Source organism: Prunus mume, linkage group LG5, assembly GCF_029339155.1.
Source record: "Prunus mume cultivar Tortuosa linkage group LG5, ASM2933915v1, whole genome shotgun sequence".
NCBI lineage: Eukaryota > Viridiplantae > Streptophyta > Magnoliopsida > Rosales > Rosaceae > Prunus > Prunus mume.
Window position 1 is genome coordinate 7389033 of NC_142702.1, and position 71701 is coordinate 7460733.

The window sequence follows — 71701 nt, forward strand, 5'->3', positions numbered from 1 at the left end:
CTCATCACCACTCTTGATAATTTTAGAGGTGAAAAATAGGTTTTATTAGTAAACTGCCTGAATGGATATAATAAGGGTGCTTAAAAGATAATAGTTGGTGGTGCAGATGTAGGTTATGCGAGTTAGTTAGGGTTAGGGCTTGGGCCAGGCCGGGTTTTTTTAGAAAATTCAAAGCCCAAGTCCGACCCATAAGTCGGGCTTGAGAAAGCCCATTGGGCCGGGCCGGGCCGAAACGGGCCTACTTCATTCGAAAAAAATCATAAACTTAATCATAAGGGCATTTTAGTCTAAATTTGAGATTAAACTCACTTAATTCCAATATTTTCACATCAAACCAAATTCATAAAATACCCAATAAAGTCACACAACTTAATAAGATTTTCCACAAAAATAATAAAACAAAGTATTATTTTTGAGGTTATTACATAATTAGACCGTAATACGTTTTAAGAAATAATTTTAAAAAATAATAAGTATAAAAAAGATATTTTTTTTAAAGGATGGTATAAATAAATATATAAATGTTTGGTGATGTGTTAAAGAAAAACATGATTATATTTGGTGGTACGATTATACTTCGTGATATGATTATATTTAGTGATATGATATATTGTTCATCTTATTTATATATATATATATAATTGTTGTATTAATAATTGACGTAAATTAATGTGCTAATCATCCAATTATAAACTAGGAATGTGTAAAGAAAAGTAAATAAAATGAAACAAATTATATATGTGATTTAAGTGATATAATCATAATCCTAAACTCTTATTTATGCATAATTATATACGTATGTGGGCCTAACGGGCCGAACTTTTGTGGGCGGGCCGGGCTTTCTTGGGCTTAATCGGGCCGGGCCGACACCCAAGCCTAGCATGGCCCAAGGCGGCCATCTCAAAGCCCATAACGGGCCGGGCCGAGCTTTTTCCAATGGGCCGGGCGGGCCCCCATCGGCCCATGAGCCCGCGGGCCAAATGATGAGGCCTAGTTAGGGTAGTATGTAACAAGACGTCTCAAAGTTTCATTTATTTATTAAAATTCTAATGTGTTTTGACCATTATGCCGTCAATAATATACATTTTGAAATTTAATGGATTTTTTGTTTAGAGACAAATGAAGGAATTTGTCTTTATGCCACGACATAGAGCTTGACCCCCATGAGCTCGTAAGAGCAAATAGTTTGAAATTGGAGTTAAAACAAAAAACTTATGCATCTTTGAACTAAAGGGTCATTTCCATTGATATAAATTTTACCGAAATCGGAGATTATTTGTGATTTTTTGTTTTAAACCGATCGGGCTAAGTGGGCCCAAAGAGGCTTTTGAGGCCCCTCTTGAGTGCCAAAAACACTTTAAAACGTTCATTGGATCCTTTGAGACTATTTTTGCAATCAATTTTAATAATTTATTATCTTGATCTAGGTGCCACAGCTCCGCTACCATCGACGATGAACCTATTGAGGGTCGAGTTAGCTTCGGACCTTTATGAGTGGGTTTTATTTTAAATTTAATTTAACCGTCTCTTTTTAATTACTCTTTTTAATTATATTTCGTATCATATTGATGATTTTCAAATGAATTGGATTTTATTATCGTTTTGGTGTAACAAAGGATTTATTTGAACAACTGTTTACATTAGGTTTGATTATGCTTCTCTATGGAAACTTCATGCAATATACTTCTCATTGTTCAGTGTAGATTTTTAAGCTTTGAAACGACTTTGACTTTTGTTTAACCTTGTAAAATTTGTATATCCATATCTAGTTTGAGATATGAGAAAGTGGTTTTCTAACCACCTTATGAGTACCCTCCTCAAGTTTAGCAGTTACAGTGATACTTAGGTCTTTGGGACCCATTCGGCACTCATAGAGGTTTTGGGACGTGTGTGTTTATCCCTTTGGGAGCCATTTATGTGTGTTTCACCAGTTAGATCAATTAGCATATCCCCCATCCTACATGTGTATCAAGATTACTCTGCATGTGTGTGGTTGGATAGCCCATTTGTGTCCCCAATTCTTCATCATGCACGTGCATCGAATTCACTCTCTGTGTTTAGTCTGCTTATTCCATAGGTAGTAATGTTTTAAGCATGTCTATGAGCTTATGGATTGATAGTTATTATATAGCGTGATTATTTCCATACTTTCAATTATGAGGTTGATGAGATGACCTATACTTTTGAACATGCTTATCACATAATGTATCGATTGTTTTGTCTATATCTTTTATGATCTTACTTAACGTTATTATCCTAGTATTAGTTTTCGCTTTGTTCATAACGGACCATTTTTTAAAAGAATTTTAAATAGAAAAGGTTTTGAAAAAAAAAATTCCAAAAACATTATTTTTTTCTCCACTGACTACTTTAATCTCACGGAGGGCTGGGCTAGGTGTGGTTTGGTTCAGGTTTACCCCAAAATTACCCACCGAATCGACATCATCAGTGGAGAGATTTCTTGAACTGACGTCGAACCACCACCTTAAAACATCGAAGCCTTGGGTTAATCGAAACGATTGGCTCGGTGTGGATTGGTTGCAGTTTTCAAGTCGAGGTGAGGCAACAGGTGAGGAGACTTGTTAGTGAGCAAGGTGGCGAGGTTTGGTGAAACGAGAGGCAGACGTGACACAAGAGAAGAAAGGAGGAGAAGTAGAAGAGTGAAAGGGGAGAGATAAGAATCAGAGATCAATGGAAGAGAGAGAGAGAGAGAGAGATAGAGAGCATGATGGAGCAGGTGCAGTGTAAGAGGAGAGGAGATATGTTAAGGTTACCCTAACATGTTTAACACAAGAAGCATTGTTGGGTTGGTGGTTTAGTGCGTGGAATATGGAGGGTAAAGTCAAGGTTGGAATCCCTTTGGTAAAACTTTTGGATTTTAGGCATTTTAAGAGGCTCGGTTCGGTTAAGGTGAAATTGCCAATTTAAAACTCCTATTGGTTCAGTCTGATTTGACAATAAAATTAAATAAATACACAAAAATCAAACTAAACAACCCGATTGATTTGGTTTGGCCGATTTTTTGAGTATTTGGTCCAATTACCCACCCATAATCTCACATTTTTCTTCAAGACACTTTGATTTTTCTGTTTTGCCCAAATAGTAAACCTGCCTCTTTGCACCGAAGTTCGAATCCCCCTCCTAGTAGATTAGATTAATATAAAGTAATTTAGCCACCCCACTCGCTCCCCACCTTCCGAACCCCAACCTCAACGAATCTGGACAAAAAAAGACCCAACCCACAATCCAATCTTCTCCAACAACCATTCCCTCACCCACCTTCTTCATTGCCTTGCCCCACCCTCTCCCACCCCTCTCCAAATTTCAATTGATTGCTAATAGGCGAGGTAGTGTGGGGAAAAACAACCCCACTCCACCCCCAACTAGCCCATGGCCCCTACATGAATGTACTTTGTCTCTCTCTCTGTCTGTCTCTCTCTCTCTCTCTCTCTCTCTCTCTCTCTAGAATTTATCAAACACTCGAGGAAGTTTGGGGGAAGAAAGTGTTGAGTTGTGAAGATACGATTAGACGAGGAAAATGAGTAGTTTCCTTTTTTGGTTTTAGATTTCTAGTTCAATTCCTATTTGGTTTGGTATTCCTACTTTAATCATATTTTCTTACACATGTAACCTGAGGACTTATGCACTATAAATAAAGGCCTTTAGGGAGTCATATTATTTGTGGCTTGAGTGTGGTTAGAAAGGGTTATTGTGACTGTGGCAATGAGCCTAATTACAAGTGAGTATGAGGAAAACACTTGAGTGCTTGTAATTGTTTTATCTTATTCTATAGTGAATCTCTAGCAACTTGAGGACGTAGCTTATATTGAATGAACCTTGTTAACAAATTCTTGTGTTGTATGTATGTTATTTTTGTTTTTCTCAATCACATTTATATTGTTTCGCACTTGTTTTTTCGTGGAGATCAATGGCCCGATATCCTAACAGAAAGAACGGAAGGTTTGGGGGCAAGCCTGAAGCTATGGAAGGGTTGATCAATTGAGGCAACTAGCACGCCTGATGCAGACATTCATTCCTTTAAGTTGGAATTTTTTTTTTTTCAACACACCCAACCTAGATGTTGTGGTGGATGACATAAATCAGTTTAGGGGGTGGAGTAGGTGGTGGTGATGGTGGTTTGGGTGATGCGTTATGAGGGAAGATAATGGTGGGGGTTGGTGAATATGGATTTGGGTTGGGCTTATTAATTATTTTCATTTTGTGTTTTTGCTTAAATTTTTTTTCATATATATATATATATTTATTTTTTCAAGGTGCAAAATGATCAATTTCCCTTTCAATTGCCTCACATGCTTGGCATATGATATTTTTTAACGACATATTGGATGGAATAGAGGTGTCAAACGGATCGGGCTGCCTCGAGCACGGTTTGCTTAAGGCCCAACACGACATGACCCGTATCTTTAAGCGGGTTAGAATGAGGTAATTAAGGCCAAAGGTTTTAGGTTTTAAACATAAAAATTTCACTTTTGGAAAAAGCCAAAGCTTTTTCAAAATGACAAAAACCACTCAATTTTCAAATCAAAGACATTAAATGTATTGAAAACTCTAAAATAAATTATTTTGCTTCTTTAAAATTTTTCTCTCTTGCTTTTTCCAAATGTCCCTTAAGCCAAATAGGGCGGACCGGCTTGTTTAAAACTCATTTATTAAATTATATTTATTTTAGAAAAAAATAATAGATAATATTATTATATTTAAATGTGAAATTCAAGTCTATTTCTGTTCTCTAATAATATATATTAAAATTGAATGTTTGCTTTATATAAAATAATAATTTTATTTTTCAAGTTTCAATTTTTTAAAATCCAAACAATAATCTAGTCATTTTCTATTTAAATGTACTTTAAATACAGCTATTGGCCTCTTTTTCAACAACGATTTAAAAAATATATATAATTATTGGCATCTTTTTTAACAACTCTTGTTAGTATATGCATGACTGTAAAAAATATTTAAATGAAGTTGTAAGAAAAAAATTATTAAAAAAAAAACAATAAATAAGTCAAATTTTGCTTAGGGCCCGCAACGAGCGCGGCCCGATCCCATATGGGCTTGGGTCATGGACTCGAATCAAGATTGATGATTTTCATAGATAAATAGGTCTGTCACAATCCGTTTATTAAATGGGCCGATTTTAAAAGGGTCGGGCCTGCCTAACACGACCCGTTTGACACCTCCATGATGGAATGTGAGAATAATTAGCAACAAGGGGAAAAATTAGTTAAAAAAAAGTTCATATCCTTATTTTCTAACAAAAAATGATAGGCTGCAAATGATAATCGTGGGTGGTAAGAGAGTATTATTATAATAACTAGTGATAAACAAATGGTGAAGAGGAATTTCCAGCAAGCAATGATACATTCAGATGTTTCGTATTCTTGTATGATACATCCCTAAGCTCAACTTTCTAGTCAAGGTGCCATCTTACAAATTATTTATATATATATATATATATATGTACGTAAAGATTCATAAATATTGTATGCATAGATAGTCATGCAAAATTTTTATTTATTTATACACACACACACAACTATGATGTTGTGGTTTGAACCCAAGACTCTAATATGCAATTGCAAGTCAAGCGTTTCCATTGGACTATACCCCGTTGGCAGATAGTCATGCAATTTAAAATTAGCAATCTTGGTAACATATTACTTGGTAATTACGCATATCTGCATAGGTTGCCTTAACATACAAAATACCGATACAATAAAAAAAAAAAAATAAAAGTAGATTGACATAAAATTTGACACTCATGGTAAAGTGCATATACAGCAAACAAATCTACATTTGCTAGGAGAAACAAGAAACAGAAAAAAAAAGAACAAAACAAAACATAGATGGAGAAACAGGAAAGGAAATCTAAAGAAGCCAATATCATGTTCATAGATGATGACTCCCTTCAATGGAGTGAGAACAGAAAGCAGAAATGGCTTTAGGCCCAAAGCAATGTCACAACAAAAAATAAAACGAGGGCAAGTCCGAAGCAAATTCCAACAATTGCGGTGAAAGCCTGGAAATTGGAATGAAATGAGATTGATGCTTGTAATCAGAACATATAATAGAATTTTTAAAATTCATTGTCACCTTGCCCTGAGACTCAAAATGGAACTTGACACTGAACCATGACAGTCCCCTGTCTACCAAAGGAGCAAGGGCAAGGGCCCTGCATCAAATGGTCCTTGTTAACTCATATAAGAAACACAGGATCACATTCTAAACATTCATACATACTTGGTAGCAATAAAATCATCAAACAAAAAAAAAAAAATTAGATTTTATATATTTCTCTCACAAAATCGAAATTGCAGCCAATGCTGACAAAAGAAGTTACCAACCTTTTTGGCGCCGGTTGCTGTGGGTGACACATATTAAAATTAATTTTAGGTTTTTTCAAGTAACAGCCTATGCTTGAGAAATGAACCTTTAATGTGAGCTATTACTTTAATCACGCACATTAACAATCCAAACATAGGTGTTAATAACTGGATCCTTAAATTAACTCAACACATCCAGCCACAATAAATTATTAAGCATTTTTCAGGAGTTGGATGAAGAACCAGGGATAATTATACTTGAAAAACCAGGAAAATCCCAACAAGCAGAAGTCTTGGCTGCTCAAAAATCATGAAAACCATGACTATATTTTCATAAAACTAACAAATTTAAAAAATGAATTATTGGATCTAGCAACTCACCCTCCAGCTCGTACAAGCTTGGTGACCTGGCTTCCGGCCCACACCATGGCCATTATTTTGAGAAATCTGCAAATCACCAAGTGTTAATATCAATGCTAGATTTGAAGATATTGCATAACCTGGAAAGAAATTTTTTTTAGCAATATTCATATATGAACAATTACCTCTGAACAGCTGGGACGTAACCCATCTTCCCAGGTGCTGGAGCAACATAGAACCTAAAAGGAAAAGAAAACAGTTCAGAGTTGCAATTATTCCACTAAATTTACAAGAGCAACTGCATAGGCAATATAATAATAAATAATAATAATACAATTTATGGAGCCTTATTAGTACATTGTAGCATCCAGTAGTAGCACTGAACACCCAATTTATTTTCTTCAAATGTGGACGTCAAATGAAAATACTTTGACTGCCACAAAGAAGCATGATGACGCTTAGAAAGCAAGGCCATAAAATCCCTAAGAGTTAATAATTCTAGAACATGAAATCCATATGCACAACAAACAAACCAAGACTATATATAATCCCTTATGTGCGATAGAATCGCATTAGAATTTAAAAGACCCAATGTAAAGAAGCTTTTCAGAATCAATGAATAGAAAACTAAGTCATAGAAACAGATGCTCAGGTAAGGCCAATAGAATTCAACAAAACTGCGAAATGGAGTGGTCCTTTACAGGGATATTAGTTGTAACTTGTAATACTATGATGTTTAATACAAGCCAGAAGATATTACCAATACAGCTAATTTGGAGATACTTCACTCACCATACCAAGAGAAATGTCGTAAGATAGTAAGCAGTATTCAGTAGTCCATATGACAATAATCCAGAAATCCCATATCTCCTTAACTTCTTCAAAATCCTGGCAAGTTAAACAAACAAGAAAAAGAGCATCACAAAGGCTCAATGAAGGTTGAAAAGTGAAAGAAGATGGCAAGGTTAACCAAATGTAAGGTAGAATTTTGAACTTATCAATGAACAGAAATTTGTTTAAAAAATAAAGAGGAACATAATACATATAAATAAATAAAAGAAAAAAAACCATATAACAACCAAATGGTCCATTTTGACATTCAAACATCTAGAAGCAATTAAAGGTAGGGTTTAAAAAGAAAAAAATAAAGTAAAACTGACATAAACCTTCTATCCAGTGGGTTGCTAATTTTAGGTACTGTTGAGGTCCCTATGGAGTGTTAATAACTTAATATTAACTTGAATCTTTAACAAAACTTCATACATGCCATGAGAAAAGTCTACAAAATGGCCACATCAACTCATTACATTAGATACATCTGAAAGATATTGCTTAAAAAATCATGCTTGTAGACACTATATCTATTGTGAATGCCCATTTAATATTGTATAACTCTAGATGGTACTGTAATACTTGCACATCATCTAATATCATCCCCTTCACCATCTAGTGGGAACTGGAAAGGTGCCTATTCAGTGCACTAAATTATGTTATCTCACACCAATCAGGAGAAATTTTGACATTATAATTATATGACTAGAACGACAAAGCAACGACTAGAATTCCTCGTGTCAAAATAAATTTTTACACGCTACAAATCTTGATAAAAGAATAAAACAAAAAGGTGTACCTATCTCAGAAAAGGTTTCCTTTTACTTTTATTTATTTATTTATTGTTTGCGTCAATCTACAGGTATAAACTACACAATGTGGGCACTATTTCACAAGCTCAAACCTGGGCTCTTGAAAAGCCCTATCCGTATGGATGAAAATCATGAAATAGGTATCAATATACTCACATGTCATTGTGACTGTCTTAAAAAAATTCACCTCCTCAATTGAAGGATCTAGCTTTAGTATACCTAATTGCTTATGAGATTACCTTCACCATCATAGAGATATCGAGCAGACAAAAACCATTCCATAGGATGACTTCCTAAAAATTCACTCAGCTACAGATCTTATATTTAATCATCTAAGTGACTGACTAACCAGGTGACTAAGTCCCACTTCATAAATGTTACCTTTTGGATAGTCCTCAGCTGTGACTAATTTGCTAATAGGTCAGGTATTTAGAAAACAGAGTAAGATGAATATGAGTTCAAATACTAACTCACTGTCATTACATAACTAACAAAAATCAGTAGCCTTTAGTATTGACCAAAAAAATTGTAAGGCAAGTAGAAAGTACTCATTGGATGTGACAGGTACTCCTTCACCACTATCACTATTTCCAATTGCCCCTAAAATAAATTGAAATTTGGGAAATCATTAGTTCCTACAAATGGATACAAGGAGAGAATAGGAAAAGCATCATAATATACATTTTTTCTTTTATGAAATGAAAAGATGAAATTTTATTTCACAAAAGAAGCTGTACAGCAATGTAGATAAGCAATTCACCATGAATATATGAAAGAAAACAATAATTCATGCTACATCTAGTTTAACAAACCAAAACATATTCATGACACTACAAGCTTTCCAGTCTAGAACAATGTCAAGAAATAGAAGTGTTCCTAAAATCACAAGAAACAGATGCCCAAAGCTCTGCCCAATACTTAACCTTCCACCACACCTCCTCCACTTCCATCCCCCTAACATATTCGAAGATACGTTGGTTTCTTTCCGACCAAAGAGCGAAATGATAGCCACCATCATACAGCCCCATATTACTTTAGCCTTCTTTCCACCACCCAATACTTTAAATTTCTCTCCAAGCAAAGAAAAACAGTCTTTTGGCAACACCCAACCAACAATAATCTCATTAAATAAAGAAACACCATAATTTCCTGCTACATCGGCAAGATAATATATCTTCAAGATATCCTATAATCATCAATACGGTTAAGAATATTATATACCTTGAGATTTAGCGGAGAAGCTTTCAGCATCCGACAACCCATAACCCTGTCCACACACGAAAGAGAACACAGAGACACCTTTCTATCAGAATATTTTACTTCAACCTAAATTAAAGAGGAAAATATTTATGACGTAACAGCAACGCCACCATCCACCATGTTCAAGCCCCTACACATACACTCGCATGTATTATGTATTTTCATTGATTCCCAAACTAATATTGAAACTGTATGAAGTACATACTCTATAGTCATTTAGGCTCATAACATCACTGTACGCCCATATATATTTAATCAACAGTAAACCCAACGGACTAACTCAGACATAAAAAGGTGACATTTTTCTGGGTTTTCCAGGTGAGTTGGACAGAGAAAAACTGCAAACAGTGACACATACTTCAATTTCTCTTATATTATAAAACGATGTTTGTCTTTCACTGAAGTATAAGCAAGTAGAAAGCACACTTCACCTAGTAATGGTAGTTTGACAACATTATTTACCCAAATTAAATAAACAAAAGTAAAAGAATCGCATCTGATGTACATCGTATCCAATCTTTTAGCTTAAAATGCCATTAACACATTAATTCTTATAAAGCAGTTCATGATTTTCATAGGTAACAACGTGAACAGAAAGAGAAATGTTTAATTTTGTAACTCTTGTCAGCATCAGTCCACCTTACATTAGCTACTCAGTTGATGATCCTCAATAACATTTATGGGAGCATTGTAAGTCATTGTTGTCTCGATAATGTAAATTTTCCCCTAAACATTCAATTAAAGTCACCTTAAGCAATTGAACTATCTCCAAAATGCATTAAATTTGTGTGGAATTCTAAATCCTCTTCTGCTCTAGTTTCATCCTTCTTCCTCCATACTTAATACATGCAAATTCAATAGACCTATAGTGGGTCAATCAATTTCAAAATCTTTCTCTACCCTAGTTCATCCTCCCTTCCATACTTTATACATCCAAATGCAATAGACCTCTATTGGGTAATCCCAAAATTTAGTATTTTCTTCCAAATGCAATATAAGCAGGGTCCAATTTGACTCAAAATTAAAATGGTGCAAGACACTACACAATGTTGAACAATAAAGTAAAGAACCCACATTGACATTGTCGTTGCCATTGACTAGGGAGAATCGCTGAAATTGGTTCTTGTGATTCAGCGAAATGTGGCTGAGCTTTGTCAACGAAACCCATGAATTGCTCAAGTACGAGAACTCATAGCAGCCCTAAACACCACCAGGAAAGAAAAGACTACTACAAGAGTAAGAAAAGAACTGAAATGAAATGGAAAAGAATTAATAAATAAATAATAAATAAAAAAGGCGATAATGGGAGGATGCTTACCGGGTTATGCAGAAGGGGAATAGAAACAGCTGTGAGCGCCAGGGAACGGGGCATGATGGAGAGATTGAAGGAGGAGACACAGAAAGACTGTTGCAGCCGCACCAGCTTGCGGGCGCGCGAATTCGCAAACTGGCTTTTATACACTACCACTCTACATTTACGTATTGTACATTTACCCCCCATGTCGCTACATCCCAGCCATGCAAATGATCTAACCACTTAAAGAGATGCCACGTCATCAAGATTTGGGTTATTATATTGGGCCTTGGTCTAATCAGCTAGACCGAAGAAAATACACCAAATTGAAATAGGCCCATGCGATCAGGTGCTTGCCTAGCACGTGAGTTGCAAGAACGAAAAGTTAAATAATGTAGGAGTAAATTGTTTTGGTCGAATCGAGCAACAGCCGAAAGCGAGGACACTTGCGACGGACGAAGAAGAAAGTAGACGGACAGAGAGAGAGAGAGAGTGCAAAAGTTGGCCTGAGATCTGAAGCTTAGGATCTACGGTAAGCTTTTGGTTCTTCTTCTTCCTCTGGGTTTGTGATGCTATCTGAGGTTCCTAATTGCAGGAATTTTCAATTTTGCGAAACTCGTTTTTTTTTTTTTTAAATAATAATTATTGATATTTATTTTTAATTAAAACAAAATGAAAAAAAAAAATTCTGATGCAAATTATTGTACCCTTGTTTCCAATTTTAGTCAGCCCTTGTCCTTAACGAGGTTTTTGAATGGAATGGAGTTGTATCCAATTTCTGTTGAAATTCAGGGCATTGTTTTTGTGCCCTGAGGTATATTGCTCAAAAAAGCAATGGACTTTGGGTCAATTACGATTATGTGAATATCTTCATCCATTTTGTTTTTAAAAATTGTCGGTTTGATTTCGTTCAGGTCTGCGTTTGGTTTTTTTTTTTTTTTGGAAGTTCCTTTTAAGGGTTGTAGTTGGTTCAATCAGAGTTTAGTCTTATTTTTAGGTAATTTAGTTTTTCAATTAGGATTTTTATGAAGCCTGTGTAAATGGGTCAGTTTCGCTTCATCATCTATGATCTAAGTCTAACATATTCATTGTTCAAGTTTTGATTGAATGGATTGTATGTATATAAGCTGATGGTATCTTCTGTCGAAGGTATTGTGTGTTAAGAGAATTGGGACTTTGTGGAAAGGATTTTGGTTATTCCGGTTGTGACTTGTGAAAGGGAGGCCAACAAGGTCAAAGTCATGGGACTTGTAGGTGCTTGGTTCATCACGGGCATAACTGTGTGTGTCTGTTTGTGCATTATATTACAGGAAAGGTATTCAAATTCTGAACGATATCATCATCGAGCGCTTTGTCGAGTTTTGCTTGCATGCAAGAAAGAAATGGATCCCGGTCGCTATGGTCTTCAGCAAGGATGGGATAATAACAGCGTAATTGTGGTTTCCTCCTTAATAAATCACCTATATGGGATGAATCATGATAAATACAAGAATTTATTAGGGCCCAATCTGACTGTCCATTTTTTTGGGAGAAAAATGAGAGAAAGCCATGGGGCAATGAGGATATGGACTGACTGGATTTGCCTAACCTCATATCATCATTGATCTGTTGCTGACATTACCTTATTCTCTTGAATCCACAGGCTCTGGAGGGGTATGCTGCAGTCCATGAGCCAAACTTTCGGTGAGTGCTACTGACTGTTGCTTTTCATCTTCATTACGGTAATTTAGAACTCATAGGAAAAATTGGCTCCTTAAATTTGTATGAAGAGCAGATTGAGATTAACTTTTTAGTTCTACTGCCCAAATTTCGTTAATGGTTGTGAACCAATATCTGTCATTGGTACTGTCTGAATATTCCCTTTAATTTTGTCATCAATCTTTTTAATTGGGTGCATTGTGTTACATTATATCTTCTCCTTTTGTCCCATATTATAATTATTTTTTGGCAGGGTCGGTGGTTCATACGATGAAAGGAGGTTTATAGATGAAAGATACTCAAGGGATGACGTCTATCCAAGAAATGCTTTTCACCGCGATGTTTTGGATAGGGATAACTATCCACCACCACCTCATGCTGTTGGTGTATGGCCACATTCAAGAAGAAGAAGTTATGAAGAAGAAATTCCCGTTGATAGGGATAGGAGACATGAGAAACAATACATTGATTCATATCATGAGATGGATAACTTCGTGATCATGAGATTGATACATTTCAGGAATTTGATAAATTTCGAGATAGCTATCGCGGTATTGATAGCTATCGTGATCCTGGATTTGACAGGATTGCAAGGCTTGGTGGACGTGATCGTGATGATTATGCATATGATGATTTTGACTATAGGTCCCGTGCTACCCATCAAAACAGAGAGGAGAGTCGTGAAAGGGATTATGACTATGGCCGACACAGTTATGATTCTGATTATGACAGAGGTAGTAGGAGAGATAGCAATTGGAGGCGTCGTGGATCTCGTGAATCTCGTGACCGAGAGCGTGAGAAGAAATGTTTGAGTAGGGAAAGAGAACAGAGTCCACATAGAAGGCATGAGCGTTCTCGCTCCCGGTCCATTTCTCGCGGGCATGATGATCGTCCTAGATCAAGGTCCCCTAGAGGTCGAAGCCATGGACGAAGTCATCGAGAGGACAGCTATGATGATGGACGGCATGAGAGAACTGATAGGCGAAGGGACCGTGATGAGAAACGCCAGAGAGAGCATTATTCTGTGGTATGTTTTGCATCTTTCTGTTCAACCTAATTGCCTATGTGTTTACTGTATGCAGGATGACTTACTGAGTATGGTGTTCTTTTGTAGGCCCCATCTGCAACTATTGTTGTGAAGGGTCTTTCACAGAAGACGACTGAGGAAGATCTATACCAGATCCTTGTAATATGTCATCTGATGTTTTGTTATGAATACCACATTTCTACTTCTCTCTACGTTTTGATAACCTTGCAATTTGTATATCCTTCAGACTGAATGGGGACCCCTTAGACATGTCCGTGTGATCAAAGAACGTAATTCTGGCATCTCTCGTGGATTTGCTTTTATTGATTTTCCTTCTGTGGTATGTATCATTCTTTTCGTATAAATGTTTTGCATTTGATTTGAATACAAATAATTCACAATGGAGTTTCTGTTTGTTTAATAGGGAGCAGCATGCGCTATGATGGACAAGATTGGGGATGATGGACTTGTGGTGGATGGCCGAAAGCTTTTTTTTGAGTACAGGTGTTTTTTTGTTGGTCCTACTTTACTGGATGAAGTCTTAATATAACCATCACCGAAGTGTGGTAGCATTATTTTGTCATTGTGAAATATATATATATATATATATATATATATATATATATATATAGAGCTTCCATTCTTATTTGAGGGACACCCTTGTAGGGCTCACTCCACATTGTATTTCGCTATTCCTAATCGTGGATTTTATATATCCTGTCTTTCTTAACTGATGACAAAATAGATACAAGAAGTGAGTAGAACTCGAATTCAAGAGAACTGGAAATGCAGATTTATAAAACTATTGGGTTGGAGAGGGATGATCGTGTTCTTAGTTGTTTGAACCCCACTGGGAAATGCCAGTTTGTTTTCTCGGGTGGTGGTAAGGGTAAAATTTAGTAAAGGTGAAGAAGACTGCATAGTTAACGTAAACAATAAAGGACATCTTGCATGATGTGTGGATACTAAATGCCTCAATAAATGAAGGATTTTCTTTCTGTGTCAGATGTATTCTCAGCTGTCAGATGATGCAAATGCTGAAAGTGTGGTTTTGTTTTTGTCCCTGGAATGGGACCCATATTATTTTTCTATGAGTGTACTTATTTCCATTTTGAACTGTGTTTTGTTGCAGTAGTAAGCCGACTGGGGGTTCAGGTGGATCTTTTGGTCAGGAGAATGCTGTGAAATCAGGCCATAATAACCGTAAAAGCATCACAGTGCCCTCTGATTGGATGTGCGTTAGTTGTGAATATGTTAATTTTGCAAGGCGGACATCCTGCTTTCAGGTGTGTTTTTTTTTTTTTTTTTTTTTTTTTCTGTTACAAGGTATTAATTTCTTTTTGTCTTGATATATTTTGACGAATTAACCCTCCATCATGTAATAGTAAAGTGCTAAATGCATACCAACAATGTTGCCTTTTCTGGGAAGAACAGCTGCACTTATGTGCTTGGAAATATTCCATTATATGACTTAAGGTGGTTTTGTTAAAGACCTTCTGTGCTTTTGTGGTAGAATTTCAATTCTGCTATGTTTAGATACAGTGCTTTGGGAACGAAATCTTTTGTGTCCAAGTAAATATGTAACTATGGTACAATAGAAAAGAAATTTTTATTGTTTTATTATTTTAGAAAACAAAATTTTCAACATGCATAACTGTGTAATGTATGTGGATTAGTTTATTTTTTCTTAAGAATAATTAATGTAAGTTGATTATCAAAAAAGGAAAAAAAAAATTTCATGTAGGTTAGTGAGTCTCTGTTTTCCTCCTTTGTTGCAGTGCAATAAGGCACGAACTGAGGATGCTCCGGCAGCAGATATTTCTTTATCCAATCAAATGACTTCAGCAAAGAAAGGATCTGAAGCTGGTTAGTCTACCTTGTTTCTTTTAGCTGGCGTAATTAAGTATTAATTTTTATGAACTTAACTGAGTATATATGTCATTAGGTCCTACTCATGTTTTGGTTGTTCGTGGACTGGATGAAAATGCTGATGAGGATATGCTGCGCTATGAATTTTCCAAACATGCCGCAATTAAGGTGCAAATGCTGAACAAATTGAATTCTTTTTATTTATTCATTTAGTATCATCTTGAAGTTAAACAAGACAGATTTTTTTTTTTCTATCTAGCATGTGCATCGGAGATTTATTGATATTATTTTGCAGGATCTTCGTCTTGTTAGAGACAAATTTACTCATGTTTCAAGGGGATTTGCATTTGTACATTTCCATTCGGTATGCCAGCTTTTTTTCCCTCCCCTTTTCCGTTATTCAGTTGGTTAAATGTTGTAATTTTATTGTCTTCCATTTTTTCTGGTATTCATTTGCGTGGCCTTAATGTTCTGATTCAAGAATTTAAAGACACTGAAGTTAACTGATGTTAGGGACGAGGAAAGGATGTGAGCTGTTAAAATCACAGAACTTAAATATAAAAGAAAATGCTACTTATCTCCCAACTTATATTTACAGAACTTAATGTAAAAAATTTTAAAATGTACATGTTCAGAACTTATGAGTATAATTGTACAGATCTTATATATGGTCATCATATGCTGAGTTTTTATTTGTAGGGTAATTGTATCACTTCTACTTTATAAGCTCCTTTCCAATAGGGAAATGATGTTTTGAACATTTTTATTTGCTGGTTATGTGAGGAAATGTGGTGTGACTAGATTTAAATTTGTATGTTCCTGACCAAAAGATTGGGCAAAATGTTTCTGTGGGATGTATTAGGGAGTTGGCAGCTCACTTTGATGGGGTCTCCCAATGCTGAACTATATTTTAATAGAGCTCCTTTAACTAACCAAATAAGTTAAAATGAAGTTGCTATAAATGTTATGCCATATGAACTTCTATAACCTGATCAATGAAAATGATTTTCTAGATGTGTGATATGATCATGGTTTGCATCCAGATGTCTGATATGGTTTTCTATACTTACGATTACACACAATCAAGGGCATAAACAAAACCCATCTAATTCAAACTGTTATTGTACATATTCAGAAGTGTGATATGTTGATGCCTTTCATCTAAAAAACTGCATCCCTCTACCCAATTCTTTTGATCTGAGATTTAACATGTTGGCATGAGGTTGTCCGAAAAAGAAACCTGTCTGCATGTGCACCTCTTGTTTTGAGGCTTAAAAGTTTTTTGCATTCGTAGTGGGGTAAGTTGGAGTTGTAAAACATCTTGTGTTTAAATCATGTAAAGAATGAGGAAAAAAATAAAAAATAAGAATTTTTAAGTCCTCAAAATTTCCCTCGCAGGTTATTTCTCCTCTTCCTTATTCTATTTTTTTTTATCAATTGGCTTTTAGTCTCAAAGGCTGTGTGGGTGCATGTATTGTGTTGTCTTTCTGCTAATGTTGATTAACTTTATCGTGCTTGGTTAAAATTGTGTAAATGGTACACTTTATTACAATTTCTTGCTCTCTAGTATTCCAGAAGTAGAAGTATAATAACTTCCTTAAAGATGCCTTAGTTGTAAAAGCTTGATTTATTTATTATTATATTTTAATTACGCTTTGGTTGCAAGTCTTTTGTGTTTCAGGGCGACAGAGTTACAAGACTGTACTTATGAGTTATTAAGTACAGTCTAGGAACTCGGTCACCCCCCTGATGGACGTGTTCTTCATTTCTATCTGTCTTCCAAAGTGAGATGTGAAGAAACAAAGAAATCAGCGCAGTATTTTGTTTTAAGCTGCAACCCTATGATTTTCAGGTGGGAGATGCTACAAAAGCTCTTGAAGCAACAAATGGAACAACACTTGAGAAGAATGGGCAAATTTTGAGAGTAGCATATGCAAAGAGCATTCTTGGTCCAGGATCTTCACAGTCAAGCAGCTTGGCAGCTGCGGCAATTGAGGCAGCCACCTTTGCGCAACAGGTTTCTCTTAAAATAATTTTATACGTTTTTTACATCTGTTTTGTTGACTTATATGATACTTCTTATATATATATAAACTTTATATTAATTGTAAGCACTTGAACAACAAATATAATATTTTTAGATCACGTGATTATTAGAATAATTTTTGAAGAATAATGGAAAGCAGACGTTCATGAGAGTTAAAAATGTTTTGGTTCACCACATAGATGGAAGACATTACATGTCTAAAGATTTCCATAACTTTAAGATGAGTAATTAAATACTCAAATACTCAAATCTCAAATATTTAGATATATCTGCTGTACATGGCTGCCATTTAATTAGTTGTGTGGTCAGAATTTGTGTTAAGTATTATCTCATGATTAATGGAGATTCCCAAGGCCAGAGTATACTTATTTGACAATGTGGAAAAGTTGATTCTTGATTTTTTTTTTATTACTTATAAAAAAGCTGGTGAATAATTTATCGACAATAATAATACCACCTGTACAAGGAATATATTCTACGAGGGCTGAATTATTAGGAAGCATTAAATTCTGAGGAACTTTGTACTTTTAATTGTAATAAAAGGTAGCTGATTAAGTTTTTGTTATACATTCAAATTACAAGTTTGAGTCTTCGCAGATGAAAAATCATAAATTTTGTTAATTATACACAATCAGTTCACATCAATCTTTTCAAGCTAAAAGAATACTCAGTCTGACAATGAACTGGTTTTATGGGGTTGAATGGGTACTAAACCAATTCAGTTAAAATTCAAATAGAAAGTGAAGCTGCCTTGGTCAGTTGACCACCCTCCGGAAAATGCCCACCGCAATAGAGGACTATGTATGAAAAAGACCTACTAGGGTGAGTAGCAGATATTTAAGCTTTTGGATTGACTAGTTTCCAAGAAAACAGAAGATAGACCATAATGATTCTTACAAAATTTCATATTAAGTCACGACCTTGTAACCCAAGAAAAGAGAAGAGAACCATTATGCTCAATGCTTTCCATTAGTTTGAGTAAGAGGAATTTGAAGAGGAGAAATTTATGACGTTTGGAACTGTTTTGCTGGTATTTTGTTATGTTACATTATGATATAATGGATATGCAGGGGCAATGAACAGCTTATGTGAACTAGGACAGGTTAGGTTAACTTGCCCATGTAAGTTAGACAGGTTTGGTAAACTTGTTTAGTATAATCGTATAGTGGGCTTAGGGCTGCACACAAGTACTCTCAAACATTCCGCGGATCAGATTTGGTCTCATTTTTTACTCATTAACGCAATCCCTTATTCACAATCTTGAAATTTCAAAAGCATCCCTTCTTGGGAAAAGATTAGTCTGTTGAAATTCAAGGTATGATGGTCGTTAATGTTGCAGGGTAACCACCCCAACTGTGTGTTGCTTTGATTATAGCTACTTTTCTTTTTCTTGTTGGAGAAAAAAAAAATCTAAAAAGAGGAGACCAGTCGCCTCTGTTTGTCTATACAACCCGTTTAGTCAACAGTCTGTTGTTTTTGCTTTCTTGTATATGTCACTGTGTATTTTACTGAATCTTAGGCTCTCTTTTTTCATATTGGTTTTTATTTTTATTTTTTTGTATAGTATGATTCTGTTGGTTGGGCACCAAAGGAATATAATCCAGATGACAATCAATCCACTGGAGGGGAGCAAAATGGCGGGGAGATGGCAGTACAACAAGATGGTTTGGCTCCACAATCTGGTTTTGTGTGGGATGAGGCATCTGGTTATTACTATGATGCTGCTTCTGGGTTCTACTATGATCCAAATACAGGTTCTTTTTTTAATCAATAAATACAGGTTCTTCTATTTGTATTTCATTTTCCCCCTTGTTCCATTGCATCGTACAAAGATGGTTATGAACCAAGCCTTTATGATTTTTTTATTTTCTTACTTTTGAATCTTTTTGGTGGATTCACGGGACAAAAGGTTCCGACCAAATTACATATAACATATCAAATTACTGAATTTTGATATCATTTCTGAGTGCTGCAAGTGTAGTGTAGATTCTAATTTCAAACTATTTATTGGCTGTAATAATGGATGAAGTACAAAGTTCTTTCTCCGGTATTTTGGGTTGGAGGTGATGACGGTGGGAGAGGTATTCATGTTCTGGAAGTTGAATAGAAGGCAGGGGATGGCACAGGTTTGGTTTGCTTGGGTTAAAGCCCAACACCAATCCAACCCTAGATGCTCATGTAGACATAAATAACAATTTGATATTGACCAATGGACTATTGAAGCCAAGGAAACCCAGCCCCAAAAAAATAGGTTAAGTAGGCTTGTATTTGTCGTATGTGCTTGTTGACAAATGCTGTAAGAAGATACCAAGTCTCAAATGTTAAACAAGACTCCATTGAGAGCCCATGTTGTTGACGGATATAGTCTGCAGGGAATCCTATAACCAGTAGTAGACAAGAAACTCTCCTATATGAATACAAATATACAAATTTATAAATAAACCCAATCCTAGACATGTATTTATAAAAAAACCCAAGCACTTTAAAATTCAACCATAAAGTTAACATAAATGGGTTTTGAGTTGTGTAATGATCTTGGGTTTTTTTATAATTTCAACCCCCATTTTGGGTGTTTTAGTGAAACTCCCATAAAAATATGCATAAAAATTCAGACAGATTAGTCAGGTTGGGTAAAATGACCATGACCACCCCTAATAAAAGTGTACCCCCTCTCCCGCCACCCAATGGCCTGAAGAGAATCCTATAACCAGTAATAGACAAGAAACTCTCTGATATGAATAAAAGATGCAAATTGTTTGAATTCAGACAGGTTAGTCGGGTTGGGGGTGATTCTGTCAGACTCCTGATCTGCTTGCCTGAATATGTTTGATGTATTTCCCTGTTATGTTCAAACTGGAGTATCACAGTAGAGGCCTTTTCCTTTTTCTCCACATATAATGCTATTGCTTATAAAACTAAATTCAGGGACCAGGGAGCTCTAATAGTCATCTAATGTTTAAGTAGCTTAATATTGTGTGCTGTCATAGATGTTGTAATTGGATGAACTTATTCAATGAGTGGGTTTTAATTTGCCACTCTGTTCCTTGCCCTCACACACACACATACACTCTCTCTCTCTCTCTCTCTCTCTCTCACTCACGCACACACATGTGAGCACAATTTTCTAATCCATGTTTCATGGTTTATGCTTATGTACATTTTTCAATGTAGGTCTTTACTATGATGGGAACAACGGGATTTGGTATTCATATGACCAGCAAACTCTGCAATACATCCCTTGCACTGATCAGAATGATAACAAAACATCTGTTAATCAATCTGAGCTTTCCAAGGCATCGGATGCTTCAAGTAATAAAAAAGTAGTAATCTCTGCACCAGCTACAACCTCAACACCATTTGAGAAAGCTGCATCATTACCAGATGCCATCCAGGCAGCTGCAGAGAAAAAAGAGAAGGAAAAGGCAAAAGAGATCAAATTGGCTTCAAAGAGCAGTATTTTGGCTAACAAGAAGAAAATGAGTAATGTGTTGACGATGTGGAAGCAGAGGAGTCACGAAGGGCAAGCAACCCGTGTAGCTCTGGATGAGAATCAGCCAAGCGTATCAGCTGATGACAGGCCAGCTTCTTCTGTGCAGTCTACAAAGAGTAAGTTTAAAATTGACGTGACAACCACAAAGGAGAATACTACACCCAGTTTGAGGGTTAGTACAACTGTTTCTGCTGCAGAGACTGCTGGTTTGGAGTCTCCAGTCATGCCAAGGCCTGTGAGCAACAGCATAGGGGGCACACTGATGGGAGTCATAAGGGGCTCTGGAAGAGGTGTGGTGAAATCAGATACCTCGTTTTCAGGATCATCTGGCGGAGTTTCCATTCCTTCAACTTCTGCTGCATGCATGGTATCTGCATCAACAAATGCTGATACCCCCACGGTTTTGACTCCCTTCAGAACAGATGCATCTGCATTGGGTTCTTATACACCACCTGTGGCTGCTGGGAGTGGAAAGAGAAGATTTTCTGAACTGCCAGTAGCTCCTGCTTCTGCTCCTAAAGAGCCTCATACTGCATATAGGGATCGTGCAGCCGAGAGAAGGAGCTTGTATGGTTCTTCATTGTCGTTTGGAGATGATTCGTCGGATCTTGGTTTTGGGGAGTCAAGTAAGCTTTCTTAAGAATATGTTTCCGATCGGCTTGCCCCTTTTTTCTTTCTTACAAGCTCAATCTATAAATGTGCCTCAACCTAGTTCCAGTTATTAAAACCATCTATCATGCTACCTATCATACTGGTCTGCATAATTGATTGGAACATGTCAGCTAAATTTAGTTCTTCAGTACCCAAACAGGGTTGTCCAAGTTGGATGAGTCATTTTTCTATTTCACAATATTTGAATTGACTTGTAAAATATCCTGTGGTTACTATTTTCTACTGTCAAGATCGAGATTCTGCATCAAGGAAGGGTTCTTTTGATTCAATGCCCTTTCCCCCCGGTGTCGGTGGAGGACGTGCGGTTGGAGATGCCAACATTGACAGTTACGAGGTGATTACAGCTGAAAAAGCAATTGATGAGAGCAATGTGGGCAACAAGATGCTTCGCAACATGGGCTGGCACGAAGGCTTGGTATCATATCCTTCTTTTGCACTTGAAGATTATTCTAAATTTTTAGCTTACCTCACTAACTTTACCTCACGAAATAAATCCCAAATCTCCCAATTGCTGAAGGTGGAGTTTAATTCTTGTACAATAATAAGAAATCTTACCAGTTGAATGAGCCAACACCCTCAAAATTCTATTAACTATGCATTTGCTTGAATGTTTTAAGAAATCCCCCTTGTTTCTCTGATGAAATGATTCCGCAGTTCCCTATTTTTTTTTTCTATAGATCAAAAAGTGAATTTGGTAGATGTTATTTTCTTATTTTCTAACCATATATATTTTGTGGATTGCGTCCTTTTCTCCTTTTGCTATTCATCTGATCACAGGGGTTGGGAAGAGATGGAAGTGGAATGGTAGAACCAGTGCAGGCTCAGTCGGTGGAAAGGAGAGCAGGACTTGGGAGTCAACAGAAGAAGTTAGATCCTACTCTGGAGGTGCAGGCTGGAGATAGTTACAAAACACTCATTCACAAGAAGGCACTGGCCAGGTTCCGGGAGATGTCGTAAGACAATATAAGGAACCGATATTTTGATTTATATTTTCCTTGGAAGTAGATATAGATTAAGCTACTTAGGGATGATGACTGGAACAAAGCAATGGAAGCAGATGTGGAGCAAGTGGCCAATGTTGTCGATTATTGTTTATGCTTCCCTTTTTCAAAGGTCTCTTGGGGACCTTGTGAAAAATTGCTCTCTAGCACTTGATAGTGATACATTTTTTTGTGTGAAGGATAAAACTGTACCTTTCGTCTTTCAAGTGTACATCAGTTTAGTGAAAGTAAAAGAATTACTTTTAAAGAAAAACAAATACTTCGATTTACATTTTTACAGAATTACTTATCAGGATACTAGCGATAAAAGAAACCAAATCTAAATCTAAACATAGAATGTGTCTCAAAACACTTATCATCTCAAGTTTGTTGTAATCGTAATGGCAGGCGATACACGATCCGCTTTTACACTAGTTCATTTGTTGAATTGGGATTCCAGTTCAGAATCCTTATGCCACAAGGACTCCCAAAAAGGGACTTCTACACAAGTTCATTTGTTGAATTGGGATTCTAGTTCAGAATATTTGCCTCAAGGACTCCCAAAAAGGAAAGATTCTGTTCTTTCAAAAAGTTCCTCTTGTTTGTACCAAAATTTGTTTTTTTCTCATGTTTTGCCAGAAAAAGAATTTAAGGAAAGCCTTCTTTGACCTGGGAAAAAAAATGATTTTAAGGAAGCACATTGTTGATCGCCAATTCTTGTACAACTTGTGGCCAGTATTTGGCAAATACCCATTCTCTATTGCTCAGCCAGAGCATGGAACCCAGGTGCTTATGGACGGCGTTTTCATCAAATCAGCTCATGAATGTCAATCAGATTCTATGGGTCCGAACAACAAATTTCGTTGCTGAGATATAAGTTGGCTCCTTTATGAAAGTTGTTCCAATGAAAGTCTAGTATAACATATGCAACTTTGGGATCACTCTAACTATTGTAGCCCTTTCGGACTGTCACGCACTGTAACATATTTAGAGAAGGAGTTAGTTGGCTGCGAACCAACCATTTTTAGTTAATGAAGAAATATGGGGGATAAAGTAAATATTAAAATAATGAAAAATGCTTTGACAAACTATGTTGATGTTCACATGTAAAGGAAGAAAACAATTAAAGATTGTTTGTGAGAGCAAAAAGAGAAAGAATAAAGAAAGAAAGAAGAAGGAAGGAGAGCGGCAATAGGAATCAAGTCCTAGGCATCTCCGCCATGGCCAAATGTTGCCCTCAAAACATGCAAAACCTATCTTCGGCCATGAACAAAAAAGAAAAATTGACCAAATTTTGAGGGCCACATTTAGCTATTTAACTCTCCTCCCAGGCCATTTGTAGTCCAGCTATAGTCAGGCTAAATTTTTTTGTGGGCCCAGCGGCCAGCGCATGTGATGTCCAAAGAAGGGAAAGTATAATGTGTGGTTGTGAGCATAGAACCTCTCGTGCAACTGCAGATCCAAAGGCTGATATTAAAAACGTGCTAACGTCAGCTAGCCCTTACCTCTTTTTTTAACCTTCTAAATATTTTTAAATTCGTACTTTCTTAATATATAAAAAAAATATTTTTTTATCACAAATGGTCCCTGAGGTTTGCGAAATTATCACATTTGGTTCTTTATGTTTTTGTATGATATTATTGGTCCCTTATGTTACACCTCACACATCAATTTAGTCCCGCCGTCACGTTCAGTCAAAATTTTCTGTTAGATTGCTAACGTGGATTAAACAATGTTTTAAATATTTTGGGTTTTATCACAAATGATCCTTGAGGTTTGCGAAATTATCACCTTTTGTCCTTTATTTTTTTGTTGTTGACATTATTGGTCCTTATGTTACACCTCACATATCAATTTGATCTCATCATAAGATTTCGTTAAATGTTTTTGTTAAATTGCTAACATGACACAAATGTATTGAATTTTGAATAATACTAATCCCTAAAATTAACTGAGTAAACCCTATTAACTAACTATTTATTGAATTACTAATTTATCTTAAAATAAAATGACTAAAAAATATATATTGAATTTTGAAACAAATATAATTTTAATAAGTACACACTACTCACCATATTCAACCCTAATCAAATCAATCCCTCAGATCAATTAGTAATTCATTGGGCAAGAACATAATAAAATGAAATTTATCTCAAAATAACGGCCTACAGAATTGACAACTTTTAGTACCATGTTCTCCAGACCACATTAATGTCGGCAAGTTTGCAATGTCTATCTAATATGATATCTACCACAACACATCATGCCCAGTACCAAGAATTACACATCCAAATTTATTTCTCTTCTGTTTCATGCATGATCATGAACTTGAAGCCCTTTTGAATACTACAGCCTCCAGACTCCTTACCTATCAAACTTGTTATAAACTTAATTCTCAAATGGGTTTGGTGTTGTGTGATATAGTGTATCAAAGGTATTTTTGGTAGTTAAATAGGGTGTACTTAGTTAATTTTACATTTTGATTTAAATATTATGGTGCACTTAGATCATAAGATGTATTCAATTAATTTTAGGGTTCATGTTTAGCAGCACTATAAAAAATTAGTTTTTGAAACGTTAACTTTTTTTTTTTCTTCTCTTTTTATGTTATAAATGTATATAAATTTTTTTTCTTTTAAAAAAATTATGAAACATATTCGAAAATTTATTAAGATTCCTTCAAGATACACACATGGACATGAAAGTTTATCGAACGTACATGTGTCATATCTAGAATATTATCTCTAAATAGTAGTTTAATTAAATTAAACAATATATAGTATTGGAATGTATGAGTGTTGTACCATAGTTTTTCTCAAAATAATAAAATATGGAGTGCCCTAAAATATAGCATTGCATGGCTAGAGATGGAAAAAATTTAACCCTACACTACTTCTTTAAAATAATTAATAATTTTGAGATGCTAAAATTATAGCCCTATGAACTACATTTAGCCCTATGACTATTGGAGATGACCTTACAAACTTCAAATGCACCACTTTACTTCATCACCCTAATACCCACATTTTAAAAAGGCTATGTGAAAACAAATTCTCCCACCTAATGTTCAAACTCGTTGGTTGGCTTTCCTTTCGAAACAGACTCCCAGTTCAACAAAGAAGGCGTAGGTTCATTCCCTCTGTCAATTGGCTTGGACAACAGCAAGTGCTAAAATCTACAATAACACTTTCCGAATAATATAATCTTGTTTTCAATAGCCATCCGATGTAAACCTAACCTCTGCATTCTTGCATTCAGTTTTTGAAAGCTCATAATCTATCTTGAGAGTTAAAAGTCCTTGGTTGACTGGTATTTCCTTGACTTTTGACAATCTTTTTCCGAAATTTTTTGCTAGTTTAGACTGTTGTTTTGCAATGTAGTAATTTTCCTCTCCCGAAATTGTCTTATCATGAGAAACTATACTGTCATGAAGGTCTTTGTCTATTTATACTGTTTCTCCAGCTATTACCAAGCATGCTTCTTCCCACTTCTTGGTCGAAGGTATTTCTGTCTTTTGGCACCACTAAAGTCCACTTGTAGTTATCTTATTGGATGAAAAGTTTATATTCTCACAAATGCCCCTCATCTCTTCAAATTTCCAAAGTAGATGTTCAACAGACACAGAAGAGACGCATTCCATCAATTCACTGAGTGAGATCTTCCACATGTATGAGGTCTGAAAGTTGAACGGCCAGGTCCAGCTCCAAGCTAGGATTGTAATTAATTTGATCAAATAACTAGAACGGAGCATTTATCTGGGAAAAATAACAACAGAATCACTTATCTGGGAAGAACATGGTCAAAAAATTTCATCATATCCCTTCTAAGAACGTTCTATTTCGTCTGCTATTTCGTAGGCAGAAACGATATATAACGTAGAGAATACATAAAAGAGACCTTCAAAGGACCAGGGTCCAGCTCCAAGCTAGCTAGGAGTGGGTATAAGCAGATCCACGATCTCGTTTCTAGAGACTGGAAAGATAAAAATGACATAATTTGCAAATATTATGTCAGGTGATAATGTTTCTCCAGAAGAGAAGGCATACATCTCAACATTACTAAAAATAAAAAAACAAAAGCCAGAAACAAACATTCCAGGAAGCTCATGCTTTATCAAAAATATTGGATCACTCTAGTGCGCCATGCATTCTCCAAAGACTTGGTTGGCTACCAACTATGAGTCACAGTAAAACATTTAAAAATGACAAAACATGAAAATTTAATCTTATCAAGAGATTCAAAATCAACTACCAAAATAAAATGAAAATGTCATTGACATCGAAATTTATAAAACCGTTCACCACATTCGCCCAAGGTAACTTCTTTATACACATACAATTATACTAATTTAAGGGTAAGAAGGGAACACGAAGCCCAAACAATATTTGTACGCTTATGTTACATTGTAGTTGTTGAATCTTTAGTTTTATTATTTAAACTTAATTTAATCATCATAATGGCTTGAAGAAATTTTATCACCTTGCACTAAAATGGGGAAATTTGAAAAACCCAGAGGCTGCCTCGACCAAAGACCAGAATCGCTAGCGCGACCAGAGAGCAGCTACAGCGAGGCTGCTTGTCACCAGTCTTGTCCTTCAAGTGGGTGGCCAACAAACGTTGGCTTTAAGCAATTGACAGACCACTAGTATCCATGATAATAACTCAAGGTTGATGTTTACTCACATCATTGTATAGCATCTATATATACTTAAATGTTAAATATACAGTTATTTCCATTTGATTACCTATTTCACAAAAAGGCTACTTACAATATAGGAGCCAGTAGCCAACTAAGAAGTATACTATTCATTTCCGGAAGTGAATATTCACAACTGATGGCTGCAACGACAAATTCTGCTGAATAGAGAGAGCAAGAGGCAAAAATGGATGAAAAATAAATGAAGAAATCTTTTTTGTTCGACTGTCTGTGCTACCAGCTTCTGGACCTATTGAAAAACCCAGAGCATCATTTATGTGCTTAGTTTGAAAAGTCAATTAAGCAAACACACAACACACATGATCAACCAAATCAGAAAACAATAGTTTTGATGACATGATTAACATTCCTATATCAAATTAGCCAAATTGAAAATAATTCAGCCGTTCAACTATTATCACAATCATTCCAGTGAATCATCAGAAGCAGTGTTCGTCTATTTATCTTATCAATTGGATGACTCAATGGTTTATGATTTGGATGATCCTTAAATGGAAACCTAAAAATTCATGGTTTCAAAGATTTGGTCACATTGCAAGCTGCACCTCACATGCGGCCATTAAATTAAATCCTCAACTAAGGTTTTTTAATCAATCACCAATGTGTGTGTGTGGGTCAGGTTCAAGGAACGCACAAAAAGCCATATTTTTTTACACACTTTCTCAACCTTCACATCTTGTATCATCCAATGGATAGAAATGCATCTCACACAACAAATAACTTCATTATTTTCTCTCTTTGTTTATTTGTTGCACACATGACGAGGTGGGGCATTTAGTCTCTCTCATTAAATGTGGTGTCTCGTTCTCCTTGTTTATTTTGTTTCTGTTTAATTCTGAAACTAAGCACTAAACTTCATCTGGTTTCTTCTCTCTTACTTAAATCAAACTTTTTTGTACTCTAGCCGGAAATCATGCATTAGCAGAGTTTGTCACTCTCATCAAACTTTACAAATTCAGCCTCCAGTAGAGAACCAAACTTCCCGTATCAGAGTGGCATCACATTCAGAAAAAGATTGAGTTGGAGGCAGAGGAAACTGTCATTTTTCCATAATTTTCTTCAAACCCACAGTTTATTTTGAGGAAGTGAAATAAATCCGCTCAAGTTTTCAGATATGTTAATGAAATTAACTGGGTAGATGGGTTAAATTGTACGTGTGAATTTTTAAAGTGCAAGGGTGATTAAGTCATGAGCTACATAATGGAATAAGTAGCGTTCAGGTTTTGAGATGGAGGAAGCAGTGTAGACAGACCAACTTTTGGTTTTACGTTTGTTTTTTTTTTCTAATTTAATTTTGTCTTATTATTATTTTTTTAAATTCAATCATGGGGAGAGGAGAGAGTGTAGGAGAAAAAATGGTGAGACAGAAGAGGTTTCCTTTTGGGTAAGAACTGAGAAGAGTTTTATTTTCTGTCAGTTTGCAGAGAGGAAAAGAATTAGTAAGGAAGAAGAACACATCACATTTAAAGTGGAAAGATAGACCAATATTGAATAATGTGCAGTAAAATACTTTTTATTCTTCAGGATTGGTGGAGAGAGGGAAGAGATAAGAGAATAAGAATTGAAGCACACTTTTTATTATTATAAGTTTCAAGATATATTAATTTCTTTGAATGTGTTAAATCTAATGGCTTAAAATGTATAATTTGTGTTAAAAATGTATGTCCCCCCGATCCTGGCCCTATATACGTATACATGTATGTATGTGCGTGTATGTGTACATTTAAATAACAATACTGGTAAATGATAGATACCTGTCTTGATTTTAAATTTCAGCGTATTTGGTGGCCTTCTTAAGATGAACTTGATGGGATGGTCTGTTGACTGTCTATGCCGATCAGTCGCAGAAATCAACTGCACCAGAAACACATTTGAAATTGTGAAACCTTAGTAGAGGGGGTTGAATTGACAAAACTGATTTGCCCATAAGGTATCAAAATGCATTGTGTCACATTCAGGAGAGAACCACACAAGAATAAGCAGGTGTGCTTACCCGTCTACTTTTCTAAATTTTCAATTGTTTTGACTGCGTGTGCGTTACATGTCAACAAACTGGGGCTCCTGAGAAACCCTACGACTTTTGGGAGGCAAGAAACTCTAGTAAATAGCTGGACACAGCCTTGAAGAATCTAACCCTAGACAACGTGGGAACAAACCACGGGCCTGACCACTAGACTAAACCCTCGTAGGTTATATCACAGTTCAAAAAAAGTTTCTTTGATTATTTTGATTGATTTGATTTGAGCACACAGCATAAGCAATTCACATGACTACACAAAAACCAAACATAGAACCTGTACTCAAACCTGCCACAAACAGTCAACTAAAAAATTTGTGATGTGGAAATAGCTTTCCTTACAAATGGATTCAAAAATATCCAATTACATAAAGGTAGAATATAAAACGTGATGTCATTTAAATTTTGCACAGGATAAACCACAAAGCAAAACTCCATCAGATGCAATTTGATGCAAGAAGATTGGTCTAATTGATGTTTCTGTAGTTATGTTTTTATAATAGTTTTCCAACGTTTAAAAAATTAAATTAGTTTATTTGGTCAACTTGACTGCGTAGGTTCACTCTTGCTAAAGATAACTGGAGCATACACATAAAAAGACTATATTCCTCAGCTTAATGCAAACAAAGCAGTTCATGGAATGGGAAATTTTTAGTTTCTGAATCAAACCTTTTCATCAAAGCGAAAAAGAGATTGGTCAAAGTAGGGAGAAGGGCTCTGCGACTGACAACTAAAAGGCAAAGAAACTAGCATCTTCTTCACAAACTGCAGGATCATCAACTGATTATATGTGAGGTTTGGGCACATAGCTAAATACGGAATGCAACCACAACATTAAAAAATAAACCGTGTTATCATGCCTTAATGATACAAAAGTAACTGGAAGCATTGCTATGAGGTTTGGGCACAGAAGGTAACCATACTGATAAATAAACCTTGCTATCATGCCTTAATGATGCAAAAGTAACAGGTAGCATTGCTGTATAAAATATGCATGTAACTAATTCTGATAGTGAAACTTCACCTGCAAAGAACTACTTGCTTTATTTTTAGCACTTCTTAGTTGCTCCCGAGCATGCATGTTATTTGAGTGGGATGAAATGAAATTCAAATACAATGAATTTCTTGATGTTGCATGAAAGTGGTCGCAGAATTGCTCAAACAGGAGATAAAGCTCATCTGCCGTATTCTACAAGGAAAAATGTCAAATAAAGCAAAGTCTTGTTTTGATCTGTGAAAACAGAAGAAAGAAATTGAAAAGAAACAGAAAACAATTGTCACAAAATTACCTGATAAAAAGCTGCAATTTCAGTTGTCTCCATGTTATATACCGCAAAAAAGGCTGGGTGCTGATCAGCATTACGTGATACCTGCTCCAACGATACCAAAAAAAAACCAATATTATCAAGTATTCAATCAGCACAAAGCCCATTGAGCACAAGAAAGCAAACTCTGGGAAACCCACATTAATACTGATAATGTTTGTTAGTTTACCACTATCCCGAAAGCTTAAGCTGTTGTGATGTGTGCCAGCATTTGTACAAAAGTATCTTGTGACATTTGTGCAGTGGGAACATGTCAAAGACTACAAATGAAGAATCTTGGAGCAAGATTCATATTTTCCAAAGTGACACCAAACATCTACAACTAAATATAAAAAATACCAGAGTGACCAAAAATCTACAACTAAATATATAGAATCTTGGTCAAATTCAGATGTCAACTCTGTTGAACAAATGGTACAACTACAATGGATAGGGTGACTCATTCCAGAAAGCATCTGGGTTCAATACGACAGAGTAATTTATCCCCTCTCCTTCAGGGACCCTATCACAGATGGAGGATTAAATTATGCGATCAAAGAGTGTCCAAACATGAAGTTAATATTTCTTAGAACGAGTATGATATGAGCGTAATGCTAGAAAGAAGTCTCACCCCTCCATCTACACTACCAAACTTTATTAGCAGGTGGTGCCGGTCCAAGAATTGTACCTGTCCAAGAGTTGTGTACAAACTTGTTACATGTCATATTTGGTGCGCATTATCAGATTGCCTGTTATATGGAGCAGTGAAGATTATGCAAGTGATTGCTGAACTATATACATCTACATTTTAAAGAAAAATAATGCAAGCCTTACCTTCCAGATCACCAAGTCAACATAGTCTTGGAAATGGAAATAGAACTTCTTCTTCAGGGATTGGACCCTCTGGAGTGAAAAAGTCGTATAAGTTAGATTAATTAAATTAAAAACATTTATTGCAAAACATACAAATAAATTGATTGCATAAGAGCTAATGACAAACAAAAAATAACGCACATAGGCAAGAACAAATAAATGTTCCAATTGAAGCATAATATCAAGTAATTCAAAACAAATAAATGCCTGGTGCAAGATTTTCATTTGGGTTGGATGCTTAAACATCATATTAAATACTTGTGCTTCTATCTTAATGATTTTCTGTCTATCATATAACCCAGATCTTTTAAGGGATTGGCATTGTTGTCTGCATATTAGTGTTACCCTAAAGTTTATAGGATGGTGGCACATTTAGGTTCATGGTACAGCTTTAGGAATGTGATATGCTTTTGTTTCCTGGTAATTGATATGCTCCAGTGCCTTGTACTAGCTAGGTTATGGGGCATACTTAGGTTACTATTTAAGATAGTGTTTCACTTTGGATCACTTATCGTTCAGATCATTTCTGCACAATCTGGAAGTAGATCAGTATATGCATGCCTGAGAGCATAAATACTTACAGGCAAGAACAAAAACGCTAAACATCTTTCCACCTAAATTTGAATTTTCTGTGCCAAAAAGTAGGCTAATATTCATACAATTCTATTTTATAAAAACTAGACGCATAAAGTGTACCATATCCACATAGCCCAAGAGCTTACTAAGAGAATGAAAATGGTTTCAGAAAATGCCGGTAAACAAATATTAATGTAAATCACATCTGCTGCAACCCCATCTAAAAGATATTCCAAAGTGATGTGTTGCAGCAGCTTGGAAAACATATTCCAAAGTGCTATGGCAAGATAAAGCATTTAAATAACAATGAACCATAGAGTGACAGAGATAACCAACCAATGCCTGATCTGGTTCTTCATTCCATATTCCTCTAAATATGAAAGAGAGCAACCGCTGTTTGATGCCACTAAGAAAGCAATAGTCTGAGGAAGGCTCACTCTGATGTAAACCATTCTCAACAGGATTCTCAGGCAGTTGATGCAGTTTACCTTTTTCATGACTAAGCATACTCTGCCATCAATCAAAAGTTGATTTGTCAATCGAATGCTCGACATATTAAACATTAAAAAGTGTTTCTAATCACCAAACTTTGTCAATTTCATGATAAAATAAATGAGGAAAAATCAGCATTAGTTACTAAACTGTGTGGATGATTAAATGAAAAGGCAAGGAAAATGTGGGTTAAGGCTGTAGAGATCCTTATTTAGTGGTCCAGGTACAGTTAGGATGGCAGAGTTTTCGGTCTCAGGAGCATATTGCTCTGATGAAGTGTTGGGAATAGAGCAAGATAGGAAAAAACAATCTTCTTATTATCCACCATGTTAGAGTATAATACACAGGTGTTTATACAGAATCCAGGACATAAAATCTGCTCTAAAATTAGCCTATAATCAAGCTTAACAAAAAGGCCTTCAATTATGACTTCAAGCTTCGACCAAAATCAATCTCCCAGCTGTAAACCGCCTATAATAATGGCACACAATAGCCACAAACAGAATGGAAAACTAAGTTTTGAACCTGTAGTACAAATTTATGTTGCCTTCAATTTTTACTTCATTATTGCTATTTTTAGCAAAACACAACACAGGAGTCTTCATCAACAACGAATTCAGAGTTTCTATAGATTGATCCTATTAGACAAGATATTAGCAAATTCCATTCATCCAAGTCTCAGTAAAGGCTTGAAATATATGCCACTAACCTGAGTGCTTGAATTGAGAAAAAGCTCATCATCTTCACGACAAAATGTCCCAATTGCTCGTATGTCAACAAGGTTCCCGAAGTCCCTGATTTGCAGTATGTGTATTGTTTGATAGCGAATTGACACAATTGCCAGTAAATCATCGTACAAGAAGACACCCATGTTATGGGCCAGGTTAATAAAATCGTTGTGAAAGCACTTCTGATCCAGAACAACTCCATCTTCCAATCTAAGCATCAGAAGGATTATCAAACTAATAAGTAACGCATAGACTAAGATTCCAAAAACACCCAATAACATTTCAGTTTCATAAGTTCTCTGTTAAATTATAATCTATACAAGAAAAAAACAATAGCAGACCTCAAGAGGTGAAAAGTTATCTTTTCTATTGAGGGGACACCCTGAACAGCTCCTCCAACAGGCGCATCATGATTTTGTGTAGTAGAAGTAGCAAATAGTCCAAATTGGTTACTCTCCATGTAAAGAAAAAAGTCCTTGCATATAAGCTCATTGCTAGAAGCAAGTGATACACAGTACAGTTGGCTGAAGAAGCTCTCAAACCTCTTTGCTTTTTGGGGAAGATCATTAGTATTGCATTCTTCTTTGCATGAATATGAAAGCCACGTGGGTCTATAAACAATCAGATCCTGATGATTTCTACTGAAACATATGAGGTATTGACCATCCTCAGTGATTTTACGGTATAGATGGTCTGGGCACTCAACTTCATATATGGTACAATTAGGGACTAAATTCTCGTAAAATCGCCTAGTATGGTGAACCTGCAAGCATTAGCATTACAGGTAGTACTCAGGATTCTGTAGTGTATGAACAGAATATTGCAACATTTTTTACCATTCCACTTCTGTCCCCTATTCATTTCTAGATATTCTAAGTCTTATATAAACATGTCATAAAAGAAAGAGATAGAAAAAGAAGAAAAGACAAATTTACATGAAGTTAGAGATAAAGATCACCAGAGAGGCAAGACCTTGGCTTTCTGGAAAAAAATGAAGATATACATAGGAAAGAACAAAAATTTTCTAATTCTACTGAAAAGGAAGCGGAAAAATATATTAAACAACCCAGAAAAATCAAACAAGCAACAAAAAACAGTAGATAAATAAATAAATAAAAGCCTGAGGCAAAAAGAAGTTGTCCATGCAGCTTTATATTAATAATAATATAATAACAGTAACAAGAGGTAAAGAGTAACAAGAAGGTACACTAGTGCCAGGAGCAACAGTGGAAATTTGGCGGTCGAAAATCCTGGCAGCAACATTGTGTCTTCTAAACATTACTATTGATGGCTTCTACTGAAGCTGGAAGCTGAAGCTCAATTGATATTCTATCTACAAACAATTACTTACTTATTAGAAACGAGAAAATGCTTCTATTAATTGAAAATGGAGAGACATGAGAATTTATTACAGATCTAGGTTTCCGAAGGCGTTGCCTAGGTGCTCGTCGGAGCTCAGGCGTTCTGTTATTTAGCTGTTTGCACGCTTATCATTTGCATCGGCGGCGAGCTTCAGTGCCGCTTTGTGGCTCTGTGAGGCGCATCTGCACGAGGAAGAAGAAGGCCACGCGTCGTTTTGAGGTGCTGCTGGAGTTTATCTTCTAACACGCTGCCCCTGTCTGATTATTATTATTTCTTTAAAGAACGCTGCCACTACTTTAAAAGAAACGCTGAGTTTTATGAGCAGCAAAATGTTTTTTTTTTTTTTTGGTTTAGCAATATAACTTAGCCATAATCCCCTCTCTCTTCCCCGATATTGCATTCCATTTGAGAATTCTCCCCAACCATAGGCTGCAAGTGGGGTACAAGTTGTATTGAAAATTCCTATTCAAAAATTTCTGATTTTGGCAAGTTGAAATCAATTCTGACATTCGAAAGTTCCAAAATCCGAAAATTCAAAAAAAAAATTGATTGGAATTGAAATGTATTTTAAGATTCCGAGTTCCAAAATATATCAAAGGTTCAAGCTTAGACTACATATAATGACTAGTTTTATGTTGAATTTGATATGACTTAATGACCAAATAGACATGGACAAGCTATTTCATAAAGGATAACAACATATAAGTGATATTATATAATAGTTTTTCGAGCTTTTACGTATGATTATTCAATTTTAACCTTTCAAATAGTTAGACATGTTTAAAATTTTCAATTGTTTTCCGAAATATGAAAGTTTCGAAATTTTCCACAAATTCCGAAAATTCCGAGTTTTCAAAATTGGAATGGATGTTGAAATTTTGAAATTTTTTGAAACGGAAATGGAAAAGAATTTTCATTGCAAATTTTTTTTAGAATGGAATTGGAATCCCCTTATTCTGGTATGATCCATCTGAAAATAAGCCCTAGCTGCAAGTCAGCCATTCTATTCATCTATAACTCTTCGCCTCAAAGCTCCACTTCAGTTTAAACATATCTCTGCTTCAGTTATTTATATATATATATATATATATAATTATTTGTTATTGATTATATGTCTAGATTATTTTTAAATTTTCAATTTATTGCTTATCCCATTTCGTATATGTGATAGAGTAGAAATTATACATGCATGCATTGTTGATACTAAATATCCATTGGGCTTGCCAAAAAGAACCCAGGAAATAGGCCTGGGCATGGTCTAGTTTGGCCCAGTTCTCAACCAAATTTAGAACCAAAATCATACTGTTCATCCGGTTAGGTCCAATTCGATTGTGATGAAAAATTAATTATTTAACCGAACCAACCCGGATCAGTTCAAATCGGGTTTAGTTGCGATTTTCCCAATTTGGACCGGCAAACAATCCCAGCTTTTTTTTTTATTCAAAGTTCTCCATCAAACAATCATCTTCACGGGTTCCTCATTAGTCATTTGTCGGCGCGTGGTTGAAGGAAAAAAACCCCAAATCAAATTTTAGTAAAAACAAAAAACAAAAATCTTGCAGCTTCTCTTTCTGCATTTTTCCAGCAACAAAATGAAAAACAAGTCCTCCAATCTATCGAGCAAAACAGATCTAGCAAAACAAAAAGAGAAATCAGACAAAGAGGAGAGGAGAGGAAGAGGAGAAGAAGAGAAGAAGAAGTTGAGGCTAGGTTTTCTTCAGGAGAGAGAGAGAGAGAGAGAGAGAGAGAGAGAGAGAGAGAGAGAGAGAGAGAGAGAAGAAGAAGAAGAAGAAGAAGAAGAAGAAGAGAAGGATAGTTTAAAAAAACCAAAAAAAAAAAGGAGAAAGAAGAGGAGAGAGAGAGAGAGAGAGAGAGAGCGTGGACACAGGAAGGGAGAAAAGAAAGAAGGAAAAAAAAAGAGAAAGAGAGAAGAAGAAGAGAGGGATAGGAAAAAAAAGGTGGAAGAAGAAGAGTGAGATAGTGTCGACAGTGAAGAAAGAAGAAATGAGAGAGAGGAAGAAACAAGAAGGGAAAGAAGAATGATGAGAGGAGGAGGTGGAGAGAATTGAGAGAGAGAGAGAGAGAGAGAGAGAGTGAGAGGAGTAACAAATGAGAAACAAAAAATATTGATTTGATTAATTATGGCATAGGAACATACCTCAATAAACAACTCACAAAAAATAAGAAAAGATCCCATACAAGAACCCTTCTCTCTTCCCAACACATCACATCACACATGCATTAGACAACCACCCAACTTGCTTTATAATATCAATTCTTTTTTAATGTGCAAGACATATAACCCCACAAATCATAGAGCCCCACGTGTAAATAAAATAATAAGAGATATTTATATTTAATATGGCCGGTCTGGTTCAGTTTTATCAACGGTTGTTGACTTTTTTGTCAACTCAATTTTTTTGGTTTTTTACTACCCAGTTCGACTCGATTGTTCCATTTTGCGATTTATATGCCCACTCTTACTAGGAAATAAAGCCAAAATTACATGAGGAAGTAATTGGGCTGAAATGGCTAAAGGTCAGCCCAAGATACCTTACTTATGTTAGACAAAGCTTATTTGCTTGTTCAAATTCAAACTCTGTAACAGGTGTGGATAAGGAGTCTTAGTCTGTGTGGACTTCTTCAGTTGTAATCTAATATGGTTTTTGTTTGTATTTCAAATGTATGATTTTGGCTCCCACGTATATAGGGATATGATGTAATCTTTGTACCTGATACATTTGTTTTGCTAATATAAATAGGTGTTCCATCATGTTGATGGAGATAAGCCCATCAAACTATTCTTAAGTTCTCTATTGTTTTTCATGGTATCCAAAGCCTTCAGTCTCAAGACTTGAAATTTATTTCCATGCTTGTTTCAAACTCATGGCAACCAACAATTCCCACACCAACAATGTTGTATCTGCTCCTTACATACCCACCATCGTCAACATCAAACTAATCGATCTAACTATCCATTATGGCTAGCTCAGATTGTTCCTCTTTTGAGAAGTTGGGATCTTATGTCATTTGTTGATGGCACTAGTGAATGTCCTCCTAAGAATGTTACTGGGAGTACTATTGTGAATCTTGCCTACTCCACCTGGGTTCAACAAGATCAACTGATCCTTAGTTGGATCAATAGCTCTCTGACTTCATCTGTTCTCTCTACCATGTCAAGAAATCAGACTTCTCGCACAACTTGGCAAGCTTTGGAGCATAGATAAGCCTCTGCCTCTTAGAATAGAATCTTGCACCTAAGTAATGAGTTTCTCCAAACCATGAGGGGTGATTTGTCCGGGGGTGACTACCTTGATCGATGAATGCTATTGGTGACAACTTGGCTCTTTCTGGAAGGCCAGTGGATGATAATGAACTTATCCAAATTATTATGAATAATCTCGGACCAGCCTATGAAATGATCGTGAGTGCAGTGCAAGCTTGTGACACTCCAATCACACGTGACACCCTTGAAGCTCTTCTACTGTTCCTATGCCAGAGAATGGACCTACGGCTTTTGTTACTGCTCGTGGACATGGTGATTATTAATGACATGGGCATGGTGCTACACCGCCCACTTGTGGTATTGATTACAAAGAGACCTTTAGTCCAGTTGTGAAAAATAGTATTATTCGCTTGGTTCTAAGTTTCGGAATCTCAAATAAATGGCTAGTACTATTTGCATGGTTTCCTAACAGAAGACGTGTATGTGCGACAACCTATTGGATTTATTAATTCGCAGCTTCCACAACATGTGTGCAAGTTGCAACGCAGTCTGTATGGGTTGAAACAAGCTCCCAGAGCTTGGTTTTAACAATTTTCTGACTATTTACTTGAACTTGGTTTCCAAGAATCAAAGTATGATTATTTCTATTTGTTTACAATCAAAAGGGCATCTATTTGATTATGTTAATAGATGTTGATGATATTTTGGTGATAGACAATGACCAAACACATGTTTCTACACTTATTAGACAACTTGGCACTTCATTTTCCATGAAGGATTTGGGACCATTACACTATTTCTTGGGAATTGAAGTTGATTGCAGTGGTGATTCAATGCACTTGACGCAATCCAAATATGCATTGGACTTGCTCTCTCGCACAAAATTTTCTGAAGCAAAGCCTATTTCCACGCCCACCACAAGTGTTCTTAAGTTGAGTGCTCTTGACAGTGAGTCCTATTCTGATCTAGCTTTATATTGAAGTGTTGTCGGTGCCTTGCAGTACCTTACAATCACATGACCTGATCTGTCTTATCCGGTCAACCAAGTTTGTCAGTTCATGCAAAATCCTATGAGTATTCACTAGTCTGCAGTGAAGAGAATCCTACGGTATTTGAAGCATACCTTTGATCATGGATTAGTGTATCGGCCTGGTGACTTGCAACTTCATGCCTTTTCTGATGTGGACTATGCCTGAAATCCAGATTCATGACATTCCACATGTGGTTTTTGTATATATGAGGGCAAGAATTTGGTTTCATGGAGTTCTAAGAAGCATAGGACTGTGTCAAGGTCTAGCACATAGGTTGAATGTAGACAAATTGCGTATACTGTTGTGGAACTTTCTTGGTTTCATTCTTTATTTCGGGATTTACATCTTCGTTGATCCCCTCCCCAAATTTGGTGTGATAATATGTCCTCTCTTGCTATGGTTTCCAATCCTGTGTTTCATTCTCAAACCAAACATTTAGAGGTTGATTATCACTATGTTTGAGATAAGGTGGTTCGAGGAGAATTGCTTGTTCATTTTGTTTGTTCACAAGATCAGATTGCTGATCTTTTTACCAAAGGATTGTATACTGTACGATTCAAATACTTGGTGCTCGTCCTATCTGCTTGCGGGGGATGTTAGACAAAGCTTATCTGCTTGTTCAAATTCAAACTCTATAACGGGTGTGGATAAGGAGTCTTAGTCTGTGTGGACTTTTTCAGTTGTAATATGATATGGTTTTTATTTGTATTTCAAATGTATGATTTTGGCTCCCACGTATATAGGGATACAATGTAATCTTTGTAACTGATACATTTGTTTTGCTAATATAAATAGATGTTCCATCGTGTTAATGGAGATAAGCCCATCAAACTATTCTTGAGTTCTCTATTGTTTTTCAACTTACACTATAAGAGACCCAAAAAGGGGTAGGGAAGGCCCACTAGGATTTTACGCTATCGAGCCCAGCACATATAGCGTCCAGATACCTCCCTTTAGAGGCCCATCCATGGGAAACTGAAAGACCATTAAAGGCCCACATAATATTCCACTAACGTACAATTTTTTTTCCATGGAGAGACACACGTTAGACCGTCACTTACCACATACTCAGAAGATGTCACGTCATCATCGACTCCTTAATCCCACATTGAAATAGGACACAAGTGAGGTCCAACTTTCCCAGTATAAAAAGGGAGTACTTTTCACCTAAAAATGTAGTCTAAACTTTCTCCTTAGCAGAGTATAGTACTTTTGGCAACCTCCTTTAAGGGAAAAAGACTGACTTAGGCATCATAGGATGGTTGGTACCAGCCACCACCTTTTTAGTGACCATTTTTTGTTTAGTTTCCAAAAGAGAGACCAACCGCAGTCTTACTTGGTTATTCCAAGTAAGGCCAAAAAGCATACATAAGTGCCGTACCTAGCTAAGTCTATCCTTGAGGTAAGGTTGACTTGGTTTGACTCACTCTGACTGGTTGGACGAATTTTACTCATCAACATGCATCATATTTGTACTTCTATAACCATCTTAGAACTCATGGTTTGATCGTGTTTAGTGTACTTGTCACTATAAGCACCTACACACTTATCTTAGTATCTCTACACGTAATGACTTGAGACTAGTCATTCTCTCAATTAAGCATATATATTGCGTACTAGTCTTTGTGGATGATCAACGCCCAATTGATAATCCTATGAACAGGAACATTTAGGAAATAATGTGGAAGTATGAAAGGTCTCCTTATATCCAATATAATTTCATAGCTCTCATACTATTTCATATTCCAATGACTTGTTGTTTTATTGTTATGATAATATACCTAATATCATGGTTGAAAACAATGATCTTGCCCATTAGTGATGGTAAAATATCCAAAAAGCAACATCACATGTTTGACATTATGGCATATTTCTAACATCAAGAAGGGTCATGAAGCCTTTTTTATGGTGGCCTTAAATGACTAGATCCTTCTAGGATTATGACTCATTGGAGGTGGATCTGAACTACCCTAGTTCCTTTAGATTAGAAGTCTTTAGCTTGTACATTTTAGGTACTAATTCTTATCAAATATAAATTCGGCTGAGTAAGTGTTATCCAGAGTCAACCCAAATTCCAATATACGTTTGACTACGAATAATTATTATTATTTTCCTCCGAATAGTGACATAAATCTCTAAAAAATTTGTATTCTAACATGGACTAAGAGTGATGTAAAAGAAAATTGTTTAAGGTAGTCCTTGATGGGTAAGAAACTTAACCTAAATCACATATATAAGCTTAGGTCCCCTCACTAGCTTTTTTTTGCCGCACATAAGATTTGTTATCCCCATTGTAACCCTATAAAAGGAAAAAAAATAGTGAGGAAGACTTTTATCTCTGGAAATTATTCAACGACTTAAGACTTGAATAAAATACCATATATTTCCTTTTTAACTTATTTTTTTCTTTTATTTTTCAATTTGAACTTTAACAAATAATGGTTTTGTGCTAAAAAGTTATTTATGTAAGGCAAATAGAGGAGGTTCTTGCTTTATAATATATATTAAAGATGTTTCCAAGTGATTGACCGTATAATAAAATAATACAAATTTATAAATAAACCCAATCCTAGACATGTATTTATAAAAAAACCCAAACACTATTTAAACATAGAAACACACCCAAAATCAACCCCAAAGTCAACTTTTTGGGTGTGTTTATAAATGGGTTTTGAGTGTGTGTAATGATGGGTTTTGGGTGTGTTTATATGTTTAAATAGTGCTTGGGTTTTTTTATAATTTCAGACCCCATTTTGGGTGTTTTAGTGAAACTCCATAAAATAAAGCCTTCAAGTCACTTTCTTTTTTTTTTTTTTGCAGTTTGTGACTACTTCTCTAAGAAGTATTTATGCTCATAAGCGCTTCTGGTAAAAGCCTTTGTTTATAAAAATGTTGATTTTTTTTCATAAGAAATTCAAGTGCTTCCTGAAAAAGCTCTTGGAGTGCTTCTTGAAGAAGCACATATTAAGTGCTTCTCTAGAAAATGCTTCTAATAAAAAACACTTCTATATTTTTCTGCCAAACATTGTCATAAGTGCTTTTGGTTGTCAGCAAGTGTTTTTAGTCCTTCCAGAAATACTCCCAAATAGGCCCGAAGTTGGGAATAGATGGTCTCTTATCACCATAGTCTAAAATATTAATAATATTGACAAAACATCGAGGATATTATCTTTTTTTCGAGTCAAGGATATTTTGAAACGTATACATACACATATTGTATAAATATCGATAATATCGACAAATATCGACGTCGATAATTTCTCTCATACTTCAGCAACATTTGGCTAAAATATCGCTATAATATCGATAATATCAAGATGATGAAGACAATGAAAATTTTGAAGAGTTATTTACACTAACATTTCCTTAGGTTTCTTATGATTTCACAAAACCCCCTCAGGTCTCAAAAATTATCCATTGAGGTTTCAGTTTGTTTTCACAAAACCCCTCTTCGTTGATTGTTTGTTCAAAAATTGATGATGAAAATGAGTTTTGTGGAAACAATTTAAAACCTCAGGGGGTGTTCTTGTAATTTCCAAAACCTCATGAAGTTTTGTGAAACAACAGGAGATGTTAGTATAAATAACTCAAATTTGAACCTTATAGGAATTCTATGTGGTACTAAATCACTCATATATCTTATCATGCAATATAGAAAGTGTAAAATATTATAGTAAATCATTATAAATAAATAATTATGGTGTGTTTAATTTTCTTTCATTAATTACTACATATTTTCTATACTCACAGTGTTTGTCAACTCGGTATATAATCAATTTAAATCAGTTAAACCCATCATACAATGCATTTCCTTCCAATTTTTTTGTGATAAATTAATAGATAATTGACTAAATAAACATCCTCCAAAGTTTCAAGAAAAATTTCCAAGTTTTTCTTACAATTTTCGTGGTTTTCATTTAATTTTTATTGATATCAATAATATCCCAATATTTCCACAAAATTTCCATATTTTTCGACTACCGATATTTCCGAAACCATCAATATTTTATACCTTACTTATCACCATATACCTTATCTATTTATACAACCTAGGATAATGAACCTTACTTCAAGTGATGGACTCATTCATAAGATAGGCCCCTCATGTTTATTTAGTTGACTTAATTCATTTAAAACATCAAAGTTAGTTAACCAATAATAAAAAGATTGTGTTTCCATTTGAATTCATTGGCTAAAAATGTGATATTTTTATTTCCACTAGAAACAATAATTTGATACAAAATCCCATGACTGATTTTCAATTGAACCTAGACACAATTAAATAGTCTTTGGAAGCCGCTTCCCTTTGTATATATGCTCGATTGGCTTGCCATGAATGGTCTCCGATCACCTTCTTAATTTCTAGCTGAAGAAGAATGAACCTTTTTCGAAATCGTGGACTCATGAGATCTTCCTAAAGTTATTGAAAATTAAGTGGGAGATTGTCTCTCATTGTCAAGTTTAACGTTGTTCCCAACAACATATGAATTAGACTATTTGATTGGAGAGTGATGACTTTTTAATCTTTCATAATGGATGAGACTATTTGGTTGCGTTAAGAGAATGATTTCAAAACCATGTCTTAGATTAATTTTGGTGTCCAATCAACAAACGTTTGATCATAATAGATGAGATATAATATTTACTAATGTTAAAATGTGATACGTATCTGTACTTTCGATATTATCTGATTCCGATAGAGATAATCAATCCTAAGATTGTAAGACACGTCAATAAAGAAGATCCTAGAATTTAAAATTCATAGACGACAATTGTTAGAACCCAGTAACATTGTAATGGTGTACGTGCTATTACAAAAGTGGTGTTAAAATATAATTAAAATACTAATTACTTTATTAAATAAAGCTATAACATATGTGAGTTTGTCTTATGGGAAAACTCGGTAAGCATGATGGTTCATCACGAAAGACAGTTCTAGGAAACAATGTTAAACACGTGTTCAATAAAGATTGCTGAAGAAATTGAGCAAGAGTCCAATATAGAAGATAATTACCTTCTCCTCTCATCCCGCACCGCATGGGGTTTCATGATCCGAATCATTCATTTTATAAGTCACTTTCACAAATCATATATGAAAAGAAAAAAAATTATGAAATCGTTTAGTCATCTAACTTATCAAATAACTAGATGAATCAAATGTTTCCAATAACCATTAGACCACAAAAATGAAGATAGTTAGCATTCCAACTTTTTATTAGTCCATGGAGAAATACATTTCATGAAGTCCTCTTAGAGACTGAAGGAGATTAAGTTTTCGTTTTATCACTACGTTTGGTAATTATTTAGTTTTGTTTCACCCTTTTTTGTGATATATAAAGAGTTTTATAGGACAAAAAAGATTTGAACAACTGGAAAACAGATGTTCAGTAACATTTAAAAAATAATAATAATAATGGCAACTTGTTCATCGCAGATCAATATTTTAGATTTGTTTATAGAATCAAGGAAAATGAACCTTAATCAAAATCAAGGGATGGTTCATAAATATGTCCAAATATCTTTAGGCTACAAATTATACTCTTTAAATTTTTTTTCTTAGAGTAAGTTTAAACTCAAGCATGGTAGTTGAAATTGAGAATATTACAGTCCCTCAAATACCTTATTGTACTTCAATGATTCGAACCATTTATCTTATATGTATTATTTCAAATATCATCTATGCAAACAATCACTATAATTCAAACCATTTGACCACTCAATTAATGATTTGTCATTTTTGTGTTGTCTTTAAGCACCGTTTTGATCTCTTTTATTGATCACAACTAGATGTCTTAATGATTTTCAATTTGTCTAATTTATACACTCAATTAATAGTTTGTCATTAACCACCGTGTGCATCTATTTTGTTGGTCACAAGTAGATGTCTTAATATTTTTCAATTTGTCTAATTTATAGTAAGAATGATCTATGAATAAATACTTGAAAATAGACGGTTCGAATCATTGAAATAAATTTTGTGGTGGACACCAGAAAGTGTCCCTCAAATAAAACTATTTGAATGATCTCTCAATAAGAGGGAACAACAATTTGAAATTTAATAAATAGCAAGTTACTCTTCGCTCTCAATTTGCATCTTTATTTTATTATTTTGAATCCGGATAACATGTTTGTCCAATAGATTTTGTTTTTTGTTTTTGCTGCTTTCATATTTTTAGGATGTTGTTTAACGAACTTTAAAATTAACTGAGTACACCATACTGCCAAACTATTTATTGAATTACTAATTTACCCTAATATAAAATGACCAAAAAGGGTATATTGAATTGTAAAACAAATGTAATTTTAATAAGTACACCCTACTCACCATATTCAATCTCTAAGCCGTGCAAACATGAGAAACCTGTAAGCCACACAGAACGCGCGTCTTGCAGATGCTATAGTAGATTAATGAACCACATGGCAAAATAGTATAACAGAAAATTGAAAGAAATCAAATCTAAAACAAACAAAAAAAAGTAGAAGAAGGAGAAGGTACAGGAAAAGAAACTCTTATTCTCCATTTAAGTCTTTGTTTCCTTTGCCTTATTTCCACATCCTCACTCAGTCTTGGGTCTTTTGGCTTTGTGGAGTTTGCAATTCATATTCTGACACACACAAAAAAAAAACAATTTAATTTAGCTCCCTCAATTATCTGTCTACTTGTCATGAAAAAAAATGATAATGAACTATGAAAAGCCAACTTCCCTAACTCCTCACAAATGCTGATTATAAGATGATGTCATTGGTCATCATCTACTGTTCAAATCAAACAGAAGAAAATCCAAATGAATGTTTTGGCTATCTTGCCAAGCTTGTCAGATTAGTAATCTGCAACAGTCAGCTTTTTAATGTTTCTCATAAAGCACTAAATTATCCTGCTAAAACAGATAAAGTTAAGCAGCTGCTTCAGTATTTTATTACCATGTGCAAACAATAACCAGGCAGAATTTCATAAACCTTCAGAACAAAGGCCTCTCAGAATGAATAAACAATTGGCTTAACCACAAGAACAGATTTCATAGAGGGCTTAGTTGTTATCAATGATCCCAACTGTTCTGCTTGAGGCCAGCAATTATATTACAGTTCACGCATAGGTTTTAACAAACAATAAACAAAGACTAATTAAATACTCTCCCTAGTCTCCACAGCATGAAGAAACCCCCCAGGTCCCATTCTTGGATATACGAATATGCGCTCGAACCAACAATCCGAGGTGCCTGACTGGATTCACCACTATAATTTCTTCTAGGATTCATTTCAACTTTTAGTTCTAGTTTCAAGTCACTCGGGAGAATGTCACTGAAAGTGAACTGATTTTGAGAGTCATAGTTTGTCTGTCCTCTTTCTTTCTTTTTTCTGAGTAAATTTTTTTCTCTCATTTTCCCAGAAATTGCTATATTAAGTCTTCCACTATAGGCCTTCGTAAAGTGTTTGTTTCTCAACTCATAACCATCAGACAGATATTTGTGTTGTTCTTCCTCACTAGATTGGACATATAGATTTCCTCTATCATATAAATGCTATAAGATCCATATAGATGTATAATGTACATGAGTCAATAGAGAAATTTACTTACAACATAAAACTTTGGAAACCACTGCAACATACGTACCATATGGTGCTTCATTTGTCGATTCTCTTTTCTGCATTGTATCATCATATTGAAAATTCATAGGGATAAGAACTACTTCCAGTCAAGAAAAATCATGGCAGCAGAAGTTCAGAAAGTAGTGGTGATCCAGGATGCATCCAAAGACATTGTTAGTTCGAGCGCAATCGAATCAGTCCTGCAAGGCTTATTGCTTAAGCCTGGGGATGAACTTACACTTCTTGCAGTTCTTCACCAGGTTAATAACCCTAGTACGTTATCTTTCATGGCAGCTGGCAGACTGTGTAAGAATTTATTTTTTGTTTTTCTAATAAAAGGAAGAAAGAATTTGGAAAGTATGGTAAACATAAGCACCAATTAATATGATAGACATAAAATCTTAGTTGTATGATTCTATCACACAGAACAGACTTCGCTAACTTTTCATTTCCCCCAACACCCAATTTTCCACCTTTTCTGTCCTTCTCAGTGGGATACAGGACCAAGATGGACTCGAGTTCTATTTTCGGAACGAACCAGAAAGTCGTGGAAGAAGAGCTTGAGAGGAAAGCGGAGGAGTATCGTAACAAAGTGGGGATAATAATGATTTCTCAGCAATGTGAAAGGGCAAAGGTCAGATAAGAATTGCAGCCGCTATTTGTTACAAATTGGAGATTACCTGCTATTTGTTTCAGATAACATTTAATTCATCTAAGTACTGCTATACTATCATACCAGTGCATCTTGTGTTGGAAAACATACACTTTATTTTTTTCAGAATTTGATAGAGTGCTCACAGCCTGCAGTGCAACAGAGTAGAGGAATCATCTGTCAATCATATGCTGACAAAGTACTTTTGTATTAAACTAATCTGTCGATCAAACGATGACAGGATCAGTTTTCTGATAACATTCTCAGGTTGAGTTCAACATGGAGGTGATTGCTGGTCCCTCTCCCAAGATGGTTGCTGTGGAGGCTGCCATAAGATTAGGAGCATCATGGGTGATTCTTGACAGGTCAGTCATTAAAATATTTGAAGAATCGGAAATTGTTCTGCTTGAATCGTGCTCAACGATACTCATCCAACCTTGTTTGAAGTGCACTCTTCACACTGCACAATAAATTAATACAGATAAGTAAAATTGTTCATAAGCCAAAATCTAACAGAAATATAAAAATAAAAATAACTTATGTATGCTAATGAATTTGTGTTATCAAGCAGTCAATCATTGATGATTGATTGAAACTCCAATAGTAGTTATGATTTCAAATTCAAGAGATCGTAGTTATGGTTTCAAGTTCATGAAATCATATCCCAAATACCCACCCATATACCAATTCATTAGAAATCTACACCAAACATAGATCGCTGAGAATAATTTCTAAATATACACGGTGGTTGCCCGTAGTTCAGTCTTAAGTACTTTCGAAGATGATATTTTAATCCACCCTTGAGATTGAATTAGTTGGAGGTGCTAAACACATTGACTTTAAGGTCAAAATAATATAGTACTGTGAAAAAAATAAAGTGTAGTTTCTGAACATTGAGAACATGAAGGCTTTCCAAACAATATATAATGCCCTCAATCTCTCCACCCACTGCCAATTGGTTTTGGGTTGAATGCTCTAATTCTAACAGTGTTAAGATTGTTTAGGCAGTCAAAGCGTTCAAATGATTGTCGTATGACAAATTTATGTTGCAACTCCATAGCTAAATACAAGTTGGGAGGTGAAAAACATATGGTTCTGTGTGAAATCATTTAACTTCACCAATTTTCTAATTTCTAAAGCCACTACTGATGAAGCTTTATAGTTCCTTACAAACTTCCAAACCTTGTAAATTAAAATAATGTTTCTTATCAAACAAACTGCCATCTGAAAACAATGAGACACCACAATGTGAAAGCTCCTTTCTAATTTGTTAATGCAGGCAGATGAAGAAAGACAAGCAATTTTTCATGGAGAAGTTGTCATGTGGTATATCAAGGATGAAACGTAACAATTATGTTGAGCAATTGAGAGGGCCAAAGCCATTTGGGAGAAGCAAACAAGTCACCGAAAGACAGAGCAAATCAGTCACGAAAAAACGCAGCAAAGACCGCCATGTAAAATATGATGAAATGATACCAGGAAGCCCAGATGAGGAACTTTCTCCTAAAAGTAAGAAGTTCTGTCACAATTTATCTCAGGGACTAGGACTCAGAGTTTCAAATTGGATGGATTAGACAACTTTATATAGTAAATTTATTGATCTGTAGCTTATAAATAACACATACAAAATCTACTTTTAATTTCTGTAAATGATCACCATGTCTAACAGATGTAATAGCAAAAAATCTGACTTGCAACAAGTTTGACTAAGGCCTACCTATAGTTGCATTAAAAAAAAGAGCATAGGACATCTAATTCTTTTGGCCTGATAAAAAAAATATATTAAAGTCCACTGTAGAAGTTTATGCTCTCATCATCCAAGCTCGGTGTAGTATGCAGCCCAGAACAAATAATGGAATGTTATTTTTCACTATATTATCTACATAATTCCACATTGCTAATGCTCAATACCAAATGCAAGAAGTTGATTAAGAGTGCACATTGTTTTAGGATCTCCAAGTCTTCGAATGACCAGTTCTGGAAAAGAACATGATGGTGATGGTGGTGGACACCCATGGCCTAACCATAGAAAATCTACCTCATCAAGTGAGCCCTTGTTGACAACTAGAATGTCAAGTGTGGGGAATACTGAAACCTTAACTTCTTGTCTTCCCTGTCATTATCAAGAGGAAGAAAGCACGACAAATACTGAAAGGGGAAAAGCAGGAGAGCATTCCCCATTTCCAATTGCTGAGAGTCAAGCAAGGGTTCAAAAGGAAACAGATAACGCTGGGAGCTCAGATGAATATAAACAGCATAGCTACAAGGATGATTGGATAGGAGAATGTCAAACAGATGAAGAATTTAAAAACTCAATTTGCACAGTTTGCAAGAACAAACGGCCTACAATTGGATGGAAGAGAGATTTTACTCATGCAGAGCTCCTAGCTGCTACAGACGGGTTTTCCATAAAGACCTTCTTGTCTGAAGGTGGATTTGGTTCCGTCTACAAAGGAAATCTGAATGGACTGAAGATTGCTGTTAAGCAACATAAAAATGCAAGCTGCCAAGGAGAGAAGGAATTTGAGTCTGAAGTACACGTACTCAGCAAGGCAAGACATGAGAATTTGGTGATGCTGTTAGGGTCATGTTCAGAAGGAAACCACAGGCTCCTTGTTTACGAATATGTTTGCAATGGTTCATTGGATAAACATCTATCAAGTAAGAAGGAAACAATCTTAGAAGAAACAAAAAAATTTTGAATTCTTCAAAATTTTAAAAACATCAAGTGTTTTCCTTAATATTGCAGAATAGAGAAGCCTAACCCTGGAGCAACTTTCTCTAAATTTATGCAGACCACAGCAGAAGACCTCTTAGTTGGGATATGAAGATAAAAATTGCTACTGGAGCCGCAAGAGGCTTACAATACCTGCATGCAAACAACATCATCCATAGAGACGTGAGGCCAAACAACATCCTCGTGACACATGATTATGAATCCCTGGTAACTGAACCAGATATTCAATATCAGCTTTACAATCCAATATGCCTATTGATATCATGAAGTATTACATGGTCAATCCAGGAAAATAGATCTATAACAGCTTCTGTGCTCTGTGACTCAAATTCAATTCTTACCATAATTATTGGATGGTTAACCTAGCCCACTAATATGGCATTTTAACTCATAATCCCAATTGGATTCATTTAATCATCCATAATATTTCCAGAATATGTTTATTTGGTAATTTGGTAATCCCTCCTCTAAGTGCATTGGATTTTTAGCAAAAGCATTTGAGCCAGAGTGCACATAGTATTTATTCGATGCCCTTAAATTAATCCCCATGGTGTAAACAAAATAACCACATCCATAGTCCATCTAACATTTTCTATGCATTAGTTAGGAGATTTTGGTCTTGCAAGAAGTCAACATGAAGACTCAGATCGAACATCAGATACAACAAGAGTTGTCGGAACTCTGGGATATTTGGCACCAGAATATGCAGAAAATGGGAAAGTGTCAACAAAGACAGATGTTTATGCTTTTGGGGTCATTCTATTACAGCTTATCACAGGAATGAGGCCTACTGACAAGAAGCTTGGAGGAAAAAGTCTAGTGGGATGGGTAAGATCTTCTATACCATAAATTTTTTTGAAGTATATATACTCTTACATAAACATATAATGGTACTCAAACCTAACAAAGAAGAAACACCAAGATATTAATTTACACTGTTACCAACCTTTCTCACACACTGAAACATGCATGAGCTGATGAGAAGATGGGGAGTTCATATTATTGTGGTTGTTGAGGTTCATCTTCTCTTTCCTATTCTTGTATCCTTTAATGAACTAGAAAAATCACTCACCACAAAAAGAAACATTACAAGCACCTGCCTGTAGTACAACAGAAGCCCAACTATACACCAACTGCTACTGCAAAATAAAAAGGGGGTCTAGCGAACATCTGCGACACCGAAAACAAGCTACAGATATACTCTGGCTGTTACAATTTGCATTAACTTCTATTAATTAGAGAATCCCTCTTCTTCACCAGAACACTCTGCTCTTGACTTCAACCACCAAATGAAAATCTTCTCTTCAGTTTTCACACTCCATCTTGTAATCTTTCTAGTGCTTTCTTTTTAAAAAAAAATTCTTAAAAGAAGGTTATGTTTGATAGCTTTGGGAGGAAAACAGGATAAAAAATAAAGAAGGAAATGCAAAATTTTGCAAATGAGATCTGTGTTACTTCAATTCCTGATAGCCTACCCACCACTGCTCATGACATGTCACATAAGGAAACACTAAATAGTATAAATACTAATAATAGAAGAGAAAAAGAAGAAAGGAGCAGCCTTCTATTATTGTGACTTCACATTTCCTTATTATTTTGAATTAACAGTTCAGTAACTTTCTTGTCAGGCAAGACCGCTATTAAAAGAAAGGAACTACCCAGATTTAATCGACCCCAGCAATGTGGATTGCCACGATGTTCACCAACTCTATTGGATGGTTCGGGTAGCCGAAAAATGCCTCAGCAGGGATCCCCATAAGAGATTAACTATGGATACTGTATGTCCACCTGACTAAGTAGACTCTGGTTAATGTCTATACGTATGTCTGCATCAACAAGTCCTTTAACGCAATAAAAACTAGGACACAAGTTCAATGCATATAGATAAACAGTGGAACAAGCATAAAGATGAACATTAAATATTAGAATACCAACTGCTATATGACACTCATAATTAGCATCTCCTATTTTGCCAACAATAAATATGGTGCACATAAATAATAATAAGAAAGCACTATCCCATCAATTGGTATTCGAATTCTGGGCATTTCTCTTTGCTCATCATTCACAAGGAACAATTAAATTAAACTAAATCAACACATTATACCATCAAGTTTGATAGGAACCTACCTGGGGCAAATGAAATCTGATGGGTTCGTTTTGTTTTCTTCTTCTGATACAAATGCAGGTAGTTAATGCTTTGAATTACTTGAATGATGCAAACCCAGTTTGTAGCATTGGTGACTTCTCACCAGCACAATCTGAATCAGCTGGAAGCATGCCAGGCTCTTCTGAATCACATGGTGATCACGGTGATTATATCAATGTAGAAGTTACTCCCACATTAGAGTACACGCATCGTCAATCTACTTCTTCAGAGACGTCAAGCTTTTCCACAGTTTCTGAGCAATCGTCATTGGGAAGTTCTGCAAGTACTGAAGAGAAGAAAGAAAACCCAGAATAATGGTGACTGTGCTTTTCTTTTTCCTTTGTGTGTCAACAAAGAGTGGCGGAGGGCTCTAGGGATGATATGGGCATTCAACAAAAATGATCACCAATCACCACTCACCACTCACCATCATCAAAGTTAATCGAGCTTTTCGGGTTGTACTCGGGAGCCTGTACCTCTCCATTGCAATTGATCATATGTTTTGTTTATACATATGTCACGTTTGACATTTGATCTTTTTTAATTTATATCATATTATTTTCTTGGGTTTTAGAAAAAGTACAAAATTTTGCTGCTACATCCAACAATTCGTATTAATGGTTGGTTATGCAATTTTTTTTTCCTGACATTAGCAAAAAAGAAAAGAAAAAGAGTATAAGCTTTACTTATATTATTATTTTGGCATCAAAGAGACCACGTAAAGTTATTTTAAGAATTTTTATAATCAAGTTAAATAGCAAAAGGCTTTATGAAAATAGCCTAAATAATACCAAAAAGAGTGCTGCTAAACAAACTTTAAAATTAACCGAGTACACGCTATGATCTAAGTACACCGTTAATATTTAAATCAAAATACAAAATTAACTAAATATACTCAATTTAACTACCAAAAATATTCATAATACACTCTTAATACACTCTATCACACACAATACCAAACTCATTCAAGAGCTGGCTGCGAAACACTGTCAGACCACCAAACCCACCATGCTGTGCTGTCGATGGATTAAAGTGGAAGCCCCAAGTGTTTCAAACGCCAACTCCCCAGTTCAGTACCCAACTAATTGGCTAAATCAACCACTTTACTTTCTTAAGTATTGATCCCTGCAATTGAAGACTAGGCCTTGTTGATATCCAGCCCGATTACAAACAGATTGTTTCATATTTTTCTTCTTTATTATTTTCCTATTTTTCTTGATGGCATTGGCATATATATATCTAGTTAAATAGTATTTGATTCATACATTTTGGACTGGAAAAAGGAATGGATTAACATACATGTCGTGCTTATAAAAAAAATTCCACATTCATCACGCTTTTACCCACTTCTCTGAATATAAGTACTATAAAAGCTAGGGAGATTCACTATAATATCCAATATAGGAGCCCAAATTATAAAATAAAATTAAAAAAACCCTATATGAATGGACTTTAGAAACACACATAAAGTCCATAACATAACAAAAAGGCTTTTAACTTCTTTTAAATTACAAAACTGTAATTGATTTCTTAAAACAAATCCCACCCAAAAACCTCATAAAAAAGCCCAAAACCCTCAATAAGGCATCAAAGTAATTTAATAATTAAAATCAAATTCAATAAGGCCAGATATCAGTTTTTGGGTTTTTTTTTGGGTATGTTTATAGAAATTAAATGGTGTATGGTTTATTTATAATTTTAGTGCTAAGAATGGGTATATGACTAAATATCTCTAAAAGCTATTGCTCTCCATATTTCTTTTGTACAAGATGTCATTCTCATCAACTTCCTGGAAATAATTTTATATTGTTCAAAATGACAGGTTACATATGGGATAGCAAATATTTAAACTCAAAACAGGCAGCTATTATGTTTATGTTTTTGGAAGTAAGGTTTTTCACTTACGTTTAATTAGAGTTGAATATAGTGAGTAAGGTGTACTTATTTAATTATATTTATTTCACAATTCAATATATCTTTTTTTGTCGTTTTATAATAGGGTAAATTAGTAATTCAGTAAATAGTTTTTTTAGTATGGTGTACTCAGTTAATTTTAGGGTTCGTTTAGCAACACTCTTTTTGATATTATTCTACCCTTGGCAAGGATACAAATGAATTATGATGAACATGTTACATATATCTTCCAATGACAATGTTGAAGCAATTTTTTTTATTAGAGTATTACGAAGCCCACTCTACAAGAGATAGATGTGATACCAATATCATTTATGTCATTAAATAATTCAAGTTTGTTGTCATCAGAGGGAATGATTTATTAAGGGAGCATCCAACAATTTTCCAAATATAGGACAAATATAGGACATATGCGCATTGTACTCTTTCCTAGTGACTCCGTTTTTTTCTCAAATGTTTTTCGTAGCAAGGTTTTAACGAGGGGCAACATTGAGTGCTTTCAACACCATATTAACAGTCCAAAAAAATGTTGTATTCTTTTTCCCTACGCTTAAGTTTTATTTCATTGGGCTTTCCAAGCAAGGTGTTTGATGGACAACTACATCATTATACAGTGGATATTCAACGGAGAGTGTTTTAAGTATATCAGGCCAAGTTGTGCTGGGCGACAAGGCCCCACAAAAATGGGGCCCCCCAGGACAATATGTATATCAACAACAACAACAACAACAACAAAAAAGAAGGCATTTTATGTGTTAAACTAATATTTTTTGGGCTTTGTTTTGGCATTCTTCTTTATCTTTCATGTAATGAGCCTTTTTTACTTAAACTAACCTACTTACCACTTAAGTTTGAAACTTTTTATTATAATTTTTGTTCAAAATGAGGTAAGTGTTAAACGAAAAATGCCTCATTTTTCATTTTTGCCCAAGGCCTCCAAAATCAATGGACCGGCCCTGAAGTATAGAGAACGTGGATGACCAACCACCATAAACCTCCACTTGTTAGTGTTTTACTCATATGCCCATACTATTGTAATTAGTAGTTGTAACCTACAATTTGTGGGTTAAATTTCTATGGTTGTAAGCCTATAATTAGGTGCTTATCAAAGATAAAAGAGACAAATTTTGAGAACAATTCATATTGGCTTTCTCTACTTCTTACTTCTCTCTACAATTCTCTATTGGCTTTCTTGTACTTTCAGGAATTTATCACTTAAGGACTTGTAATTTTAATTGTGGCTGGCAATCAAAGTCGTGTATTTTTCTTAAGATTTCAATAAAGGGCAATCCGTTGCATCAAGAAACAGAAGTTGGCGTTCTTGTTACATAATAAACACATGGAGTGGCAAAATCTCTTTTGGAGCTTAGTAGGTCCAACTTCCTTCTATTCAGACCAAGAATTCTGTAGTGAGGGCCTTAGCGCAATGTAGAACTCTCCTCCGACCGTGTTAGGCCTATTCATCGTTATTTGATTTCTCATCAATTCCTTTCCGTGTTATAGGATTATCCCACCGCAACCTTAAAGATGTTGCATGTAATATATATATACATCTAGAAAAGCACCACGTTGAGTACTAGACAGAGTGGGAAAACTATATACACTTTTTTCTTTGGGTTAAAATAACAAAACAAACCAACATACAGTAAAATTGAATAAAGAAAACTGCTATATAGAGAGGTAGGGAAGAGACAATATAGATCAATTTTCATGTAAACAAAACAAAACAAAACAAAAAACAAACTAACCGGATTCCATTGTATCAGAACGTTCCAAATGCATAGTTATTCTACAATCATAGCAAACGCCTGCATGCAATTGTATACCTCAATATGGTTCTGTTTAGGCATACATGCATTGCATTGTTTGAAAAGAAACCAAGTGAAAACCACAAACAAAAAACAACCATGACTCATGCAAAAACAGACCACAAGTCCCAATTGCCTGCAACTGACCTTCCTTAGACCAGGACTCACTTCCCCACATAGTTAACAAATGATCAGCACTAATTAGGTGACAAAAGTTTCAGGTTCATACAATTGACAGACCGGTTTCTTAAGGAAGATCAGAAGACATTTGACACACAGCAGGCATGTTGTTCCACAGACAAGAACCAAGACCCCATACTTGATTTGATATAGAAGTTCCTGAAGCCATGTGCCTGTAGTCAGTCGCCAAATCATCACCAAGAATTGATGCAATACTATCTGTCATGCCTTGGTCTTTAAACCCAGTACTGTGCTCAAGCCAATCTGAAGCAAGTAAAGCATCGGGACGAGTGTAATCCAACTGAGGTGTAGTTTCTTTTTCTTTATCCGGGGTCCAAGCTTGGTCAACCGGTTCTGGTTTCACATTGCACCCTGGCAGAACAATCAAAAGCAATATATGTCATAACAAGAGGCAGCACAGCACTTATCCTGCAAATTAGAAATATGAGTACCATCTTCTATATATTCACAGAAAACAAATCAATCAGAAATGCTATCATATTACCAAAGGAGAAAAGGAAGTGTTTGTAATTTGATATGTTCCAAAAAAAATTTAAATAAAAAATAAACCCATGAAAACTACTTTAAAATGACTATAAATTACTAACAATAGGACAATACCGCTTCCAACTGCTAATACAAAAAAGGTATCTGCATTAAAAATATCGAGAATAATTCATGAATCACTTTACAATGTTATTATCAAACTCATTCGTCTCCAGGTCTCACAGATTAAGATACTCACCAGTAAAGGTCTCAGCAGGCGGTGGTTCATCCAATGAACTTCCACTCGCACTAATAGGAGTACACTCACTGAACAGCGAAGTAGCAGAATGACCCAATGGAGAAATTGGGTCACGATAGTCTTCCCATTCTGTCTCGCAAATGTTCAACGTGGAACTGTCAGCAATATCACCAGGAGTAACACTAGATGAATTTGAACTCTTGTCAGAATAAAGATTCTTTGCACTACTGAGAGTCTTTGCCTCATGGAGTAAAGCATCTAGCAGGCCACTATTACGTGGTGAAGCGCAATCTGACTCAAATGCACCAACGGGTGGGGGAGATTGGATAAAAGCATCAATTGATTCCAGTAAGGGCGGCGGAGGAGAAGTGCTCCAGCTGCCTAAATCAGTTTCTGGATATTGGAGTGAAGGGAGCTCCAGCTTCACAGCCCCTGAGGTGGGCTTAGAAGCAGAAGAATTGCCATTTGAAAGGGAATGGCTACCCTGAATTACACCAAACGACAGTGGACTCTTAGTGGTAGGATCAGGATCATGAGGAAATGACAATCCAAACGACTGACCCACTTTATCACAAGTATCATCTTGAAAATGGTCAAACTGGGGGAAACCATTTTTGAAACTACCATCAGAAGTAGAGAATAAAGATGTTGATTCTCGAAGACGCTTTTGACGATGCATTGTTGGTGGCATGAAACCACAATATGGAGAAGAACTAAGGCCTTTCATCAGCACGCCACTAGCAGAGAGATCAGGAATTTCAGGAACATAAGGTAAGACACAATTGTTTCCTTTTAAACTCTCAAATACAACATCAGGTATCTCATAACTGTTAGTTTGCAGAGAATCATGATGTGCTCTATCCGCACCATTAATTCCACCACTGGACTGGCCTTGTTGACTCTCCTGCAATGCTTGCAAACACACCTCGGGAGGATAAAGTGGTAAGCCAGCCCTCTGACGCCGCTTAATTCTGGTATTCCAGTAGTTCTTTATCTCATTATCTGTACGGCCAGGTAACTAAGAAGAGCAAAAGAGGCCGTTAATCATTTCCGAAAAAGAATGGGAAAACACATTAAGAAAAATACTACGAAAATTAAGACTAATAAGGGATGGACCCAAAATATAAAATTTGAAAAATTACTACTAGCTTTGAAGAAGAATTAATTGAGAGATGTCAATATGGTGCATCTACTACAAAATGCATTGTCCACAACAGCGAACTTTTATCTTGTCATAATAATTTCTTAAAATAGACACTTTAAACATTGCCATATATTATTGTTCAATCTTTTAACCCATGGTAAGTAAATATACTTTAATCTTTCAGGGACACAAAATATCTTAACTAAATTAACACATGTTAGCTTCATCTAGCCAAAGTATCATGTCAAATTATCATTACCTTTCCTTTCAGTTACTATATTCAATTAAGAAGGAACATTTTCCATGAACTTCATAAAACATTTTCAAGATTGGAAACAAGAGCAAACAGTAGCACCTTAAGGCACTCTTGTAATAACATATACACGAATACCACATAGACTAACGTAAAGCTAGGAAGGATGTTTGACATATGTGCAACCCTGAAAATGAAAGATCTTGTCTGATTATCAAATGCTCAAACACAGAATAAAATATGAAAGATACCACAGCCAAGTTCTCATTCCCTTCCATCTAAGAAGTTGTAGACACATAAAAGCTACAAGATTGGTTTACCCAATTGAGAAGCTATGTCACTTAGAATCTCTATGAAGCCAGGGTATTTTAATTTTGGGAGAGTTTTACTGGCTTTTAAATTAAGGGAAAATGTTTGGAAAACTTTACTCTGTTACCATTTATGATTTTGATCTGATCTTAATTAGATAAATCATAAAAGGCACAAGTTCTTTTCCTGTGATGGTGGAAGTGCAGCAGTCAGCAAGTTATAATTTTTGTTTTTCTGTTTTCTATTCTAGAAGCTCAACAGATACAATGACAACATTGACAAGTAATTGGAAAGTTTGGGGGAAAGAATACAGGATAATTGGAGAAACTGCCCATATTTGTGGCATGCAAAAGATACATGATATTACACAAAATCAAATGTCGCAGCTAAAACTTTGAAAGCAAATCCCAGATTATACCAATGAACTCTATTCTTTTTCTTCCTTTTTTATTTTTTTGTTGATGAGAAACACAAATACTTTATTCGAATCGATACAAGCATAGAATTTTTTTTAATGAAATTCTGTATTAAACACAGGATATTTTCCTCTTATAGCTAAGAGCTCCCATATTAATGTAATAAGCGCTTCCTATGTTATATGTGTGAATTTAAAATGAAGTTTGAGGCAGAATACAAAGAAACGGAATTTGGTATGAACCATATTTAGATAAAGAAAATAAACTGTGTACTTACATGTGCTGCCATGCGTGCCCATTTGTTCCCCATCTTGGCATGGAGTTCAACAATCAAATGTTCTTCTTCAGGAGTAAATGCCCCTTTCTTCAGGTTTGGCCTCAGGTGATTTGCCCATCGCAGCCGGCAGCTTTTACCACAACGGAATAGGCCTGAGTGCTTCTGAACAGCATTCCAGTTTCCCTCCCCATGCTTTTTAACATACTCCACCAATATTGCATCTTCAGCCGAGGTCCATGGGCCTTTCTTTAGAACAATTCCACCATTTCCAGTTCCTCCGTTACTCTCGTCCATCATCGGAGACTCAATCTGATCCTTGGACAGCACTCCATCTTCACTCTCATTTGTTGTCCGACTCATCTCTTAATATGTGATCAAAACCGCTAAGAAGAGCCAAGACCATGCAAAGCGTAGATTGACAACCTGGAATAAAAAGGGAGAAGAAAACGACAAATAAACACATATAAGCAGAACCATAACGCCAAATTTGATCCACTTGTTATGCATGCACTAATAATTAATTTATGGAACAGAACAAACAGAAAACAAACTTCCAATGGTTTAGACCAAATATTGCCCCATATCATAAATACAAACGACCCAAGAGTCCAACAGCGCACAAAAAAATCCATAAACAGAAAGAAACAATAAGGAAAATCATAAAAGCAGTTACTAGAGGGAATATGGATAAAGGGGTAAAGATGACATTAAATTACTAACTTGTGCACATAATCATTATTTAACACTAATTATGAGTAATTAAGACTAGTGAACTGCAGATCTTCAAAACCCACAAAAGGATAAGCTGTGAGTAATATTCCAAGGTCGAATTAAATCCTTTTTACCCCATTCAGAAGCAAATAAACCAAGGAAAGAGGTCAGCCTATTATTTGATACAAAAACAAACCAATATCCAAACCATAAATCATGATTGAACTCGTAACCATACATAATTCACTTCTTAGATTGGAACGAAGTCTACGTATGGCAAGGTAGTCACGCCCAAATTAATCACGGCATGCTTAATAAAGATTGAAACTCTCAGCTGAAGTGATTGCAATTTATACACCGAAAACTTAAATTTTGCATACCTGAATCAGGGGAAGATGGAGCAGATACAAAAATCCCAAGATTGAAGCTGCGAAATCGACCAAAACCCAAAGACAAGTCCTTTTGCGCGCAATTGAAAATTTTCTAGAATGGGAAAAGGGGATTGAAAATGAAATCAAAATGAGATAGCTCAAGCGTAGTGACGAAATGAGCTAAGACCTGAGAAAATTGTGATATTAGAACACCTGAAAGCGACAAAAATCCAAAAATTCAGATGAGAACTACGAAATTGAACATCGCCCGTTCTTAATTGCAAAAAAGGGAACAAAATCAGCTCGGAAAGTGAAATCCACGAAATGAAAAGCCTAATTATTCCTGAATCACAATTCTCAGAGCTCGATCGAGCATGAAAATGCGAATTGAACCCAATTCAATCACAGGTTTCTAATTCATGGATCGGGAAAATGGAAACCCTAGCTCAAGAAAACGCAAGCAGAGATTGGAAATTGGCGAAATCGATCCTAACCGCAATTTGTGAAAGAGGAGGGAGACGATTCGAGCATAGAGAGAGCAACACATCTGAGAGCTGAAATGGAGATCCAAACACACGCATAGATACACGGAGAGAGAAAGATAAAGAGCTGAAAATTTGTAAAGGAAGAAGAAGAAAAGAAAAAAAAGAAGAAGAGAGAGAAATGAAAAGAGGAGTGAATGTGAATATAGAAGAATTGGGGATTGAGAAGCGAAATGGCAATAGCAGAGCGATGTTAGGCTGAGATAAAGGAGGTGACTGTGGACTCTCCCTACCACCTCACTCTCTCTCTCTTTCTCAAACTCTCTCTTCCTCTTTTTCCTTTCCTTTTCTTTTTCTCTTTTTCTTTTTCTCCCTATTTTTATTATATTTTATCTTTCTCAAATTTTATTTATTTATTTATTAATATTGTTCTTTTTATTATACTTGTATTTGTTTATTCCCCATCACTTCTTTGACCCCAAAAACAAAATTCCTATTTTAAAATTTTTAGGTTTTTATTTCCTTTCTTCTTAGATGAACTTTGATTCACATTCCTTCATTCTGTGAAGGCTCACTCTGCTCTTCAAAATCTGATACAAATTAGGGGTAAATTGGTAATCATACAAAAAAGGTAACCCATTTGAACATTTGTTGGTTTATTTTTCTTGCTTTTAGTTTTAGTATACTTTTTCCTTATATAAAAATATGCATTTTGTTTTAAACAAAGGAGTTGCAATGGTTAAGAGTATGTACTAATACATGAAAAGTTATACGTTCGATCTCTCTCTTCCCAATATCGTTTGTACTTTTTTAACATTCTTTTCACCTATTAATTTAGTATATTATTAGTCATTAAAAGTATTTTCATTCAAAAATGTTTTGGAAACTAAGGGCTTTATAAATTAGGTAGAGATTAAGTTTAAAAATAAGGTCAGGTATTTATCTTTTTTTGGATGGGAATGTAATTTTTTTATTTTCAGAAAATAAGGATGTATTGGAAATGAAAGCTCAAAAATTCCTTTTTTTTTTGTTATAAAAGAAAAAAAATTATAATATATATCTATATATATAAAGCAAAAGATAGAGAATGGTGAAACATTCAAAATACCAAAAAATGTCCTTAGTTAATGTAAACATTAAAAATTGAAATTATTAATTAAATGAGGATAATATGGTAAATTCACACTTTTTTATATTTAAAAAATTAAAATTAAAAGAAAAATCAGATAATGGATCATATTTTTATGGAACACAATTATCCATTATCTTTTTTAATTCTAAAATAAATTTTAATTTTTTAAAAAAAAGCTTCTTAGCGCAGAGAAGCTAGTATATATAAAGTAAAAGACAGAGAATGATAAAACATTCAAAATACCAGAAAATACCTTTGGTTAATGCAAACATTAAGAATTGAAATTATAAATTTAACGAGGATAATGTGATAAATTCACAATTTTTCATATTTAAAAAATTAAAATTAAAAGAAAATCAGATAATTGATCATATTTTTATGAAACACAATTATCCATTATCTTTTTTAATTTTTAAAATAAATTTAAATTCTTTTTTTGAAAAAAATCTCTCACAAATGCGGAAATACGTGCAAAAGAGACTAACAACCTATAACCTTGCTAAGTTGACCTGAGAGTAATATTTTATGAGATTAATTTACCCCCAAAAAAAAACTTTGCCTTCATCTATTCCAAAAGCTCTATTGGGGGTGCAGACCACGCGCGCTCCACAAGACAACTTATTTTTAGCGGTTGTACTTGTAAGTTGCAACTTGCAACTGTGCTTATTTTTATTTTTCCAAATCTTTGCATTGCCCAGATTGTTGTTTCAGCTCAATTGTTCATTGTGGACTAAAAACAAAGAGTTTATTTTAGTGGTACTTGACAAAAAGAAAAGTATTGCAATGGTGTTGACCAAAAGTATTGTAATGGTGCTTCGCACTGATTCACGGATCACATTGCATGTTTTCAACAATCCGAATTTATACACAAATTTGAAAACGTCATGTTTGTAATCCATTCAAGGACTCAAACAACTATCTCAATTCATCATTAAATTGTTTGCTTTCACCGTTGTAGAAGCATTTGAAATAAATGGTTTTGAGTTATGTTAAGGGTATTTGAAAATAAAGAGATGAGTAATAAGTGATGTGTGATGGGTTGCAAGAAAGAGCATTAAAATTGATGCAGTCCTCTCTAAACATTTGTCAAATTCTACATTGCACCCTGGAAGCCTTGACCAATGTTTGGTGTGTCACTTTCCCCTATACTCCATCCCAAATTCTGTTAAAATTGATGACGTGACAGGGTATATTGGTAATTTTGTCCTAACTAGCCAATTTCCCAAATGGATGTGGAATTGTGGAGCCCACATCTGGAAATAAATATTTAAAAATAGGAAAACCCAAGCCCCTCCCTTTGTAGCTAGCCCAGAAAAAAAAGAAGTGATGTTAAACGAATCCTAAAATTAACTGAGTATACCCCATGATCAAAGTACACCCTAATATTTTAATCAAAATGTAAAATTAACTAAGTAACCCTATTCTCTCTCTCTCTCTCTCAAAAAAAAAAAAAAAAACTAAGTACACCATATTTAAGTACCAAAAATACCTTTGATACACCATAACACACTTTTTTTTTAATAGTGTTTATAAATATTTGACTTTTCCTATGAATTTATGCTTCTACTCTATGTTTGCAACTTTTACTTCATAAATTTGTGTTTTTATCATCTGGGACAAATTCATGATTTTTGTTTTTATTTTTCATCGTTATACAACTCTTATAATTCTGAGACTATTGGGTATAGCTTACAATGCATACAATGTGATGCTTATAATGGCATTTCTTAGAACATTTTTTCTACTGGAAGAAGCCAAAGGAGCAAAAAGGCATCATAATTATTATACTTATTTTCAAAAGTAACCCAATTTGCAAAAGTAACTCTCTCTCTCTCTCTCTCTCTCTCTCTCTCTCTCTTTCTTAACGTTTGTTCTTCTCTTTCAAGTCCACCTGCAGTAGACAAATGCTAGAGCCTTCAATTTTGCACCAGTTGAAAGAGCGTTGTGTCTACTCAAGTGCAAGTAGTCACACGTAGTAATAATCTTGGAAGTCCAAGTATCGTATCCTCAAGAAGCATGTAGGCAAATGTCTGCACACAAAGAAACAATTAAACGTACCAAAATAAAAGTGACAAGCAAAATGGAAAAGTAATTTGATTTGATTGTTGTAGAGATTGAGTTTAAAAATGAAATATCAATAATGAAAATGCTAAGGCATCAAGGTTCAATTCTTTAAGCAAAATATATTTCATGCTCATTAATCCAAATTATAACTCGATTAAAATTATCATTGAGAAACTTTAACATGAAGATAAAGAAATTAAAACCAATTTAATTTTTCAATGTTATCTTTTAGAAATGATTGTTTAGAAAATAAAATTACTTAATATCTAATCTTTTAATTTAAAAGCATGCTAAGTTATTTTTAACAATGAGAAAAATATAATTGAACTCATGAAAAGATAGTAGCACTTAACATCAATCAAAATAAAAAGATATGGAAATATTGAACAACCAAAAATAAAAGAATTTAGCAATTCATACCGTATAATGGATTAAAGAACAATTCACAAACTTACTCAAATGACAGTCCCTTTAGCCTTAGCTTAGAGTTCTAGCAACTCATTACAAAAGAAAACATAACTAAATTTTGAATGAAATAGATAAAGAAATCTGTGGTAGTGGTCTCTTTGCCAAATAAGTTGATGGGTGATTTATAGTAGTCAATGAGGTGAGTGGAAAATTAATACATTCATGGTGGGTAATGAAGGGTGTAAGTGAGGGATTAATTGGATTAAACATGTGTTGATGGTGGAGAGTTAGTGGAAAAGAAATAATGGTGAGGTAGTGGGCATTAAATGACTATGAATGACATGAAATAGGCTCTTTAGCTTCAACGGTTTTGTCTTCTCTTCTTCCTCTTTGCTTCTCTTTGTAATCACAATAATCCCACAATCAATTCTTCAATAAAATCCGCTAGCAATTCTCTTCACACTTGGCTTGAACTTGGACAAATATATATCTTCATCTTTTGGCTTTTCAACTTCCTACAAAAGATAAATTCATCCTAATAAGTTCACCAAATTAAATACAGAAAATTCATAAATCCAATTGGTGAGAATGAAATGTAATAGCAAGTGAAATTATATTTATTAAGCCAAATTTATATCATAAAGTCTCCAAAATAATATTGAACTTGAACTTGGATCATATTCCGTAATTGTTTTATATCGCTAAATCCACCTCTTCTCTCCATTGCAACAAATCCCAACTTAGCTTCGGCTCTGTGAATAAATATGGTTGTCGGAAGAATGTTTCTATGGTACTGAAGTCCCTTTTGATACCATCTTAGATGTCTTGTAAAAAATATAAAATAAAATAAAAAACTTCGTAGTAAAGAACACATCATTGATGGTTACATCATTATGTGAACGCATCAAAAAATGGGGTAAATGTGTGGTATAGGGTTTGCTCCGCTTCATAATATTCCATTGCGAGCTTTTGTGTGTAATATACACGTCAAAATTTAAGAAACATAGGATCCCGAGTGTAATTCCGATAATTCAAGCCAATACAAATAGGATGTTGTGCCTAAACCGCAAATTTTTATAAACCGCAAACCGACCGACTATTTGCGGTTTGGTGATTTTTGAAACCGCAAACCGATTTAAAACCGAAAGCATTCACAAAAATAGGATACACCGAGTGTATATTCCGATAATCTCAAGCCACATACAAATAGCATGTTGCATTCCAATTCTGCCTTTGAAGTTATAAACCTGTGTGAATTCAACAAAAAAGCAATTCAAAGTTACAAACTAAAAGGAAAATGCAATGTGTTACTAAAACCGCTTTCCAATATTTACACCATCATAAATAACATTAGTATAAATAAGTTGTCACTTTCATGTGGACCCGTTAGATACGCCAATGTGATATATTGTCGTGATTAATACCGGCATAGTTGATGACATGAAGAAGATCAACAATTATGTCCTTACATATGACACGTAATCCCAGAACCACATATCTTGTGGTGGGATCAACCAACTACTCGGTAATGGACACCCACTGCCTTAGGGAATAATCAATTGCCTTAGTGAATACCACAATATGTTCATAAGGAAACTAATGGCAAAGTTTCACAGGCGGCACATACCTCAGACTACAAACGTTTGATAATTCACATTAACCATTTGCAATATCCCGACTATGTGTATTGTGAGCTTTAGCGGGAATATCCCCTAGTGATGCACGCTAGACATTAGGGGGTGTTAAGGCCCAAAAAATCTAAGGCTAGGCTCAAAAATATTCCTAGTCAAGTGCGACACCTTATTGAGAAAGAACCCGGTTGAAGCACACGAAAGTTCGTCGTATGCGCTTGCACACATGCCACACCACGCAAATAAGCAACATGCCATGCTACAAGCTTAAGTGGGCTCAAGCCACGTAAATGCCTAGGGCTTGCTGAGTGGGTTGTGGTATGAGTGGTAACGAATTTAAATGAGGTCCATTGATGAGTGAGAAATGGAAGTTTGGGCTGCTTAGGAGCCCCAAAACTCAAACCCATTTCTTGAGCTCAAATATGTGGGTAAACATAAAAGAGAGAAGAATTAGCCCAATACTCTAGAGAAATTGGCCCATCACCTTGATAAAATAGCATATCACCTTAATAAGATAGCCCATAACTTTAGGAAATTAGCTCATTCTCTTAATGGGCTAACCCAGGAAAGCCCAAGCAACCAAGAAGAAAATATCTACACTCTCCAGCACATGGCTAGAGACAAAAGCCTCGACAAAAGCCAAAGCTGCCTATGTATGTGAACTGTTGGGAGGCTCTAGCACATGGGCAAAGCAACCTCAAGGCAGATAGTTCAAAAAACTAGAGGATATTGGCACGCGCAGGAGAAAATGCAACTTTCAGACCAGCCAAAGTTATCTATCTCCTTCATTTACCAGACATTGCCATGAAACAGGGGAGGAAAGAAGGGGAGGTGATAACCAAAGATAGGAAATCACTGCTGGAGCAGTTGGGAAAGCTTTAGAGCTCCCAAAAACCTTGTCTTGATGTGTTTGGACAGGGGAAAATTGCATAAAAGAGGAGGAATCGAAAGGAGAGAAGAAAAAGGGAAGTGGAGACTTAGCAAAATTGGAGAGAAACCATTAGGTTTCTTGGAATGGAGAAGCTTCCAGCGGCTATAAAAAAGGCCACCTCCTACCCAACACACAACACACATCTGAAGAGCAAGCTTTATTTCTCACCTCTGAAACTCTGCAATTTTGAGCCTCATCCTTCCATCTCTCCCCATTTTCCCTTTTGGTAAACTATTCCAAAGCTTGTGAGTTTTCGTCGAACTGCCGGAAACTACTCAACACACCCAATATACTCAAATCTCTCTCGCTCTCTCTCTCTTCCACAAACCTTCTTAGAATCCCTTCCCCCTTTTCCCTAGAATCCCTGTTTCTTGTAGGAACTCACAGCTCTCTCTCTCTAATGCTAAACTCATGATTGCTTTGCATCCATGCTACAAGCCTCTCATGCCAAGCTAATAATTTATTTGTAAGCGACTGTTAGTTTTGCTGGTGAAGGTAACTAAGGTGCTTCCTAAGGCTCAGCTACCCTTTCAAAGCATTCTTGGGGTCTAATTCTTGAACTCAGACCTAGAGGCAATTTTCACACATTTGGCTCTTTATAGCAGCTCAAGCCCGTAGTAGCTGTCGGAACGAAAAAGCCCCTATAGGGGCAAGTCATCCTCATCTTCACATCTATCAATGATAAACTACACATTTTTAATGGTTCCACTAAACACGTTTGTATATCCTGAACCTGCATCGAGAAGAATCGAAATGCACTTATCTTTTACAACCTCTTCCGAAACTTTTCTACATTGCAAAGGCCTTTTCTCTCCATCACAGCAAATCCCATCTTAGCTTGGGTGCTTTGGCTTCATGAATGAAAATAGTTGTTGAAAGAATATTTGTAATGAAAAGGACACGGAACAAATTAGACGTTCATGCTCAAGCATCTAAAGGCACTTCCTTTTTACCAAATAGATTGAAGATCATATTCCGAAATTTTTATACTTCTCTAAGTCCACCTTTTCTCCCCATTGCAACTGTTATACAGGGTTTGCCCCACTTCATAATCTTCCATCTTGAGCTTTTTTGTGTAATGTTTATGCACGTTGTGGCCAAAAGTTAAGAAATGACATAGGATCTAGAGTGTAATAATCCAAGCCGGTCAAAAGGACCAATTTTACGATAGAATTGTTATGCCCTTGCATAATCACAAGAGAAGCTGAGATGGTATGTCAGTTGCAAATCATACTAGCCGGTGGTAAAGCAATCTTCAACGGTGTTGAAATCTCTAGGGACTATCTAGAATCTATGAAATTTAGGTAGAAATATCACACCCCAACCCATGGATTAGTGTAATCCTTGAATTAGGACACAATTCACACCTTAATTAATTGTACAACTAACAAAGTATACATTATAAAAATGTAAAGGAAAGTAAATAAATAAATATTTTACAAGTTCAATTTACTCAAAAGAGTAGCTATGTATTCAACCATAAGTTATGAATATCACATGCTCTATTGAACAATATAACCAAACTTCATCTCAAATCTTAGATTTTTCAGTTTAACACCTGTAAATCTGTTTAGAGGTGAGCATTAACAAGCTGAGTATGGGCACGTACTTAAATACAATAAATTGAAAAAATTAAATTTTTTTCTTTATACAAGAGATATTGGGGAGGAGGGTTTTATCATATACACACATTGTCAAGGTGTCATCATGAGGGTTTAAACATGAGACCATTGGTCTACAAGTCAATACATTTTTTCACTGGGCTAGACTATGTTGGCAACAAAATTAAATTAAGTGACATGAAATCATACAATATTATTATGTCTTTTAATTTTAATAATGCTACATGAGTGCAATGCCAACTCTTCGTCTATTCCCATAAATTCATATAACTTAACAAACAAACCTCACATGTCTCATACCATGTGTATACCACTTTGTCTCGAATGCTCGTTTATATGAATTAACATCCTTCTCAATAATCCCATAGTTCCCCTTTTGTTAGTCACCTAACTCCTTGTCACTAGTCCTGAATGAATCAATAAAATCCATGTGCACTAGTGAGCTGCCCCGAGACTTGATACATAGCTAGAGTTAGACTCAACTACACACACAAAAACAAAAACAAAAACAAAAACAAAAAAGACAAAACAAAAAAAAATCATTACCCTTGTATCCTTTTATATTTCAACTCAACAACTCCAACCAAATATCATAACATGATTAAATTATCAAATATTGTTTCCTTCACATTTCACATGTATCAAAATGTAGTCACTCATTCATGACCAATGAATATGTGAAGCCCTATATATTCAATAAACTCGATATAACCTACAATTTCACTATGATAAATTTGGTCCCAAATACGTGCAAAAGTATAGATTATGACACAAACACATATCACAACCTATCAACTTGGTATGAATAAAAATAAAAAATAAAAAATAAAAAATAAAAAAAAGCCACAACAGCCTTTCTTTTGATGTAGCCACCATAGCCAATTCTTCTGGTTATTTCCATGTTCATTTCTCTTTCGATTCGAGCTAGACATGTACATTAGCTCCCCTTTGAGAAGTTAAATCATACATTTTAAACTCAAGATAACGAAAAATGAACTTGTATTCCAATTTTTTTTTTAATTAATTTAAAAAGTCAACAACTCTTTCAACTTTTTTTATTATTTAACTGTTTTTTTTTTATAAAGAAAATAAGTGTCCATATCAACAAAAAGGGAAAAAGAAGTCAACAACAAATATGGAGTTTATGCAGTAGGAATGCAATAAAACCTAAAGCAAGAATCAGATTATAATTTCTCATATACACCGCCTTGAGATAATATATGTCTCCACCGAGGAGGTGATAAATAATCACACGACAACTTACAATTTTTTTGGGGCCAAAGTTAGGAAGGGGGAGGGAGATTTTCTCACACACACTGCCAATATGCCATGAAGTTCAGACCTGAAATCACTTATCTGCAAGTTATAAGACACAAAAAATTTACAAAGATTGTGTGGAAAGCAAACAGGCCACATTTAAAAATAGTTGAACACATCGTTTTCTTTTCCTCCGTGGGATAAAAGCATTTCCAACTAAAGTGTTTCAATGTTCATGGTTTTGATTGTGTGTAAATTGTGGAAGTTTCACAAATTTGAAGCATGCATTTGCCATGAATTGGTTTGCACCATCCTTCCAATTGGGTTGCATCTTTTTATCAAATTCTCTTTTAACTCCTTCCTTTTCCAATGTGACGTGCCATGAGCACACCTCAAAATCGGATCAATTGTTTGGCTACTACCTTTGATCAGATCAACTTTTGATTGGTGTTGCTTTTTACCCATACGTGTGAGTCAATTTTTGACTGGTTCACCTCTTCACCAACCAGTGTGCTTGATAATATTATAGAGTTATTTACACTAGCACCCCACTGAGGTTTCTTGTGTTTTCACAAAATCCCCTCAAGTCTCAAAAATTACACGAACACTCTCTGAGGTTTCAGTTTGTTTTCACAAAATTCATTTTTGTTAATTGTTTGTCCAAAAATTGATTATTTCATTAAAAAAAATATGCAAATGACAAAATTAACCTCAATGAAATATATACAATCTAATCTCAAAAGCCAACCTTGTCATTTGGAGAATTTTTTTTATAAAATCATAAATCTTTGGATGAAAAATCATAAATATTACATTGTAAAAATAATTATATAACTTTTTTTCAATATTCTATTTTAATCTAATTTAAAATACGAAAAGGGAATTTGAACTCGAATAGAGAGTGAGAAGTTTATCTACTCTAGCCAACGTGGCAAACCCATATTTACAATAATTATATAACTCTAATTTCATCCATTTATGTCAGCGATTCTTTGCATATTATGGGATAAATAAATAATAAAAATAAAAAAAGATAGAAACATAATGCAGCAACATGCATGAATAATAGCCACCAGTCCTTGGACTCATGGTCTAAAATATCGATGATATCGGAAATATCAGTAGTTCAAAAACATGAAAATTTCGATGGAAATATTGGGATATTATCAATATCGATAAAAATTGAATAAAAACCACGGAAATTGTAAGAAAAACTTGGAAATTTTTATTGAAACTTTGGAGAATGTTTATTTAGTCAATTATTTATTAGTTTATAAAAAAAAATGCATTACATGATGGATTTAACTGATTAAAGTTGATTATACAGTGAGCTGACAAACACTATGAGTGTAGAAAATATGTAATAATTAATGAAAAAAAATTAAACACACACCATAATCATTTATATATAATGATTTACTACAATATTTTACACTTTATACATTGTATGGTAAGATACATAAGTGATTTAGTACCACATAAAGTTCCTATGAGGTTCAAATTTTTCACTATCTTCATCATCTCTATGTGTAGAGTAAGTGTATTGTGAAGAGTATTCATCAAATGATAAATCCCCAAAATAGTTTTGCATGTAATTGTTAACTGGTCACCTATATAAATATAAATATTTTAGCATATTATCATTAAAACATAAGTGATATATGGTGGTTAAGGTGTTGGAGGAGTAAAATGGGAGGTGTTCAAATCTCCTTTGTGTTTTTTTTTCCTTCTTTTTTCTTCTTTTTTCTTGGTTTTTTTATAATTTCAACCCTCATTTTGTTTAGTGAAACATTGATATTTTCGATATTTTAGCGATATGTATATGGATATGTTTCAAAAAAACCGAAATATTCTCGATATTATCAATATTTCATATTATGCTTGGACTTTGCCAACTGTTTGATAACTCAA

The 71701-nt window shown here is 35.1% G+C and overlaps 5 protein-coding genes across 14 annotated transcripts; 2 read left to right on the plus strand and 3 right to left on the minus strand.

The window, feature by feature from the left end:
* Positions 1–5748: 5748 nt before the first annotated feature.
* Positions 5749–11066, minus strand: LOC103330759 (Gag-Pol polyprotein/retrotransposon). 3 transcript variants are annotated; one of them, XM_008233369.3, is made up of 9 exons: positions 10926–11066; positions 10682–10807; positions 9569–9614; positions 8896–8947; positions 7502–7592; positions 6890–6943; positions 6726–6791; positions 6115–6193; positions 5749–6040 (listed from the first exon to the last, which is right to left on the minus strand). In XM_008233369.3, exons 1-8 carry the CDS (start codon positions 10977–10979, stop codon positions 6128–6130), a joined length of 555 nt encoding a protein of 184 aa, XP_008231591.1. In that variant the 5' UTR covers positions 10980–11066; the 3' UTR covers positions 5749–6040; positions 6115–6127. The 3 variants fall into 3 exon arrangements, with proteins under 3 accessions (XP_008231591.1, XP_008231590.1, XP_008231589.1); XM_008233368.2 differs by having other exon boundaries at positions 7497–7592; XM_008233367.3 differs by having other exon boundaries at positions 5749–6193; positions 7497–7592.
* A 229-nt stretch (positions 11067–11295) lies between these two features.
* Positions 11296–22962, plus strand: SUA (suppressor of abi3-5). Its single transcript, XM_089051680.1, is given in 17 exon segments — positions 11296–11433; positions 12212–12331; positions 12544–12584; positions 12853–13088; positions 13091–13626; positions 13714–13785; positions 13874–13966; positions 14051–14130; positions 14759–14912; positions 15405–15492; positions 15572–15663; positions 15791–15859; positions 17348–17512; positions 19107–19296; positions 20714–21658; positions 21935–22119; positions 22482–22962. Coding segments are annotated over 16 exon segments (3174 nt in total). The 5' UTR covers positions 11296–11433; positions 12212–12283; the 3' UTR covers positions 22662–22962.
* A 3282-nt stretch (positions 22963–26244) lies between these two features.
* Positions 26245–35040, minus strand: DET1 (light-mediated development protein 1 / deetiolated1 (DET1)). Of its 8 annotated transcripts, XR_016126688.1 has the most exons (16): positions 34804–35038; positions 34599–34724; positions 33733–34154; positions 33373–33601; positions 32508–32681; positions 31557–31625; positions 31354–31410; positions 30708–30788; positions 30443–30607; positions 30088–30183; positions 29156–29255; positions 27454–27630; positions 27164–27277; positions 26776–26858; positions 26582–26656; positions 26245–26439 (listed from the first exon to the last, which is right to left on the minus strand). XR_016126688.1 is itself a non-coding variant. In XM_008233363.2 (13 exons), exons 2-12 carry the CDS (start codon positions 34668–34670, stop codon positions 27491–27493), a joined length of 1605 nt encoding a protein of 534 aa, XP_008231585.2. In that variant the 5' UTR covers positions 34671–34724; positions 34804–35038; the 3' UTR covers positions 26930–27277; positions 27454–27490. The 8 variants fall into 8 exon arrangements, 4 of the variants coding, with proteins under 4 accessions (XP_008231585.2, XP_008231583.2, XP_008231584.2 ...); XR_016126687.1 differs by lacking the exon at positions 26776–26858; XR_016126689.1 differs by lacking the exons at positions 26582–26656; positions 26776–26858.
* An 11583-nt stretch (positions 35041–46623) lies between these two features.
* On the plus strand, positions 46624–52450 carry LOC148916775 (uncharacterized). The gene is made up of 9 exons (XM_089052282.1): positions 46624–46903; positions 47089–47231; positions 47517–47614; positions 48529–48758; positions 49200–49910; positions 50045–50193; positions 50590–50814; positions 51615–51764; positions 52175–52450. Exons 1-9 carry the CDS (start codon positions 46717–46719, stop codon positions 52448–52450), a joined length of 2169 nt encoding a protein of 722 aa, XP_088908408.1. The 5' UTR covers positions 46624–46716.
* Positions 52451–55783: 3333 nt separating this feature from the next.
* Positions 55784–61090, minus strand: LOC103330754 (transcription factor MYB33-like). The gene is made up of 4 exons (XM_008233360.3): positions 60273–61090; positions 59182–59604; positions 56783–57800; positions 55784–56409 (listed from the first exon to the last, which is right to left on the minus strand). The coding sequence occupies exons 2-4, from the start codon at positions 59539–59541 to the stop codon at positions 56105–56107; spliced, it is 1683 nt and encodes a 560-aa protein (XP_008231582.1). The 5' UTR covers positions 59542–59604; positions 60273–61090; the 3' UTR covers positions 55784–56104.
* Between the last annotated feature and the right edge of the window lie 10611 nt (positions 61091–71701).

Excerpts from the sequence above, each read along its gene's own strand:
- DET1 (XM_008233361.2), bottom strand. The coding sequence starts at position 34,670 with ATGTTTAGAAGACACAATGTTGCTGCCAGGATTTTCGACCGCCAAATT. Across the intron at positions 33,602-33,732 it reads ATAACTTTTCACCTCTTGAG|ATTGGAAGATGGAGTTGTTC; the intron begins GTCTGCTATTGT and ends TCTGATGCTTAG. Across the intron at positions 29,256-30,087 it reads TTTTTCGCTTTGATGAAAAG|TTGATTTCTGCGACTGATCG; the intron begins GTTTGATTCAGA and ends TTTCTGGTGCAG.
- LOC148916775 (XM_089052282.1), top strand. The coding sequence starts at position 46,717 with ATGGCAGCAGAAGTTCAGAAAGTAGTGGTGATCCAGGATGCATCCAAA. Across the intron at positions 47,615-48,528 it reads TCATGGGTGATTCTTGACAG|GCAGATGAAGAAAGACAAGC; the intron begins GTCAGTCATTAA and ends TTGTTAATGCAG. Across the intron at positions 50,194-50,589 it reads CACATGATTATGAATCCCTG|TTAGGAGATTTTGGTCTTGC; the intron begins GTAACTGAACCA and ends TCTATGCATTAG.
- LOC103330754 (XM_008233360.3), bottom strand. The coding sequence starts at position 59,541 with ATGAGTCGGACAACAAATGAGAGTGAAGATGGAGTGCTGTCCAAGGAT. Across the intron at positions 57,801-59,181 it reads GGGCACGCATGGCAGCACAT|TTACCTGGCCGTACAGATAA; the intron begins GTAAGTACACAG and ends TGCTCTTCTTAG. Across the intron at positions 56,410-56,782 it reads GCCTGCTGAGACCTTTACTG|GGTGCAATGTGAAACCAGAA; the intron begins GTGAGTATCTTA and ends TTGTTCTGCCAG.
- LOC103330759 (XM_008233367.3), bottom strand. The coding sequence starts at position 10,979 with ATGCCCCGTTCCCTGGCGCTCACAGCTGTTTCTATTCCCCTTCTGCAT. Across the intron at positions 7,593-8,895 it reads GTACCTGTCACATCCAATGA|GATTTTGAAGAAGTTAAGGA; the intron begins GTACTTTCTACT and ends TTAACTTGCCAG. Across the intron at positions 6,792-6,889 it reads TACGTCCCAGCTGTTCAGAG|ATTTCTCAAAATAATGGCCA; the intron begins GTAATTGTTCAT and ends GGTGATTTGCAG.